Below are 72,089 nucleotides of genomic sequence, written 5' to 3' on the forward strand. Positions count from 1 at the left end.
ATGGGGACACCCGCCTTACGCTAACCAAGATTATCCTTTGTGGAACCTAAAAGGACCCTAAGGTGGTGATCGAAAAACATACTTCACATATATTTCCTGTTCCAAATACTCATTGCGTGAGGTAAAAAGGCCGCAGACTTTGGTGCCACCTCGGTGTTATTATCACTCAAAGCTGGTCATAGCGTTAGGCATGTGTAATCTGTCTGTTACTATATCCATCCTGAAGAAAGCGGCTTCGAGATGGGCTAATTCAGCTGATAAACTGTCAGGATCCGAGATGACATGAGCACTGTAAACCGAGGTAAGATGTACCCTTCACGTTCAGCCGGATGGCGAGCCGTCCGCTGTCGCCAAGCGGTTCTAGGTGCTTCAGTCTGGAACCGCGCTGCTGCTACGGTCGCAGGTTCGAATCCTGCATCGGGAATGGATGTGTGTGATGTCATTAGGTTAGTTAGGTTTAAGTAGTTCTAAGTATAGGAGACTTATGACCTCAGATGATAGGTCCCATAGTGCTTAGAGTCATTTGAACCTTTTTTTTTTAATGTTCTACTCACCGTCTCGGGGGTTTTCGGCACGACCTCGATTGAGGCACTGTGAGTGGTACTGTGAGTTTTCCGTAAAGACATTACAATTCGCCACAGAGCAGCTGCGTGCTGGCTGAAGAGGGGAAGACGTGACAAAACAAGAGAAATAACTGGACAAGACATAACCGACAGACGGAATTAAACAAGAGGATAATTGTTACATGGCAGACAGAATGGGACACAACTGATAAGGGAAAACGAGTCTATAAAACCATTGTGAAGCGCGGCCAGAGGAATGTTCTACTGCCGGCCTCTGTGGCCGAGCGGTTCTAGGCGCTTCAGTCCGGAACCACACGGCTGCTACAGTCGCAGGTTGGAATCCTGTCTCGGGCATGGATGTGTGTGATGTCCTTAGGTTAGTTAGGTATAAGTAGTTCTAAGTCTAAGGGACTGATGACCTCAGAAGTTAAGTCGCATGGTGCTCAGAGCCATTTGAACCATGTGAACACGAGTAACGGGAGAAACCACATCAAAATTTACTACAATATCAGAGTCATTCAAACGCATCCCCTCTAATCGACTTAAAAATTCGCAGAGTTCTTAATGTTGTGCTCATACCGAGCTACTATAGGGCTATGAACTGCCCACCAAACGCGCAAGTGTGAATGAATAGCAGTGCAGTCGTGTAGATATAGGGGAACTTCCTCTCCCAAACTTTTCTGTGGTTTCGTTTATTGATTGGTTAATGAAAAAAAAAAAGGAAAAAGGGAAGAAACATGGTCAACATTAAATCGAGGCTGTAGCAGGGATCTGCTGAGCCCTAATGTTGAAGAGAATTTTACACTCCTTGGCGTAAGTGTGATCCGCGCTTCTGTTCTTAACATTGACGCGTATGCAGAGGGGCACGCCCGGTCGTGGGATTGTGTGAGGGGGCCGTGCGCGGCCACTTAGCGAGCGACGTCAGCGGTCCCCTCCAGAAGTTACGATTCGCGGTACTGCCCCCTCCCGGCGACACTGCGGTGACCGCGACGGAGCGCCGACAGCTGTCTGCGCCCGCACAGTGCCACACCGACACCCGGCCATGGCGAAGGTCCCGCTGCTGCTGCTCGCGGCTGCCGCCACCTGTTGGACGAGCGCCGCCGCCTTGGGCGCCACTCGCGTCGTCTGCTACTTGGACGGCGCAGCGCTCAGGCGACCAGGTGAGTTACACGTCCCGTACACCATCTTCTTGTTGTTGTTGTTGTTGTTGTTGTTGTCGTCTTCAGTCCTGAGACTGGCTTGATGCAGCTCTCCATGCTACTCTATCCTGTGCAAGCTTCTTCATCTCCCAGTACCCACTGCAACCTACATCCGTCTGTATCTGTTTAGTGTATTCATCTCATGGTCTCCCTCTACGATTTTTATCCTCCACGCTGCCCTCCAATGCTAAATTTGTGATCCCTTGATGCCTCAGAACATGTCCTACCAACCGGTCCCTTCTTCTTGTCAAGTTGTGCCGCAAACGCCTCTTCTCCCCAATTCTATTCTTCAGCATTCTCCCCAATTCTAATTCCAATTCTAATTCTTAAGCATTCTTCTGTAGCACCACATTTCGAAAGCTTCTATTCTCTTCTTGTCTAAACTATTTATCGTCCATGTTTCACTTCCATACATGGCTACACTCCATGCAAATACTTTCAGAAACTACTTCCTGACACTTAAATCTATACTCGATGTTAACAAATTTCTCTTCTTCAGAAACGCTTTCCTTGCCATTGCCAGTCTACATTTTATATCCTCTCTACTTCGACCATCATCAGTTATTTTGCTCCCCAAATAGCAAAACTCCTTTACTACTTTAAGTGTCTCATTTCCTAATCTAATTCCCTCAGCATCGCCCGATTTAATACGACTACATTCCATTATCCTCGTTTTGCTTTTGTTGATGTTCATCTTATATCCTCCTTTCAAGACACTATCCATTCCGTTCAACTGCTCGTCCAAGTCCTTTGCTGTCTCTGACAGAGTTACAATGTCATCCGCGAACCTCAACGTTTTTATTTCTCCTCCGTGGACTTTAATACCTACTCCGAATTTTTCTTTTGTTTCCTTTACTGCTTGCTCAATATACAGATTGAATAACATCGGGGACAGGCTACAACCCTGTCTCACTCCCTTCCCAACCGCTGCTTCCCTTTCATGCCCCTCGACTCTCATAACTGCCATCTGGTTTCTGTACAAATTGTAAGTAGCCTTTCGCTCCCTGTATTTTACCCCTGCCAGCTTTAGAATTTGAAAGAGAATATTCCAGTCAACATTGTCAAAATCTTTCTCTAAGTCTACAAATGCTAGAAATGTAGCTTTGCCTTTCCTTAATCTATTTTCTAAGATAAGTCGCAGGGTCAGTATTGCCTCACGTGTTCCAACATTTCTGTGGAATCCAAACTGATCTTCGCCGAGGTCGGCTTCTACTAGTTTTTCCATTCATCTGTAAAGAATTCACGTTAGTATTTTGCAGCTGTGACTTATTAAACTGATAGTTCGGTACTTTTCACATCTGTCAACACCTACTTCCTTTGGGATTGGAATTATTATATTATTCTTGAAGTCTGAGGGTATTTCGCCTTTCTCGTACATCTTGCTCACCAGATGGTGCAGTTTTGTCAGAACTGGCTCTCCCAAGGCCGTCAGTAGTTCTAATGGAATGTTGTCTACTCCCGGGGCCTTGTTTCGACTCAGGTCTTTCAGTGCTCTGTCAAACTCTTCACGCAATATCGTATCTCCCATTTCATCTTCATCTATATCCTCTTCCATTTCCATAATATTGTCCTCAAGTACATCGCCCTTGTATAGACCCTTTATATACTCCTTCCATCTTTCTGCTTTCCCTTCTTTGCTTATAACTGAGTTTCCATCTGAGCTCTTGATATTCATACAAGTGGCTCTCTTTTCTCCAAAGGTCTCTTTAATTTTCCTGTAGGCAGAATCTATCTTAACCCTAGTGAGACAAGCCTCTACATCCTTACATGTGTCCTCTGGCCATCCCTGCTTAGTCATTTTCCACTTCCTGTCGATCTCAGTTTTGAGATGTTTGTATTCCTTTTTGCCTGCTTCATTTACTGCATTTTTATATTTTCTCCTTTCATCAATTAAATTCAATATTTCTTCTGTTACCCAAGGATTTCTACTAGCCCTCGTCTTTTTACCTACTTGATCCTCTGCTGCCTTCACTACTTCATCCCTCAAAGCTACCCATTCATCTTCTGCTGTATTTCTTTCCCCCATTCCTGTCAATTGTTCCCTTATGCTCTCCCTGATACTCTGTACAACTCACGATAAATGCTGCGATGTGGAAGGTGTCAACTGAACGAACACAGGAAACACATTTAAAGGAAAAAAAGGGACCGAAAAAATATTTGTATGGTTACATATTGGGCATTTACACATTTGTAATGGGCCAGTGTTTCTGTTCACATATTCCTCTTCGGTATAAAAGTAGTTGTTAAAGAGGAACACCTTCAATCCACATCTGAATGGAATTCTACTATCTGCCAGAAATTTCCAAAGGTTTCTATACTTATATATGAAGATAGTGACTGGGAAAATACCAATTAGGAACATTACGTTTGTAGATTGTGGACAGTTGGGAATGTGGGTCTCACTGGAGGTGTGCAAGGGGTAAGTCCCTGCAGTCGCGCTATTCATCCGTGTCCTCGGTGGCTCAGATGGAGCCGGCTCGCTAGCTCAGCGTGTTCGGTCAGACGGGTGCGTGCTCTCTGTAATAAAAAAACTGGGTCAAGGAATCAACGATCAACTTGAACGGATGTCTTTTGACGTCCACCCAGACCAAACGCAACGAACTATATCGAACAAAATGAAGAAGAAAAAGATGGATAGAGCGTCTGCCATGTAAGCAGGAGATCCCGGGTTCGAGTCACGGTCGGGGCACGCGTTTTCAGCTGTCCCCATCGAGGTGTATCAACAACACCTGTCAGCAGCTGAGGGTTTCAATTAATTATCATTTTTTCTATACTTGCGTACATCACTCTTTGATGCCCCTAAGGGTAACGAAGATCAGTATTCCTTCTAGTGTTGCGTTCGTGAATGTCTCTGTTACTCAAACTCAGATGGATCTGTTGTCCTATTTCTGACGCCTCTCTCCTGCTGTTGCAGTTTTACAAGTAATCTGAGAGTTATACAGTCTTCTGCGACTGTATAAAGTTTTACTTGAACCACACACACTTCGCCATACTTAAACCATCACCAGTGGTCACCTAACAGTTGTGGTTTAGTTTACAAATCAGTTTAACGAGATCACAAATAGTTCTCAGGTTTAAAATGACTTTTTCAGAACCCACGTTTTATGGCTCCTACATTATTTCCATGTGTTCTCGGGGAGGGAGGGAGGGAGGGAGGGAGGGAGGGAGGGAGGGAGCGGGATACACAGCAACATTAAGCCAAATAGGGGACTGATGACCTCAGATGTTAAGTCCCATAGTGCTCAGAGCCATTTGAACCATCTGAATTTTGAGCACACTTGACATAAACATGCTGCCACAAAAGCAAAACAAATGACGACCACATTTCGCATGATCGAAGTAACGAAATAAAGTACGCGTAACCATCGCAGCCGTGGCGTGACTGTCAAAGTGTAAAAATATCCAAACCAGAAAATACTATGGCCAATCCATCGCAGTGTGTTAAAATTCGAGCACATGTGGATAAGAGAACACATGCAGAAAACGCTGTAGCCGCATTTACAACTGACTGGTCTAAAACTATACATCTCTTCATCGTGTGAAACCAATTATCAAATAATTTTTTAAATTATTTTTTGCCCTCTTGTTACCCATTGATTGTTCCAAGCGTGCAAGAGGTCTTCACTCACAAAAATAGGCATCCTTTCTCACAAGTCCTCACCAGTGGAAGCGAAGATAGTTTCAATCGACACGTTTGGAGCTGCAGGAAGTCTAGAACTACCAGATTGTCAAAACGAATGATAATCTAACATGGCTTCTTGCTTAATTTTTGAACTCGTTGAACAGTTCTTTCCACTATGCAGCACAATGCACCATCCACTGTTCTGTCAAAGATCTTCTAGAGAAATTCGCTCTGAGCATAAAAATGTATAGCGAATGGTGACGCTTACAGTTGAACTTAGTGGTAACCACATAGAGTAAGATTACATAATCTACCTGTTGAGAAATAAAATACTGATCCATAATCAATTACATAATAATATCCTAAATGTTATTCTCATCACTCTCTCTCCTTTTATTTTCTTGTTTGCAGCCGTGCACAGCGATTTGCTATCGACACAAAGTATTAATGCTCATAGGAGAGTTGTATAATGAACAGCCCCGATGGACACACAACAGATTTGTACAGCGGTGACATATTCCCTGAACAGAATACAAGAGTAGACTTTATAGAATTGTTTAATCTTAGCACTTTCTTGCGAGTCTTAATGGCATTCTGAAAAAAGATCGAATACAGAAGTAACCTTCGGATAATTTTAACTGCCCGTGGTTTAACGAAAATGTCGTTGTGTAACACACGATCTATATGAAACGAGACAGAAGGCCATCGCGGGCTACCATCTTCGTCATATTCAATAATGAAATTATTCTCTACGTTTGGCATAAACTATTGGAAATATTATAAAAGATGCAAATTTAGGAGACATCTGTATGTCGCCAACATCCGGGTGAAGGTCGCGTAAATGGAGCAGAAACACTGCAGATAAGCTGCTTATCGAACGTGACGCGTCTAAACAACCCAGAAACGACTATCGCATTTTGCTGAATCGACGAAACCCTATGACTATGATGCCTAACATACACGCTGAAACCTGAAAGGGTTGACATAGTATTCGCTTTCACATAAACCGCACGTGCTAGAAATTTCTACTGACCTTGTCAGGGTTTAGTACCTGAGTGGGATGAGTGGCACACAGGAGACTGTTACCAAAGGTCCGAGGATACGGAATAGGATCTCAGGTCAGTGATTTGCTCTAAGGCTTTTTAAGTAACAGAACCCAGTATTTTATCCTGGACGGCGGGTCTTATTGAATACAAGAGTATAGTCAGGAGGTCGTCAGGGAAGTGCAATAAGAGCGCTTTTGTTCTCTATATAGGGCGAACGTTAATAAAACCGACAGACTGCAGGGACGAATTCCTGATAGGAAATGGAGGAAAAAGGTTCCTATGAACATGTGTCCGGAAATGCATCGTTGCCCGGCACATGGCGCTGACGAATGGATGTTCCTCTGACCATGTGCCGTGTGTTCCTTGTTTGTCGCAGGCTGTGTGATTAACGCAGAGAACTGTAAGCACCAGAATGGTCCGGTATTAATGTCGTGAACAAGCCGAGATGGTCGCCAAGAATCCCTGCCCACACGTTGATGCTGAACCGATGCTGACGAGACGCCTCAACCATTCTCCGAGGCCTGTCTGTAGCCCATACATGACGATTATGCACATCGATGATGCTAGTTTCTGATAAAGGTTGCTTCGTCAGTTAAGAGGACTGATGATAGAAATCCCATAACTGTGATGATCTGGTGCAAAAACCATCGACAAAATTCGTCCCGTAGAGGATAATTCGCTACTAATGATTCTTGGAGTCGTTGTAGGTGAAAGAGAAGTAGCGGTTTTCATGCAGGATACACGTATTCGTTCTTTGACTTACACCATGTTGGCAGGGCCAGTTGCCTGGAGCTTCTACTAGGGTTCGCCTCAATATCCTGCAGAATCCGGTCCTCCAAATCTGGTGTTCACACCGTCCGCCGTTTTCCTGCACGTTCGTCTGTCTGAAAGGACCCATGATCACACCAACGTTCCAAAAAGGGCCTGGAATGTTGTGTGGCGTAGTTGGTGTCTGTGAAGGTACTTGTTTTGGTATAGCCGTGCTGTCTCTCAACTGTTTCCATCTACTTGGTCGCACACAAACAATGTCTCAGCTCGTTTCCGGCATGAATACTGAGCCATTCTACTGCTTGCAGTACGCTGCGTCACTAACACAACCTGCAAAAAATGGTTCAAATGGCACTGAGCACTATGGGACTTAACTTCTGAGGTCATCAGTCCCCTAGAACTTAGAACTACTTAAACCTAACTAACCTAAGGACATCACACACATCCATGCTCGAAGCAGGATTCGAACCTGCCACCGTAGCGGTCGCGCGGTACCTGACTGTAGCGCCTAGAATCGCTCGGCCACTGCGGCCGGCCACAACCTACAACACAGGAAAAACATATGGCTCGTGGTCAGAGGAACTGTCATTCGTCAGCACTGTCTAGCGTGGCAACAACGCATCTCCAGACATATGTCCGTAGGACCTTTTCTCCTCCGTTTTCAGTCTGGAATCCGTCCCTGCAGTTTATCGGTTTTACGAGTATTTGTTACGGCGTTAAGTCAAGCGCCGGCATACCAGTCGGGAACTAGACGTCAGCCAATTGCAAGCTGACTGACCTGTTTCTAGGACGACAACGCAACAGCAGCGGTCTCTATGCGAAGAGGAATTAAGTGCCGCGCCCGACTGGTCGCAGAGATGCTTCAAGACTAGCGAGCTGAATAGAAGCGTCAACTGTATTACTTCACTTGTATTAGGAATTGAATATATTAAAGAAGCTTGTTTATTTTGCTTGTCATCCTTTGCTTGCGGCACATCTATGTAATTCTCAAAGTAATAAAACTCATTAATACGATCTGCATCAATAGTTGTGTAGTGATCAGAGAAAGCAGGTTTCCTAGACACCTCACTTTTGACGACTAGGCAGGATTTAACATTATTAATGTTCACTTCACCCCGTATACATGAACGGCCTGTCGGATAGCGTGAGCAGCAATATGAGACTGTTTTCTGGCGGCGATGTAGTGTACCGGACACTGTCGTCTTTGAGAGACTGTAGGAGGATACAGGTGATTTGGACAGAATTTCTATTTGATATGATGAAATGCGGCTTGCTCTAAATGTGGAAAAATGTAAATTAATGTAGATGATTAGGAAGAACAACCTTGTAATGGAATAAAGTGTTTACACAGTCACATCGATTAAATGTCTAGACGTAAAGTTGCAAACTGACATGAAATGCTAGGAGCACATAAGTTCGGCTGTAGGGAAAATGAATTGTCCATTTAATTTTACTGGGAGAATTCTAGCAATGTATAGCTCATTTCTACGGTAAATAAGAACTCTTGTGAGGTCCATTCTCGAGTGCTGCTCAAGTGTTTGGGATGCACAACAGGTCGGATTAACGGAAGACATCGAAGCACTTCAGGGGCGTGCTGCTAGATTTGTTACGGGGATCAGCACACGAGATTACCGATATGCACGGTGAACTCAAACGGGAATCCCTGGAGGAGAAGACTTCCCTTTCGAAAAACGCCACTGAGAAGGTTTAGAGGTTCAGCATTTGCGACGGACTGTGAAACGATTCTAATGCTACCAGCACACATCTCGCCTAAGGACAGGGAAGAAAAGAGAAATCATTACTCGAGTGGAAGCATATGGACAGTCGTTTCATCCCTTGCCCCATTTATCAGTGGAACAGGAAAGGGAACGCCTACCACTACAGGGCATCCATCCGCCATGCACCGTGTGGTGGCTGCGTAGTATGTATCTAGACGTAGATCGTTTGAGAAAGAAAAAAGTCTCAATGGGAAAGAACAGATCACTGGAATGATTTTCACAGTCTTAAACGCCGCTCGGTCTAGGGCGCCTTGTCACAGTCCGTGCGGCTCCCCACGTCGGAGGTTCGAGTCCTCCCTCGGGCATGGGTGTGTGTGTGTGTTGTCCATAGCGTAACTTAGTTTAAGTTAGATTAAGTAGTGTGTAGGCGTAGGGACCGTTTACCTCAGCAGTTTGGTCCCGTAAGTCCTTACCACAGATTTCCAGTTTTTACAGTCTTACAGTAACTATCCCACAGTTGGCAGCTAGTCGTTTACGCGAACCTCGGAAGCCGTAGATCAGAATGACAGGATACAAATTATCATGCACAAGAAAATAAAGCAGCTGAAACCCTCTTACATAAATCGTCTGCAGTTACCATCACGTCTGATCTCAATAGGTCCACTATGCAATAAAGAGGTTAGCAGAAAAGAATAAACCGTGGTGGCCTAAAGACCTTACAAGAACGTTTATGGATTCTGTGATTCACAAACGTAAATTTTTTTATTAATCTGTTTCGATATCTGCTCCTACAGTTGCACGAAAACGTTTAATTTTTTTTATTCCAGCATCAACCACATTCAGCGCGAGACGTCTGTAATCAACTGCGGCGATGGTGTCAGCCATTCGAGTATTCGAATCGTCGAGGCTACACACAATCAATTGGAAAACTTGATGTCTGAGAAAACTCTGAAGGAAAAGTCGAAGGATTTAGCGCCTAATGGACAACGTGACTTGGTGCTCAGCTTTGCCATCCGACGTTCTCGATACGCTTGATCACAGATGCATCGCACACACTTAGCTCAGTGTGGCGGTGAACCATCTTGTTTCAAAACAACTTTTGGTTAACAGCCGGTTATTGTGGTAAACCATATAGCAGATGCATATCATGATCACTTACAGATTTAACATTTATCTGAAGAAAGATGAACTGTTCAACAATACGCTCAAACATCAAGTAAAAGGAAGTGGACTGGTTGTGCCGCTGACGTTACATTTGTCTGTTCACTGAATCTAACTAATAAAAAGTGGAAAATGTAGCGTTGCTAGGAAATCACCATACTATTTCAACGTTCAAGAACGTCCACAACAAACTTCATTCGTTCTGGCTTCGCATCAGGTCCTGGCGGTTGCAGCAGTTGTAATCGGATAGAGTACAACTATGATTTTTACGGAGTACTCGTTGCATGATAGTCGTAGGAATTTGGAATTCCTGAGGGACCCTCCAAAGATACTTGTGTGGTGAACGCTGGAAAGTTGTCCATATACCATGTGTCTGGTTCAGTTTTCCGTAGTCGTCCAGAATGATGCTTCTTCACATTTTTACATGCTTTCTGCATGAAACTGCTCTAGCACCAGCGATACGAGGACTAGGAGGTGGTTCGAACCCTTAACGTGGTAGGAAGTTTGATTTCACCTGAATGTCAAGTTTGATCGAAAGTAACCAACCCACAGACTGCTTAACGCCTGCCAGTGTGCTATATCCTTGGTTTCGCATGAAACATCTGGCCATTAAAATTGTATGGATGGCAAATAAAGACAATTTATCGACTCTGTGTGTACGTTATAGCAGCAGAGATACATGAATAAATTAGTAGGGGATTTTGAGGAATTCGGGTTGCAAAATTCAGTACTCGGATCTGCCTCCTCTGGCGGCAACAACGGCTCTGACCCGACCGGGCGTCAAATCGAACTGAGCTGGCAGAACAGGTTTGTTTATATCATTAGATGCTGTTTCAACCCTACACCAGGGTTCATTAATCATAGTGACCGTCGAACGGTGGAGTGCCACTCTCTCGGCAATTCAGGACCAGATGTTTTAAGTGAGTAACAGAGCAGTACGATAGACAAACTCCTCAAGTCTCTTTGAGAGGATGCTCATTCTTACTACGCTTGGCGCAGTCATCGGCTAAGAAGTAATAAGGACTACTGAAAATGACTAATGCGTCGAAACAGGTTTAGCCAGTGAACAATATTTTTTTGAGGGTTGACTGATAACCCGTGTAGCCAAGTTTAGAGCGTTCAATGATGCTCTAGGTCAGCAACTTCGAAAATCTGCTTTCCCAGTCCAAACTTGTGCTCCGTCTCTATCAGTATCTTCGTCGACGGAACGTTAAAGCCTCATTTTCCATTCTTTTTTATCTTTACATGACACTATACAGCGAATATACACTATCTGACGAAAAGTATCTGCCCACTGTTAGTGCTTCCGATGTTCCATTAGGCGCTAAATCCTTCGACTTTTCCTTCAGAGTTTTCCTTCAGAGTTTTCTCAAACATCAAGTTTCCCAATCGCTTGTGTGCAGCCTAGATGATCCGCTGGGGACACTTTCAGTGAGGTGTCTATGTCTGTGGAGCAATGACAGCCCATTTTTCATCAAGAGCCGAAGCTAAAGTAGATCGCGATGTTGGATGCTGTGGTCTGGAGCGAAGCAGACGTTCTAACTCATCCTACACGTGTTCCATTCCGCTGGGTTCAGTTCTGGACTCTGCGCAGGCGAGTTAATCTCAGAGATGTTATTACTCTACAAACCATTATCTCAAAGATGCTGCTTTATGACAGGCTGCACTGTCGTGCTGATGTAAACAGTCATCATCTCCGAACTGTTCCTCTGCTACATGCAATAGCCAGTGCTGTAAAGTGTGTTCATAGTCTATCCATCTGCCTTTAGTGTTTTCTTAAACGCAATAAGGAGACGACACCCTGGTCATGAAGAATACCTCCATACCGTAATAACATGTCCATTTACTGTCGGCACTACACGTGATAGCAGGTAACGCTCTCCAACCTTTCACCAAACGCAAAACCTCCCATTGCACTGCGTTACTCATCACTTCAAATCACTTGTCTCGAGTTGTCGACTCTCCAGTGGCGTCGCTCCTTACACCTCCTCAAGCGTCGTTTAGCATTTTCTGCAGGAATGTGTGACATACGAGGAGCCACTCGACCACTGTATCCCACTCTTTTTGACTCGCCACGCACCGTAAGCGTACTAGATGGACTGCTGCTAGCACTTTGGGACTCACGAGTCATTCCTTCCGATTATTTCATGCGATGTTCGGCGGTCCCTGTCCATCAGTACATGAGGTCTGTCTGGTCCCGGTTTATGTGTGGTTGTTCCTTCGTGTTTCCACTTCACAACATCATGACAGTGGTTTAAACGCCACTATGCATTTTTTGTTTGGACAAGAAGAGAATAGAAGCTTTCGAAATGTGGTGCTACAGAAGAATGCTGAAGATTAGATGGGTAGATAACATAACTACTGGGGAGGTATTGAATATAATTGGGGAGAAGAGGAGTTTGTGGCACAACTTGACAAGAAGAAGGGACCGGTTGGTAGGACATGTTCTGAGGCATCAAGGGATCACAAATTTAGCATTGGAGAGCAGCATGGAGGGTAAAAATAATAGAGGGAGACCAAGAGATGAATACACTAAGCAGATTCAGAAGGATGTAGGTTGCAGTAAGTACTGGGAGATGAAGAAGCTTGCACAGGATAGAGTAGCATGGAGAGCTGCATCAAACCAGTCTCAGGACCGAAGACCACAACAACGGGAACAACAACAACATGCATTTTTTACTCTGGTGACTTCCATGTTCGAGGTCACTGAGCTCTGCTGACCGACCCATTCTGCTCTTACTGCTTCCCTGCTGATAACACAATATTCCCCGCTTCCTTCGTGTTGTGGGATTCGTCTCTCCTAACACCTAGTGGTCGATTTCGCTCTACATAGGAGTGTCTAGATACTTTCGGCCTCGCGGGGTAGCCGTGCGCGGTCTAGGCCTGCGTCAATATCTCGGTAGATGAAATACTTTTGAATCATGAAGACACATCAAGATACTTGACTCTTTGCGTCCTTTCACTTACCGTGAAACTTATTTTGGTACCTTGTACGTTTTACGAAATATCTGGGATGCCCACATTATGCAAGGCAGCATATGCGTTATTTATTGCATGCTCCAATCACGCATGTAAGCGGACACATTTGGCCTTTTATTCTCAGTGGACATTATGTGGTTAGGTAAGGGAAAATTTCACACTATAAAAACTTAAGCTGCACTTAGAATTACGTGGAAAAAGTTTTACACGTAAATAAACCAGATTTCCATTACTATGGTAGCCCAGTCTCAAAACAAAACTAGTGGGAGCTGAAAATCACGGTCTATACATATTAGAAAAGTGTTCTTTTCTTTATATGTATAACTATATTGTCAAAAAATATCGTCAGATATCTTAAGTAGTAATAATGAAGAGCTTCCAGTATGTTTCATTTCTTACAGTTGGACGTCATTTCGGCGGATTCCGTGCCTATCGAGTGAGTTGAGTAACTGCTTAGTATTACCGACTGATTAATAAATGCGGAGTCAAGTGACTTACCTGTGTCACTGGCAGGCGTGAGACCGTCTGGACTGATATAATGCGTACTCTGTTAGTGGCAGCGGCAAGAGAGAATGGAGAGAGTGAAACACACTGCGAAAAAATAATAGTCACTCCCACTGAATAACTCCAACGGGCCACTGAACTTAACGTCTCTGACCGACAGACGGAATGCCAACAACAGACTCATATTGTTTCATTCTACGACAAACAAGACCAGGGCGTTGGTTTTTATTCTGATGATCATCTCCTTAAAGTCGCCACCTCTTCTTCTCTCATAGGCCAAGGCGAAGTACTGGAGATAATACACTATCCACCACCAAGATTCGCACTAGCTATTCCGAAACACATACATGCTCGCTCATACACAGACACTGCGACGTCGTCTGCACCATCACGGCCACTCGCTAAGCGGGCGATATAATTTGTACTTGTCGGATAATTGAGTCGCGCATACGTAGAAACTCAGTGTGGCAAACACGATGCGACAGCTGTAAATTGACTTCTCCTCTCTTCGGCGATATATGTGATAGTCACCAGATGAAGCTGACAACGATTCTCACCGAATTCACTTGTATTCCTAAACGCACAGAAAATTTCGCATTCTCCTGTGGAAAACGCTGAAATAAAATCATAAATTTACTACAATGAACGATCTGTAATATGGACTAACTATAGTGAGTTAATTTAAGAACTTATCGAGCAGATTATTAGCATAAAATTTGCCTCAAATACACGAGTAGATACATTAAACTTACCAACGTTGTTTGCCACTTTACAGAACGAGATATAAAATATCAGACTCATTATCTTTCTTTTGATTCGTGAGAGTTCTTTTCATTGGCGGGAGGGATACCAAAATTGGGAAGCATCTCGCTTTTCTTATTAGATATTTCATTTCTTTCGATATAATATTACTGGTACCACGGTGTAAGGGACACTTAAAAATGTGGTTTCAGTCGTCGCTATAGAAAAATTCGTCACTTTATTAAATTAATTCTATTCGTCCTGTTTTCATTTGCGTTTTAACCTGTAATGTCATTTCACGGACTGTGGCCTGAACCGGTAAGTTACAATGTATCATCTGCTGACTACCCAGTGAGTTCGGGGAAAGACGGAGGCAAAACAACACACATACAAACACCAAATAAAACACGTATGCAAATATTTCGTCTTGATAATGAAAATAAATTCTCGAAACGTGTAGTATGAAGCATGAAAAAAGACGTAAACAGTGTTTCATTATTTAAAACGTGAATGACATAGTTGCAGGCCTTCCAAAAACATTGATTATTATTAATGAAATTAAAAACTGGTATGTTTTAAATGAGCATTGTGTATACACATATGAAGGGCCCCTTTCATGAGCACAAACTGAAATGTTTGTTCGCCTGTAATAAATAATTTTCGTTGTTCTTTATGTCCTCGCACTATAGTCACAAAACAAATTCTGGTGAACACTTTGAGTTTCTCTTCTCGCTATCCATGGTTTCACCCACCATCGTTCCCATGTCTCTTTCTTTTCAAGCAATGCTCTCGCCAACAACATGTGCTGTTGTACTGGCGGTTAACTGCTCGGCATCCATTACCAACCAAATACGACGAAAAATATTACGGCAGTGTTATAGGTCCAGTGAAACAGCTTGGTCGTAGAGGTTTGACGAAAGTTTTGAGAAAGACTTTTTACAACGTAATACGGGCCTCAGGTTTCATGCATTTGTGTCGGCTAGCAATAAAACTACATTGCTGACGTCACACAAACGAGCGCTGAGGCCTGTATTTATCGTAAGCCACGTGTAATCGTAACATACGAAGTCAAGCAAGCCAACCGTCCACTGACAGCATACACTCGTTCAAGGTCTGTAAAACTGTACAGTAAACATAAACCACTGTGGGCCACCAACTCTTTGGAATCAATTATCACCACATCCTGGCGATACACCACACAGAGGCAGTTGTTACATAATGGCAGTTATAGTATTCATCCGATTACATTACCTGTTCAGCATTGAATGTTGCTTGCTTGCCACGATCAATTATGCACACATCGTGTGTCTGACGTACACAGAACATAGGCGAACTAACAGCAAATACATAACTCACAGATCTTTTTTGCCTCCATTTATTGGGTTTCGGGCACAGGCTGAAAGTAACATATAGCAACAAGTCTGTTCTCAACTCACGTTCCGGCCACCGAGCAACCGCCTATGCCCTCGTGGATTCGTTCACTGCCTACAGCACACAGCGCGTGAACAAATAGAGACTTCCCAAACTAGAGAGACAAGGCACAATTGGCAGAGGCAAGGTAGAGGAAGTGGTGCAGACCTAGAAGGCTAAGTCGAAATAATGCCACTGTCGGCACACTAGAGATGTAAGTACACTACTGACCATTAAAATTGCTACACCAAGAAGAAATGCAGATGATAAACGGGTATTCATTGGACAAATATATTGTACTAGAACTGACATATGATTACATTTTCACGTAATTCGGGTGCATAGATCCTGAGAAATCAGTACCCAGAACAACCACCTCTGGCCGTAATAACGGCCTTGATACGCCTGGGCATTGAGTCAAACAGAGCTTGGATGGCGTGTACAGGTACAGCTGCCCATGCAGCTTCAACACGATACCACAGTTCATCAAGAGTAGTGACTGGCGTATTGTGAAGAGCCAGTTTAAACGGCCACCACTGACCAGGCGTTTTCAATTGGTGAGAGATCTGGAGAATGTGCTGGCCAGGGCAGCAGTCGAATATTTTCTGTATCCAGATAGGCGAATCAGGACCTGCAACATGCGGTCGTGCATTATCCTGCTGAAATGTAGGGTTTCGCAGAGATCGAATGAAGGGTAGAGCCACGGGTGGTAACACATCTGAAATGTAAAGTCCAATGTTCAAAGTGTCGTCAATGCGAACAAGAGGTGACCGAGACGTGTAAGCAATGGCACCCCTTACCATCACGCCGGGTGATACGCCAGTATGGCGATGACGAATACACGCTTCCAATGTGCGTTGACCGCTATGTCGCCAAACACGGATACGACCATCATGATGCTGTAAACAGAACCTGGATTCATCCGAAAAAAATGACGTTTTGCCATTTGTGCACCCAGGTTCGTCGTTGAGTACACCATCGCAGGCGCTCCTGTCTGTGATGCAGCGTCAAGGGTAACCGCAACCACGGTCTCCGAGCTGATGGTACATGCTGCTGCAAACGTCGTCGAACTGTTCGTGCAGATGGTTGTTGTCTTACAAACGTCCCCATCTGCTTACTCACGGATCGAGACGTGGCTGCACGATCCGTTACAGCCATGCGGATAAGATGCCTGTCATCTCGACTGATAGTGATACGAGGCCGTTGGGATCCAGTATTACCCTGCTGAACCCACCTATTCCATATTCTGCTAACAGTCATTGGATCTCGGCCAACGCGAGCAGCAATGATACAATAAACCGCAATCGCGGTAGACTACGATCCGACCTTTATCAAAGTCGGAAACGTGATGGTACGCATTTCTCCTCCTTACACGAGGCATCACAGCAACGTTTCACCAGGCAACGCCGGTCGACTGCTGTTTGTGTATGAGAAATCGGTTGGAAACTTTTCTCATGTCGGCACGTTGTAGGTGACGCCACCGGCGACAACCTTGTGTGAATGCTCTGAAAAGCCAATCATTTGCGTATCACAGCATCTTCTTCCTGTCGGTTAAATTTCGCGTCTCTAGCACGTCATCTTCGTGGTGTAGCATTTTTAACGGCCAGTAGTGTATTTAAATGGATGTATACACGAATTATGTTATTTTTGTTGTTCTTCAACTGTAATGCCATGACATGTCCAACATCCTTGTTAAAGTGGTCAACAGATAAATAAAACTGCTGCTACTACTACTGCTATTGAGTCTGATGTATGTTGCAGAGCCACACCGTATGCTTGTGTCGGAGATCGAGCCCAGCCTGACCTACTGCACGCACCTCATCTACGGCTACGCCACCATCGACACGGACAGTTACAAGGCGGTGCCTCGGCACGAGGGCGAGGGCACCAACTACACCAGCGTGGTGGAGCTCAAGAGGCGCTTCCCTGCGCTCAACGTGCTGCTCTCCATCGGCGGAGGGAGCGCCGACTCTGGCCAGCGGGAGAAGTACCTGCACCTGGTGAGCGCTACATCTACATCTACATTTGTTCTCCGCAAGCCACCCAACGGTGTGTGGCGAAGGGCACTTAACGTGCCACTGTCATTACCTCCGCTTCGTGTTCCAGTCACGTATGATTCGCGGGAAGAACGACTGCCGGAAAGCCTCCGTGGGCGCTCGAATCTCTCTAATTTTACATTCGTGATCTCCTCCGGAGGTATAAATAGGGGGAAGCAATATATTCGATACCTCATCCAGAAACGCACCCTCTCGAAACCTGGCGAGCAAGCTACACCGCGATGCAGAGCGCCTCTCTTGCAGAGTCTGCCACTTGAGTTTATTAAACATCTCCGTAACGCTATCACGCTTACCAAATAACCCTGTGACGAAACGCGCCGCTCTTCTTTGGATCTTCTCTATTTCCTCTGTCAACCCGACTTGGCACGGATCCCACACTGATGAGCAATACTCAAGTACATGTCGAACAAGTGTTTTGTAAGCCACCTCCTTTTTTGATGGACTACATTTTCTACCAATGCATCTCAACCTGGCACCCGCCTTACCAACAATTAATTTTATATGATCATTCCACTTCACTTTGGTCAACAACTGGAGCGGATTGAACTTACCGACAGTGGACGTCCGCATTGACCTGTGACTATGTTATGACTTGGCACGTAATGTCAAACATTCACAAAGAAGGGCTCGAGCAGACACAGACATCTACAGACCGATAACGTCGAAGTTGATCTGTTGTAGAATTTTGGAACCTGTTTTATGTTTGTCATTTCTGGAGGTCAATCATGTTCTTTGTAAGAATCCACATTGATTTCGATAACTACGATCATTTGAAACACAGCTCACTTTACTCGTCCACAAGCCCGGAATGCGTGTACACACACCAGTGCCCTGGTTGAAGCCATGTTTCTTGATTTCCAGGAACGAATTCGATAAAGTTTTGCATTTTCATTTTGTGTTTGCCGTGAAGAGTTCATGGGACACAGAACACTGCATATCATTCTTAGCAAATCTTCAGTCATAAAACTAACTTTAGGCATATTGCAAGAGCGTCGTCTAGAGCCATGAATATTAACTGTGTAATGTATATAAGGTCTTCGGAAATTCTCGTTACAAACTTCTACGACTTTTAGAAGGAAGTGAATGCATGATATTTCGAATAGAGATCCATGTCTGGAAATGTACTGTTTTCATTACACGAAGCTTTCAGTTCAATTGTTTAATTCATCCACTTCTGCTTGAGGAACTGAATTACCCATGATTCGGGACAATTATTAGGTAAAAATTCGAAAGAAAACAAAACGAAACATCCATTTATAACTAAAGCTCATTTATTTGTAATAACGCTTAAACATTACGTGTTTACGTTATTCCAAAACAAAAAACACAAGTCTAGATGGATAGAACAAAACTGATGTATTCCAACAGCGGGACGATGTGACGACCACCGACGTTGTTACAGATACTTTACCGATGAATCATGTTCTGGTATTCACTCGCCATCCCACCTGGTGTCTCTTCAGTTTCTAGTGCAGCGGCCAGAACTCGTGCCAACAGGTCTTCCTCTCTCTCAGCAAGGCAGGCCTTAAGTGACATGAGGTGACCGTCTGACGTGTTATATGTCATCCTATCTACCCTATTGCATACCAGGACAAGTAACTCTGATACATTTCCCTTTCCCTCAGAAGATGTGGCTTCGTTACACGCCTCAATTGAAACCGTCATTCCACCAGGAAGGAGGTACACGGCTCGTGTTGTCTGTACTTCAACCATGCCTAGACTGTTAACACCGCGGTTCGACCGCGTCCGCATTGTTGCTTTGTGCCAGAAAGGGCTCTCAAAAAGGGAGGTGTCCAGGCGTCTCAGAGTGGATCGAAGCGATGTTGTTGGGACATGGAGGAGATACAGAGAGACAGGAACTATCGATGATATGCCTCGCTCAGGCCGCCCAAGGTCTACTACTGCAGTTGATGACCGCTATCTTCGGATTATGGCTCGGAGGAATCCTGACAGTAACGCCACCATGTTGAGTAATGCTTTCCGGCAGCTACAGGACGTCGTGTTACGACTCAAACTGTGCGTAGTAGTAGTGGTAGTAGTAGAGGGGTTTTTTGGGCGCACGACAGCAAGGTCTTCAGCGCCCGTTCAGTAACATAGGGAGACGGGTGTCAAGAAAAATCCCAGAACAGGAATATAAAACGGAACATAAAACGCGGGTAACAATCGTTGAAAAATATGTGCTCATCCACACCGAAGCGTGGGATGAAGCAGGGTGTCAACAGTAAAACATGGACAACACAGGAAGAAAATGATAGAGGGAGCTAAAACAATGTAGCAGATGGAAGTGGCTGGCTGACCACAAAGAAAAAAGGGGAGGAGCAGCCACTCTGCAATACAATAAATCCTCCAGCCTAAAAGTTGAGGCCAGAGTCCAGACACGTCACAAAACTTAAAAACCCTAGACACACACGACTCATCATTAGCTAAAACAGAAGGCAGATCCCCATCAACTTGTGCTTCTGCCCGTGCATCACGGTATAAAATGCAGTCTGTTAAAATGTGCCGGACAGAGATGTGCACATCACAAAACGGAGGATCCTCCCGCCGTAATAGAAAGCTATGTGTGAGAGGACAGTGCCCGATCCGAAGAAGTGTGAGGGCCACCTCTTCCCGCCTGAGCAACCGGCAGGAGGAACGCCATGGCCGAGTGGTTGACGTTACCAACCGCAGTTTATTGGCCGTCACCGCCAGCCATTCGTCCTCCCACAACTCCATGCACTTCCTGTGGAGTGCAGCAATGACCGACTGCAAGGGGATAGGACACTGGACCACATCCTGCTCGGGATAGGCTGCATGATGCGCAACTTCACTCTTGACGTCGATAGCGAGGTCCATCTTTGCAGCCACGACACCATGCAGTGTAGTTCAGATGGGCCCAACAACATGGCGAAAGGATCGCTCAGGATTGGCATCACGTTCTCTTCACCGATGAGTGTCACATATGCCTTCAACCAGACGATCGTCGGAGACGTATTTGGAGGCAACCCGGTCAGGCTGAACGCCTTAGACATACTGTCCAGCGAGTGCAGCAAGGTGGAGGTTCCCTGCTGGTTTGGAGTGGCATTAAGTGTGGCCGACGTACGTCGCTGGTAGTCATGGAAGTCGCCATAACGGCTGTACGATACGTGAAGGCCATCCTCTGACCGATAGTGCAACCATATCGGCAGCATACTGGCGAGGCATTCTTTTTCATGGATGACAATTCGCGCCCCCATCGTGTACATCTTGTAAGTTACTTCCTTCAGAATAACTACATCGCTCTACTAAAGTGGCCAGCATGTTCTCCGACATGAACCCTATCGAATATGCCTGGAATAGATTGAAAAGTGTTGTTTCCGGGCGACGTGACCCACCAACCACTCTGAGGGATCTACGCCGAATCGCCGTTGAGGAGCGGGACAATCTGGACCAACAGTGTCTTGGTGGACTTGTGGATAGTATGCCACGACGAATACAGGCATGCATGAATGCAAGAGGATGTGCTACTGGGTATTAGATGTGCCGATGTGTACAGCAATCTGGACCACCACCTCTGAAGGTCTCGCTGTTTGGTGGTACAACATGCAGTGTGTGGTTTTCATGAGCAATAAAAAGGACGGAAATGATGTTTATGTTGATCTCTACTCCAGTTTTCTATACAGGTTACGTAACTCTCGGAACCGAGGTGATGCAAAACTTTTTTTGTGTGTTTCTTATCAGACAACTGCTAAACTAGCACTGGAAGCAGTCACATCCATTAAATATGTAGGAGTATACGTGTAGAGCGCTTTAAGATCGAACTATCACAAGAAACTAATAGTGTGTAAGACAGATACTAGAGAGATTCATCATGAGATTCCCCAGGAAGTGTACATAACCTACGAAAGTGGTAGTTTACAACTGTCGATTAATACCTTAATATTGTTCGTCAGTTTAGGACGCACACCGGATAGGATTGAGAGAAGAAACAGAGAAGTTTCTAAGAAGAGCAGATAGTTTTGTCACAGGTTGGTATAGTAAGGACGAAAGTGCCTCGCAGATGCTCATCCAGCTCCAGCAGCAGACGTTACAGGAGATGTCGTTTACTGTTCAAATTCCACGAGCTTACATTCCTAAATGCGCCACCCAGTATATTGCTTCCACCTGTGCTTATCTCAGGAAAGTACAATGAGAGCACGTTTTGAGAGATTAGAGCTCACAAGGAGAATTATCAAAAATCTTTCTTCTCACGTATCAGTCGCGACTGCAAAATGGAACTTCGAAAGTGACACTGCTGCGTAATGTACTTCGCACCACACAACATAACATGGCTTGTGGAGTCTGCATGAAGATGCGCAAGAAGATTAGAGATTAACATATCATTGGCGAGGAAATCAATAGAGACGGAGATTTTCGGACTGGGAAACGATGAGGAAGGAAACTGGTCGTCTCCTTTTCAAAAGAAATCAATGACAATCTATATATGAAGGGCTAGGCGTGGATTTTTGCCTCCTGAATGCGAGTCCCGTGTCTCGGGAACTGCACCAACTTACTCTGTCGACAAGCAGAGAATAGAGAATACTAACATTTCTTTTGTTTTCTGACATTTCTTTTATTTTCTTTATCTAGGTTACCTTCAAAGTTCACAGCTCTGTTGTAAGTTGGTGGAGACAACAAATGAGAAATACTAATCGTATAATTCTCGTTACGGTGTATTTTCACGCACTGGATTTTTGTTGGTGCTTTGTGTCCGTCATTTTGTTTAAGTCGTAGGTAAGGCAGACGGGTAGATTAATAAGTTTAATATTTTGTGCAACTGACTGTGCCCGAGACTCGCTGAGTTTAGGACGTTAGATTGTGAAGCATGCTGTGTAAGTCCCGTAGACGTCATTAACTATTGGGAGACACGCAACGTTTGGAGGAATAATGTCAGTACTTCTAATATTGCGACTTATTAAAATGTGGATCAGTGTTTGTGGTTGAAAGACGAAACATACTTTTTATACTCTCTGGAAGAAAACAGTTCCAGAACCTGGTAATTTACGGGCTAGATCAGTATATTACCTGGAGAGTCGTGACTTTAATCACCAGACTCGCTTCCCCAAATTACCACTGTTACTGTAAGCCGTAAAAATCGAGCAACGTACATAATACACCGGACTGTCATTGGAGACGACCCGGGTTCAGATCTGCATCCGGCCACTCACGATTTCTCTAGATCGCTAAGGGCAGATTCCTGGTTGGTGCCTTTGAAAAGGACATGGCCGATTTCCTTCCCCGATCAGAACTTGGGCTCTACCTCTAATGGCCTTGACACCGACGGGATATTAATCTCTAATCTTCCTTCTTACATCTGCATTTACGTCAGTACTCCACAAGCCACCTGACAGTGTGTGGTGGAGGGTACCTCTGGTACCGACAACAAGATAAAAGCGAAACAGGCTCTTCCGGCATGTGACTGTCAAGTCTTATGTAAGAACGGTAGATGCGTAGTCTTCTGTGTGACATTATACTGCCAGCCGTATTCTAAGCGCCAAGGCATATCACGAAAAAGTGTCATCAAAAAATGGCACAGTCGCTGGTGTAGTTTGCTTCAGTGTGTATCTAGGTACATAGGTAGGTTCGTGTGAGTTTCTACTTTCGTGTATAGGTAGATTCGTGTGCGTATCTACATGGTGAAAAGTATTTAAACCGACAAACTCTGGGAGGTTGTAGGGGACATCAAACAAATATTTTTCCCTAATGTCAATTTTTCCTATGAGGAGTATTTAAACCGGTAGAGGAAGATTTCTCTGGCGGCAAATTAATTAAACCAACAAACACTTCCCCATTTTTTTATGACCAAGAGACAACATATTAACACAACCCAATTTGAATTACAGTAGATTTTCAAAAATGCCTCCATTGGCATGTAAACGAAGTTCACACCGTCGGATCATGTTCTGTCTGACACGGGCAAAAACCCCAGGAGTAGCTTGAATTGTTCCTCCTGCTGCTACTATCCGGGCTACCAGATCCTCTTTTCATGCAACAGGAGATGTGTAAACAAGGTTGCGCATCTCTACCCACACAGAAAAGTCCAGAGGGGACATATCTGGCGATCGAGCAGGTCATGGTACAGGACCACCTCTACCAATCCACGTTTTTGGGAACCGTCGGTCCAGGAATCGACGCACACGATGACTGAAATGTGCTGGCGCCCCGTCATGTTGGAACCACATGCGTTGTCTTGTAGGGAGCGGGACGTCTTCCAGCAAGTCGGGAAATGCTCTGGCGAGAAATTTGTAATAGTATCTGCCATTTAATGGCCTAGGTAGCAGATACAGCTCAATTATACAGTCCCCAACAACACCGACTCACACATTAACGAAGAACCGCACTTGTTGATCAATCCACTGTGCGGCTCGTCCGCTGTGATGCGCTACGTAGTACGCACCAACCGCACCAGTGTACTCACTCCAGGTGTATCGCTCCATTAGTAAACAGAGACAACGCACTACTACACTGGTGGACAGCAGTTGCCTACTACTGAAGAGCGTAATACGCCCTCTAATAACTAAAGATCGTAACAAGGCCTCTAACAACTGAAGAGCGTAATACAGCCTCCACCGATTTAAATAATCCTCATAGGAGAAATGACAATATGGAAAAATATTTGTTTTGATGTCCCCTACAGCCTCCCAGAGTTTTTCGGTTTAAATAATTTTCACCCTGTATTTTTCTTTTAGGCAGTAGTCCTCTAGAGTTTCTGGCACATGAAGGAAATAACAGAACTATTACTGTCACACGCGTCTCCGAGCAGTTTATGAAGTTTTCCATAACGATCTGTGTCAATAAGATCAGCGCAATATCACGACAGGCGGTTGCGTTTCTCCAGCAATTTGTCGAACTCCAAGAAATAGTTTCAGTATTAAAGGAGATTTAGGTGTCCCCTGACAAGCTAGTAAGATCCTGTAATTCTTCAGGGTTTTCCGCCGAGGCGTAGTCATGTTGATTAATCGGGTTTCTGCTGGTTATTCGCGTCTTTCCTGCACAACGTAGGCGTAAATACCGGACTCGTTCCACACTGGAATCAGTCTCAGGGAACACTTGAAGAAGACTGCGAGTCAAGCAGTTGAAATACCGTGCTGGAAATTCGCGAATAACCGGCAGAAACCCTATTAATCAACTTAGTAAGATACTACTCATTATTTTCAGCTAAAATTAAAGTTTTGGAAACCACTTGTTCGTGTTTAATGGCTCTGAGCACTATGGGACTTAACAGCTATGGTCATCAGTCCCCTAGAACTTAGAACTACTTAAACCTAACTAACCTAAGGACAGCACACAACACCCAGCCATCACGAGGCAGAGAAAATCCCTGACCCTTCGAACCCGGGAACCCGGGCGTGGGAAGCGAGAACGCTACCGCACGACCACGAGATGCGGGCTGTTCGTGTTTATTTCTTGTGCTTCTGCACATCTGAAGTCTTCTGTTTCGTTCTTCTATTCGCAGAGGCCGCTGAAACGCTGTACATTGAGTACTCAATGTTTGTAGTTTGTTACAGTTATTCTCCACGAAATTACTTACCTGACAAATCATTGCTTCCAATCCGAACGTTGACAATAACTTCAATGGGTCTTCGTAAGGCTCCTCATATACTGTGGTAGTATTCTCCGTCGACTGCAATGTATCAAATGTGTATCTCGTCGTGAGGGCAACTGTGACGAATGTTTGTACCATTATGGCAATGTAAACCCTGTATCGACCCATGATATATTCTTCTGCCACTGAGCCTAAGATCTCAGTCCGCTGTACATAACACAGTCTACTGTCTGTTATGTCTTCACACCATGAGACACTTGGTAAAGTTTACATTTTACCTGGGGAGTTGGGTAACAGTGGTTTCGGATCCTCTCTATTTTACCCAAATTGTCAAACCTACTTAATGGCATCTGTTTGCCTTTTACATTTATCCCTCTTTCACTTCTTTCATTTACTGTTTGATTTGCAAATTACATAACAACGCCGAATATTTTCACTTCTTTATATCTTTTAAATAGGAACACGTATTTCTAGTTTCTTTACTTTTACTACTCCAGCTAGATTTCATAGGTTCTTAAGATCAGATGTCTTTCTCTGTATTTCATCCCTCTTTCACAAAAAGCATGAGCATCGTATTCCACTTTATATGATGAAAAGCGTCTTCCAAGTCGAAAATTTCATCAAGGTGTGCCGTTTTTCTTTGATTCTCAAATATATATATTACCAAATGCAAATCAAAATTACTTCTTTGGTCTATTACTGGGGTCGAATAGGTGTTCATCCAATGCATTTTCAAGTTTTCTTTCTATTTATCGTCACACATTTATAGTGGGTAATTTACAAGTACGTTATATTAGATGGCACTCCTCTGGTTCCATCACTTAGCCACTCAACCTTGTTCTGTACCGTGATGATAATTACTCTATCGAATTTTAGCGAGATGTTCCATGGTTTACAGACATTGAAAATCAAGCCCTAGCGCGGATTGGACTAGGATGAGGAAGGAAATCGACCGTGACCTTGTCAAAGAAACTGTTGTAGTTTCCGGTTTAATCGGTTTAGAAAAACCCAAATTTCGAAAGTGGGTCGGCATATGGTTGCGAACAAGTCCTAATTCAGCACACAGCCTATCAGCAGCGTTTATCCCACCGGGCACTCCTCTGCTCATTGGGTAATTTTATGCTAAACTTAGTGTAAGTTTCCAAATCCATATAGGCTGTAATACAATTCATAATTAAATGTGTAAAAAAACTAGCCGATTAGACCCATTGTGCTGGTTTGTTATCAAATCCTTTATAGCCACTTACCTTGTATCTAACCATGGGTGGTGCAGTGTTATGGTGGTAGTACGTGCGCACATGACAAACCGTAAAAACACAATAGCCCTGCCGGCCGCGGTGGTCTAGCGGTTCTAGGTGCTCAGTCCGGAACCGCGGGACTGCTACGGTCGCAGGTTCGAATCCTGCCTCGGGCATGGATGTGTGTGATGTCCTTAGGTTAGTTAGGTTTAAGTAGTTTTAAGTTCTAGGGGACTGATGACCACAGATGTTAAGTCCCATAGTGCTCAGAGCCATTTGAACCACAATAGCCCTGCTGTCATAACATCAAAGGTATCCGCCATTTTTCATTTATACTTTTGCTTATGGTTTTTAGTTATCATGAAAACAGAAGAACCTCTCAGAAAGGCTAAAAAGAGTTCGAGACAAATTCTAGCTTGCTGTAAAATGTTCAGTGAAGTTCAAGAATTGAATAGGACCATTACTGAAATGCTGTTATCGAAAATAAGATGACGCACCTACGTCCAGCCATTCTCAATAATTTCTTAAAAATTTTAGGGCTGTACCAGCAGGGAAGATCGAAATCATACGCTGCTACTCATAGCTACTTCTGGAAAAAAAAAGTCTTGAAATATAGCGTTACATGTAACACAACCTTTCTGTTATTCTGTAAACAAGAGTGTCTAAAGTTATCTCCATACTCTTCCCCAAAAAGCAGTACATTCCTATTTGACATTATAATTTTTGAATAATTTTTGAGAATATATCTCGTGGAGCAAAGTGGTCTGACAAAAAGTAATTTAAAAGGGACACAAATAGTCTCGACCGCAAAAACATTTATTTTAATGTTAACTGGTTTCGGTCAGTTATTGACCATCCTCAGACCCTCATACCATGATGGTAGGCGGTGGCAGTGAATGGAGTGGGTGTTGTAGCAGTTGACGTTCGAGGAGCTAAAACACCCGCTCCATTAACTGTCGCCGTCTACCATCATGATATGAGGGTCTGAGAATGGTCAAAAACTGACCGAAACAGGTTACCATCAAAATAAATGTTTTTGCGGTCGAGATTGTTTGCGTCCATTTTTAAAGTATTTTTGAATAGTTTCAGACAGGGTACTAGTGTGACGAAGAAAACAAGTATACTTTCTTGTAAAGCGAAAAAAAAAACTACAATTAACATATTTAAAATGGTACTGGTCAGAAAATAGCAAACAGTAAAATAAACTGCACTGTACGTCAAATGGTGAAGTTCTAACAAGTAAAGTTCTGTACTGTTACATAAAACAATTAAATATGCAACACCTACGATGATGTTGTTAGAGAAATAATAATTTAGATTTTGAAAAGTATTTACTTTTAACCTTATTTCTTATTTTCTAGCTTGAAAGTGATGAGCACAGAAGAACTTTTGTGAAATCTGCGAAAGACCTTCTCAAGCAATACCACTTTGACGGTATTGACATAGCATGGGAATTCCCTATGAACAAGGAAAAGAAAGAACGAAGCACGCTTGGTAAGTACAGTAACGATACATAACTGCTTGTCTAAAAAAATTAGATGGATCTAATACATACAGACCTCAAATGTTGTAGTAAGTACACACAATTTCATTGGCGTTTATGTCACACAGTATAGCGTATATTTAAACAAATATAATACTTGCTAGACAATATCAGTCTTACTGCTCTGACCGAAAAAAATCACAAAATCAAGAGGAAGATGTGCTACATAAACGAAAGTTGGTAGGCGTGTTTCTACATCTGAAACATGACGTCTGTTCGAATTTCGCGCCAGTCGAGTGAGAGCGATGCTAGTAGCGTCACTGTGGGGATGCAAATCAGGTTTGCTTTAAACGTGCGCTGTAACGGTCGTGAGGGTTGGTTACCTTTGAGACTGGACGTGATGAGTTGATGTTAGACAAAAATGCCTTTAAGGTGACAAAAGAAGCCATTATCAACACCTCACTGAGTTTGAACGAGGTCGTGTAACGGGTACATGAGAAGCTGGACGTTGCTTCTGCGATACTGCAGAAAGACTTGGCAGGAATGTAGCCACTGTACATGATTGCCGGCAATCGTGGTCATGAGAATGTGCGATTGCAAGAAGACCGGGCTCCGGCCGGCCATGTGGCACTACCGAGAGGGAAGACCATCGTGCTCGAGGTATAGCTCTAGCGCAACGTATTGCATAGGCAGCAGTCTTTTGAGCAGCAGTTGGCACCACAATGAGACAACAGCGTACATTCCACTGATCCTAAACCACCACCATTTGCGACTTCAGAGGTGGCAAGCGAGAGCTCATTGTAGAGCAGTGTGTGATGAAATCTGGTTCTACTTCGGTGCCAGTGATGGTTGTGTTTTAGTTGGAAGGAGGCCAGTTGGGGGCCTGCAAACAACCTGCTAGACACACTAGACCTACAGCTGCAGATACGGAATGGGATGTGTTTTCGTATAAGAGTAGGAGCACTCTCGTGGTTATCCCACGCACCCTGACTAGAAAATTGTATGTCAACTCGGTGATTGAACTTGTTGTGCTGCCACTTATGAAGAGCATTCCAGGGGGAGTTTTTCAGTAGGGTAACGCTCGCCCACATATTGCTGATGTAACTCGGCATGCCCTACACATTGTCGACATGCCTTGGCCTGCTCGTCCAGCAGATCTGTTTCCAGTCGGGCACATATGGGACATCGTTGGGCGACAACTCCAGCGTCATCCGCAAACAGCATTGACCGTCCCTGTGTTGACTGACCAAGTGCAGAAGGCATGGAACTCCATCAGACGAACTGACAGTCGGCACCTACACAACACAATACATCTGGCATTCAACATTCTGGCGGTTATGCCGGTTATTAAGGGGGGTAGGACGTCAAACGGGCCGACTTGGGGCAGGAGAGGCACCACAGGACATTTTAATTTCCACTGTCTATACTTTTACAAGTAAATTCATAAAACTTTGTCAGCATGACCGGGAAGGATTCAGGATTGACACTCGTAGCAGCGGAAGTTCAAAAACACAACAAAATAATTTGTTTACATGTGAAATTTCATCATTTCTTCACTTACTATTGGCTGCATTTGTTGCTGTAGGTACACTTTTCTTCATAAGTAAGAGAGACTGTTCGAAGAATTTTGCACAGCATACAAACCATACTTACAGGTGTATGATAATCTAGAAATTATTGAATTTATGAAAAAATTAATGTGCTGTTACATTTTAAACTTTATATTTAGAAAAAAATCAAATTTTGTAGTTAATTATCTCAATTTTTACCACAGTTTTTAATATATTTGGAAAATTCTAGAGTTTCATACACCTGTAAGTATGGTTTGTATGCTGTGCAAAATTCATCAAAGAATCTCTCTTACGTGTGAAGAAAAACGTACCTGTAGCAACAAATGCACCCAAGAGTAAGTGAAAAAATGATGAAATTTCATATCTAAAAAAAAAAAATTATTTTGTTATGTTTTTGCACTTCCACTGCTTTGAGTGTGAATCCTGAATCCTTCCTGGTCATACTGACAAAGTTTTATGAATTTATTTGTAAAAGTATAGACAGTAGAAAATAAAATCTCATGTGATGCCTCTCCTGCTCCAAGTCGGCCCGTCTGACGTCCTACCCCCCTTAATGATCCAGCATTTCACACTTGCAATGGCTTAACTCGTGCTTACATTAAATTGTGATCTTGCAATGTAGAACACTTAAACCTAGACAAATGGATTCCCGAAATTTTGTTACTATATATTAATCATTTTTTGTGTAGCGATTTTTTTTCGTCAGTGTATATGACACGCTCACATGTTAGCACTACATTATTTGAGGATAATGCTGCCCATTCAGTCATATACACCTCTTAGCTATTAGCTTGCAAAGGGAAGTAGCTATGCCCGGTTTAGTTTCATCCTTAAGAGTTATTTATAATGTGCTTAATCTTATTCAGGATCCATCTGGCACGGCTTCAAGAAAGTAATCGGCCTCGCACATAGCCACAAAGATGAGAAGGCAGACGAACATCGCAGAGAGTTCTCATCTTTGATTCAGGAACTGAAAACGTCTTTGAAAACTGAAAATGCACTGCTGACCCTGAGCGTGATACCTTACATCAATCATACTGTGAGTATAAAACATTTCCCTGTGTCCTGAATACCGATGTCAAATATTTTGCTGACTGCAAACGCTGTTTACAAATAATCGAATCCTATTCTGTTCAAATGGCAAAATTTTTCACTGCTGGCTTAATTTAAATGAAATAATATTTTATTTATTTCATATGAATTTGCATTACTGGACGGCTTGGGATATGATGTCATTTTAAAATCAAACGTATGCACACATGCACGAACCATTGCGTGGATTAACTGGACAATCACTTTATTCGACAAAGATGTTGTTATCCCTTTGTCTCCGGCTCTGGTAACACAGCTGACGGCTTGAAATTGCGCTGCACACGTCAGGTTTTTTTATTCTAAGCACATCATGAACATGCTCAAGATTGTGCACGTATCTGCATTTGAGAATGGACTCACACCTAAGTCTATGCAAGTAGGAATAAAGTAAACAGAAATATTTACTCCATTCACTAACAACCAGCGTGGAATATTTTATCATTTAAACAAATTGTTGTGGATGTGTACCCATTCGGAACCAATATAAATCAAGTTTCATCCACGAAAGCGGTGAACGAAGGTAATTTGGTATGTACTCTATGACCTTACACCACTGATTTCAGTTCGTAGATTAAACTATTGCTTAGGAAAAAAGATAAAAATATCGAAGACTAATGGTCGAAGTCATGGGAGAGAGGTGTAAGATTTATATAATCACATATAAATCACATTGTTAACTATCTCTGAACATTGCCTCGTTACTCGTTAGCCCATCCAAATGTTATTTCGATAAACGTTAATTATTAAATATCATTTAGGCAGCGTCTAGACCAATCAACGAAAATCCCTGCACAGTGCATAATGTCTTATGTCTTTAATTACTAAAATCTAGTCCATCTCCTCCTACCCCCTCTCCCTGCCCATCCGCTCCTACCCTCTGTTCTATCATCTGCTCCTCCCCTTCTTTCTGTGCATCGCCTCAGTCCCCCTTTAAGTCCACCTCCTCTCCCACCCTCGAAGTCAATATCCTTTTTATCCTGCTAAGTTAATATCCTTCTCCCCTCTCATTGTCTATCTCCTGATCCTCCCTCTCCGCTGTGCGTATCCTTCATCCCCTCTCTCCGTCCATTTCATCCTCGTCCCCTTCTCTGAAATTTCCTCCTCCCCCTCTCTGTCCATTTCCTTCTCACGCACACCCGTCTCCACATCCTCCTTCCCCTTCTCCCTCTATTTCCTCCACCTCCTCGTATTCCCTCTCCATCAACAAGTTATCACTCCCACCCCAACAGCAGACTTGTGGTTCTTACCTTCACAGCATTCTTTTCAGATAGTAAGTAATGTGTATGCCAAGTTTCGGTGAAATGGATGCAGACGTTTAGGAGGAGTTTTTTCCCGCGGCCTTGCTTGAGTACGTACATGTTATAACACCTCCACTCCTGTACTACACATCGTTTGTAATTACCCGTGTTCCCAAGGATTCCTACAATATAGAATAAGGAACTGATCCGAGGTAAAATTCCTTCTAGTAACATAGCGGGTATTATAACCGATTTGTCATTAACCAACTAATGATGATAGAAAGTCTCGGCTAACTGAAATATTATCCAAAAGTCTATTAGAAATTTCAGTAGTTAGTTGGTCTCATCTCCTGTTCGTTATCTTGCACAGTGAATTGAAACATACTTATGGTCGCCAGCTCGCTGCAGGAACTACTCTAACGACAATACTACTACCACTACTACTACTAATGACAATAGGAGCGTAACTCAGTTCCATTTCTTATTAGCATACAACTTACTCAGCTTCTCGCAATACATTCACAAAGCTATGAAATGGAAATGCTACATGTAAAGGAAGGTTTCTTTTCAGGCTGTTAAACAAAACGTTGCACCCGTGGTGTAGGGTTAGCGTCTTTGATTACTTAATCAAGACTTCCTCTGTCCTGGGTTCTAAGCCCGCCACCACTTGAATTTTGATAAATAATCATCATTGGCGGCTGAAGACTTCCGACATAAGAAGTCACCCTTACTATGTCAACAGCCTTGTCAAAGAGGGCGGAGGAGCGGGCAGTAGTTCAGGGGTGGGAAGCTGCCACTAAACGCGGAAGAATCAGCAATGATCAACGTCATCAGGATGCAGATGGCAATAGAAACCACTGCATTAAAGACTCATAGCGTGTATCCATAAGATATGTAACCTGTAATTGAAAAAGTGTCATGATTATCTGTCCATTGGCACAAGATTCCGGAATAGTCCCCCATTCGGATCTCCGGGAGGGGACTGCCGAAGGGAAGGTGTCCATGAGAAAAAGATTGAATAACCCAACGAAAGGATAACGTTCTACGAGTCGGGAAGTGGAACGTCAGAAACTTGAACGTGGTAGGGAAACTAGAAAAGCTGAAAAGGAAAATGCAAAGGCTCAGTCTAGATATAGTAGGGTTCAGTGAAGTGTAGTGAAAAGAAGACAAGGATTTCTGGTCAGATGAGTATAGGTTAATATCAAAAGCAGCAGAAAATGGTATAACGGGAGTAGGATTCGTTATGAATTGAAAGGTAGGGCAGAGAGAGTGTTACTGTGAACAGTTCAAATGGTCCAAAAGGCTCTCAGAACTATGGGACTTAACATCCGAGTTCATCAGTCCCCTAGAACTTAGAACTACTTAAACCTAACTAACCTAAGGACATCACACACATCCATGCCCGAGGCAGGATTCAAAACTGCGACTGTAGCGGTCGCGCGGTTCCAGACTGAATCGCATAGAACCGCTGGGCCACAACGACTGGCTCAGTTCAATGACAGGGTTGTTCTTATCACAATCGACAGCAAACCAACACCGACAACGACATTATAGGTATACATACCGACGCCGCAAGCTGAAGATGAGGAGACAAAGAAATTATATGAAGATATTGAAAGGGTAAAAGAGTACGTAAAGGGAAATGAAAATCTAATAGTCATGGAGGATTAGAATGCAGTGGTAGGGGAAGGATAGAAGGAAAGGTTACAGGAGAACATGGGCTTGGGACAAGTAATGAGACGGGAGAAAGACTAACTGAATTCTAAAATAAATTTCAGCTAGTATTTGAGAATACTCTGCTCAAGAATCACAAGAGGAGGTGGTATACTTGGAAACAGTCGGATGATACGGGAAGATTTCAGTTAGATTACGTCACGGCAGACAGGGATTCCGAAATCAGATCGAGACGTGATATTTCTGGAATTAAGGAAAACGTAGAAGGGATGACCCATCAATTTAACTTTCTTTTCACACAACCTGTTGATTTAACCATATGTAATCATAAATTTGTTTTCTTTACAAAATTAACAAATTTGTGAAATGAATAAGCTTTGCAAAAGAAATCAAAACAAGAACAACACGACAATAATTACAAGGCGACCGGACCTGCAGCCCGCCCGTTTTCGGGTGAAACAGCGATGTTTACTACCGCGCTTCACACATTCTGTCTCATTAACTGCCCTTCCGCAACACACGAAAACCAAAAGCAATTAGATGACAAGAGTGGTTCAATTATTGAAAGAGATTTCATAATTTTTTTAAAAAAATTGGAAACTGATGTCGAAAGGTTCGGGGTTAACATGCGCACCTGTGCTTAAAGGTTAAACAGATTAGGAAACCGTTCTGACAATGATCAGGATCGCTTCAAAGCAAGCAACCTCTTAATTTCAATCAACAACCAAGGTGTGACTGGATCCCAACCCATCCCTTTTGAATCTTATTCTGACTAAAGCCCTAGTGACAGTTGGCTGTTAATATTTCCAAAGTTAAACAGCTTGTCAGTTATGAAGGTACTTGCAAGAGCTATTGAAAGACTTTATTTATCTTCTCCTATTTCCTGACGTGTGTGAACTGCAGATGACATAATCACATGAATCAGTCCCCATATGAAATGGTAAAGACAGATTTAGATGGTGAAGAATTTGATTATCAGTAAGTTCTGGTTTCAATCTGTCAAATGCAGCTTGACATTTTTCTGTGCATAGATATGAACTATTCTTTTTCAGCAGATTACATAAATCTGTTTCATTAAAGGCTTGCTCATTTACATATGTATGGCAGAAATTACATAGAACCAAAAACGATTTTAACTGTTTTCTAGTCTTTGGAGGCTGACACTCCCTGATTGCTTCCAGTTTCCTAGGATCTTTTGTTATTCCAGTTGTCGTAATAATATGGCCTAAAAACTCCAACTCCTTTTTTTATAAATTCACACTTCTTTATTTTCAAAGTCATTCCACCTCTTTTTAACGCCCAAAAAATCTCATCTAACAATTCACAATATTCTTCCTATGATGATGTCACTATGAAAAAGTCGTCCACAATTATGGTTATCCTGCAACTCAGTTCTTTCCCTAATACATCATCCAAAACTTGGATAAACACTGACACAGACGTGTTCAATCCAAAAGAGATCACTTTGTAATAATAACATTTTCCTGCAAAGAGAAATAAAGGCAGCTTCCTCGAATCTGGTTCAAGAGCAATTTGCCAACATCCCTCAGTCAGATCGAGACTCGTCATATATATTACCATATGGAATTTCTGTAACATATCATCAAGACTTTCTGGCCTATCACTTACGCGTTTCTCTACTTTACTGAGATACGAGCATTTGTCATTATCCTCACTCCACAATCTTTTTTGTTGACTGGATCTACAGGATTGTTATACTGACCCCTAGATCTTCCTATTATACACGATTTATTTCTTTTTGTACTGCTTCTTTCCTACCTAGTGGTGTCTGGTAAACTGGCCCAAAGAATAGTTCACGAGGTACCATTTCTATTTTATATTCAAGGCCATGGACTGAACCAAGCTTATCTGAAAACAATTGTTTGTTGCTTACCAAATATTGTTCAACTCATTCTTCTGTTCCAATGATACTTTTGGTATTCTTTCTAATCAGGCTCTTAAATCATGTTCAGATGGGTTCACTCCGTTCACATTTCTAACACTCAGTTCCTTCACTTAAACCTACACATTGGTAGTGTAACAATTCTCAGATTTACATCCTCTCTCATAACACTTTCTACTATTTTATTGTCCTCTACTGAACAAACGATTACTTTCCTATAACAGTCAACAATTTCTTTATGTTTCATCATTCAGTACACACCCACAATTACCTCAGTATACAATTGAGGAACCACTACAAAGTCATATTGAGACACTGTACCAAATTCTACAAGACTTGAGCTTCAATTGGTTTGCTGCAACTACCCATTGGACCTATTATTTTCACTCTCATAACTGGAATTTCTGCTATTTATGATTTTCCTTTTATATGCTCATAAAATGACTGACCCAAAGCACTAATTTCATTGCCACTATCAACTGACACTTGTATTTCTATATGGTATACTTTCACTGGGATCAGTGTTGTTCACATCGTCGTACTTCATTACTTTTATCTCTCCGCAATAAATCTTGTTCAGTTTCTAAATTTCCCTACTGAAATTCCTCCTGCTTCAGCATTTTATCCGGAGGCTCTTTCTTCCTTTTCATACAGAATGTGCTTTATTTCTATACTATTTATCGTATCACCAAGAACACTCTCTCTATCACTTTCATCTGAACGTATTAAATTGGCTGTAACTTCATATACATTAAAATCTTTGGTTTCAGTTATTAATGTTCCACAATCATCTATAGATTGCCCCATAGTACAGTTTCTATCTGTCCTTTCTAATCTGCTGACATCATTCGGTTCAGATACGGCATCAACAAAATTGTTCTCATATACCTCAGACTCTTCACACTTCTCACAATAACTAAAAATTTCATCTGCTTTACTCATTATATATTCATTATTCATTTTCTTATTAAGTACGCTTTCATTTCTCTTCCTCTTAGCTTCATCATTATTCCCTATAAAACCTATTTTATTTCCCTTTTTCCGTTATTCTAAGCCCTCATTCAGTTTCGACTTCATTTACTGAGATACTTTACATATTTGCAGCTGAACACTGGGCTAGAACCAATGTGGCAGCGCTATTCATGCACGCGCGAGCATTCGCTCCGACAACACTCGGAGTTTCACGAGCGTCTACGTCTGACTCACCTTGTACCTGAAACAAGACATTAGGGTTCTGTTGTTCGGGCCCGCTAGCGCTACGCGACCGTGACTGTGCCTAAACATATTTTCTTATTCACTTTCAGGTCCATTGTCATAGTTATGGTTGCAGCAAAGCTGATTTCTTTTCCGTTGGTGCCAGGGCCTATTCGCAGAAGTACACCATTATACTGATGCGAATCGTCGTTTTTCTCATAGTTATTTTCACGAGATTTGTAATTATGACCTCCCCTTGCTGGACCAAAACCTCTTCCGTCTCTTCTCCCTCGACCTATCTGAGCTGATCTCACATTGTAGTCAATCGTGTTACCATTTTGACGGTTATGATTGCCATTATCGTTATTGTGGTTTCTCTTCTGGTAGCGTTGTTTTTATAATGGTTTCAGTTTGGGTGGTTGTTAGCATTATTGTGGTACCGATTTTCATCATCACGGTACAGCACATCTAAGTCTCCCACTTTCTTTTAAAACGAGATTTTATCACAGTCTCCAGTAACGTACCCTCGGACGTTTCATGGTGATTTGGCTCACAATATGCCCAGCATTCATTTTTCACACATTTGACATTTGACAGTTTTCTATACAGGTCCTCGCAGTTAATTTTCATACTCGAAATCCTAACAGCAAAAGGAAACTCTGTTATCACTTCCTCTTGCTTACTTACTGACAAATATTCTTTTTCAAACCTTTCAAAAAATTCGTCTAGCATTTCGCAACCTCTCAAGATGTGAACTGCTCAAATATCTTTCACCTCCACTCAATCTTGTTCTAGCAATTCTCAGGCGGTTTTCCTAGGGAAATTCTTTCCGTATCAATGATGTATACTTATCCATGGACACGACCAGATGGCTTCTGCCTTTTTGCATCAAACTTGACACGATCGTCCTATCACTTGGCCTACAGTAAGACTTATGGTACTCTCTATGCTTTTAACACATTCCTGAATTTTGCTTGTTTCTGTGTTCATCACAGTTACAGCTCCTTGTAATTGCGATTCCGTTTCTTTTTTAACCGCATCTCCCCAACTGTTTCCTCATGCCAAGAATTTACGGACTGCTTTGCCTCTGATCAGACTGTTCCTATCTTTAGACCAACATCTGTTTGGACACATCATTAATCTTCTTTATCTTTGTAACTACATTTCGATTTATCTGAGACACAATATACTTGTTATTCTCTTCTATAACCCGCTCAATTCCTGTTGTACACTTAACTTCGTATTCTTTATTTCATTGGTAAACAATTTTTTAAGGGTTTCCGTTTCATCTCTAAATTTCTTATCTATTTTATTTTTCAAAGACTGAATAGACGTGTCAGATTTACTATTCAAAGACTAATTAGAATTTCTGAACCCAGTTCTCAAATTATTTAAGTCAGTGCTCAAAGATTGATTTGAATTCTTCGTGTAAGTGCTCAAAGACTGACAGGATGTGTCAGTTTTACTGTTCAATGCAGTTAAACCAGAGATCACTGATTTAAGCAATTCTATTACCGTATCCATATGGTCTGTACCCAATATGATTTCCTGTCCCAATACTTATTTCATTTCTGTTACCCATTCGTCCAAACGACTTTAGTATCCCGCGTTATCTGCATCTACATTTTCCAGACTATCATCAAAAATTTCATGCTTTATTACTACGCTGTTTATAGCTTCCATTTCCTCAGTACTCTTTGCTTCACTTTTGATGTCTAATTGATTGTCAAACATCTCTAAATTCAGAATGTGATTTTGTGTTTCTAATTACGCCTGCATTGTCGAATGCGACCTTGTTTACTATTGCTTACTGAAATTTATGTTACTACTACAAATTTCAAAATGGGCTTTTATCAAGTTCGGAACTGTAGTAAACAATTTAAGATGTCCTGTCACAGTCGCCATGTATAACACCCCACTCCCGTACTACACTTTGTTTGTAGTGACATGTGTTCCTAAGGGTCTCTACAGAATGGAATAAGGTATCAGATCCGAAGTGAAATTATCCCATAGTAACGTAGCGGGAGTTACAACCAATTCGTCATTAACTCATGTTTCTACTAATGATGAAAAAACGAAGTCTCAGTTAACTGAAATATTATTCAATGGTCGAGCTGAAATTTCAGCAGTCAGTTGTTCTGATTTCCTGTTCATTAATATGCACAGATATTTGAAGTAAACTTATGGTCGCAGGTCGCTGCACTAACTACTCTAGTATACTGAAATACTGAAATAATGACAACAGTAGCGTAACTCAGCTCGATATTTTATCAGGATACTACATACTCAACTTCTCACATACCTCCACAAACCTACCAACAAACTGTCGGATTCCTGATACGCAGAATCAGTGATGTATTCCTTTCCAAAGACGGATAAACAAGCTATTAAGCAGGTGGTCTTAATGTTTTGGCTCATCAGTTTATTGTTGGTAAAGTCGCACATGGTATACCACACTAGTGTAATGAGAAAAGAGGAACATGAAATGAGACATGAGGGAGAATCATCAAAAATGACGATCCTGATTGTCCCACAATCTAGAACTGTGCAGCCACTGTAGGCGAATGATTCAAAGACAAGGAAAATTAGCGCATTATCCATATAATTCGTTCTGAGCAATGTGTAGCTCCTTGCTCAAGTTACAACGACATATCACAAAGACCCCATTTGGATCATATTTTGCGAGGTAAAATTCTCGGACGCCTTGAGCTTGATTGTAAACAGACCACAGCACCAGTGGCATTGAACGTAGCAAAAAGCCCCTTTCAAGGCTTTGGCGACTTTCCTGGGAACCAGGAAATGTTCGTTGTAGACCAGTACAAGGTCAACCTTCAGAAAAACCGCGCAACATGACCGATATTTTAAATGTACTATGATATCCAGTGGTGACTGGCAAGACGTCTAGATGGCTCAGGAAGAACGTTTCCCAACAAATTCTGTACTACCGGATCCTCGAGCTAGTTATTGCGTGTCAGACATCTGATGGTCTTTGACCTGCATATGACAAGAGAGACACTGTCCCAGTTGTTATAGAGTCAACAACGAGATTGGGTGGGAGAAATGCGCTTTTCAAAGATGAATTCCGCTTCAGAGCGTAAAATCATTTTACCCGTACGTTTGATTGAAGAAGTGTAGTATTCAAAACGATCATAGTGGCACCGCGATCAGGGACCATGTTGATGGCCGTGAGATCAAGGTGAGGAGAGGTACCAATTTGGATGGCCGTACAGTACTTCGGTCTTTCTTTGTGTTCAGGGGAGAAGTTTTTATGGTCGGAGACACCGATGAGCCACTGCAAACATTTGTGCGATTTTTCAGCGGTAGACGTGTTCCACACATCACCTATGGCCGATGATGGCAGTCCGCATTTTTCTTGGAGGAGAGAAGGCGGGGGGGGGGGGGGGGAAGAGGTAAGTTACTCGCATGAAGATGTTATCCCTATGGACAGGCCAGCGAAACTATAGTTCCGACAACTATGGAGCTTGTATGTGATACACTCGGAAGTATAATTTCAGCTCACCAGAAGTCTTGAAGGACTCTTACAGATCTGCACATATTATTAGAAAGCCACTCCACTGTGTGTGACGGAGAGTACTTCGGGTGCCACAATGATTTAAGCACTTTCTTGTTCCAGTCGAAACTGATGCGCGGGTAGAACGGTTATCGGCACATTTCCCTACGAGCTCGAATTTTCCTGATTTTTCCCTGAGTGATTATTTTGCGGGAATGCTTGGGAACAAGTAATATTATGCTGCCTGACTTTCCTTGGACACGGACGTGTAACATTAAACCTCTCCGTGATTTTGATCACATCTATTGTAGCGTCTAGCTCTGGAGAAGTATCAGCATTCCATGACGCTTCCGCTGTTTCTAAAGAAACCCGTGACGAAACGTGGTTCTCTTCTTTGGATAATCTCATATTCCCTACTTCATCTATGAAACCTGAATTCTAAGGGCCCAAACCGACGAGCTGTACTTCAGTATTGGTCGACGAGTCTCCTGCAAGCCACTTCTTTCGTGGACAAGTTCCATTTCTACAGGATTTTTACGCACCGTTTTATCTCCTGAGCACGGGGATCGACTACCTTTGAAGCGCTCACATAACAAACCACTTTACTGCCGAACTTGTACGGGGATATAACGACATCCCCTGTTCACTGTTAGAGAAGAAAAGTGTTTCTTGTTTTCCAGAACTACCAAGCGGGGTAGCGCAATAGTTAGCACACTTGACTCGCATTCGGGAGGACGACGCTTCAAACACGCGTCCGGCCATCCTGATCCAGGTTTACCATCATTTCTCTAAGTCGCTTAAGGCAAATGCCGGTGTGGTGCCTTCGAAAGGGCACGGCCGCTTTCCTTCTCCATCCTCCCATAATCTAATCCGAGCTTCTGCTCCGTCTCTTAAAATCTCGTTGTCGACGGGATGTTAAACACTAATCTCCTCCTCTTCCTTTTTCAGAACTTTCTTATGTACACGTCTTAAATATTTTTGTGTACGCAATATGTTCTGTTTAGTTTCTGCCTTACTGTGTAACTTTTAACCATGCTATAAAAAAATTATACTACCGTGTCTCGCTTATGCTTAGCTTTCTACACTAGTTTAGCTTTAGATGACAAGAACTGGAGCATTTATTTCGATTACTGCTGCACTTCTACGAGTCATACGAAATGAGAGTCTGTAATTTGTTGCAGCTGTACTACGACTGCTCAGCTCTGTCGCCGCACGTGGACCACCTGCACCTGTTGGCCTACGACTACCACACTCCCCAGCGGACTCCCAACACAGCCGATTACCCAGCGCCACTGTACGTTGCGGGAAAGCGAGACCCCGACCTCACGGCCGACGGCAACGTGAGGTGGTTCCTCGAGAGGGGCTTCCCTTGTACGTACATTCGTTTAGGGAGCGGCAGACTATAGGCTCTAAGTTCTTACGTTCTCATTTCGTTTACGCGCGTGTGTGTGTGTGTGTGTGTGTGTGTGTGTGTGTGTGTGTGTGTGTCAAAGGACATGATGATAAATTCCGCCACAATATGTTCTGTGTGTTTGAAGATTTGCGCGGCGTATTACAACTTGAAATATTCCAGGTTTACAGCCGCCTCAGCTCGTAAGATGTCTGCAATATTTCGAGACGAAGGACCTTTCCCTCGTCATACGCAGGAGCAGGAGATAAAGGAGGAAACTAATACATTCTTCAGGAAGAGTAATTTAGGGGAGACCTCTGAATTTCAAAAACAGAATCATGTATTTAAAAAAAAAAAAATCTTCAAACTATCATGTACATACATCTACATGACTACCCTGTAGCTCACACTTAAGTGGCTGACACAGGGTTCATCGAATCACCATCACTCTGTTTCCTTACTGTTCACTCTCCGTGGAAGCTCTGATTTCTCTTATTTTATTACAATGGTCTTTTCTCCATACGTAGGTGCGTGTCAATAGAATTCGGAGGAGAACGTTGGAGACTGAAACTACAGAAAGCCTTTGTTTTAATGATTGCCACTCCAACTCGCGTGCCATGTCTGTGACCCTCTCTCCCCCGTTTCGCGATGAGACAAAACGAGCTGCCCCTCTTCGAACTTTTTCGATGTCCTCCGTCCACCCTATCTGGTAAGGATCCCATAGCGCACAGCAGTACTCTAGTAGAGAACGAACAGTAGTGCAGCCAGTCTCTTTAGTAGACCTGCTGCATCTTTTAAGTGTTGTGCCAATAAAACGCAGTCTTTGCTTTGCCTTCCCCACAACGTTATTTACGTATTGTTCCATTTTAAGTTGTTCGTATCTGTAATTCCTAGATATATAGTTGTACTGACTGTCTTAAGATTTCTGTGATTTATCGAGCAACAGGAATTTAACAGATTCCCTTTAGTACTCATGTGAATGACTTCACGCTTTTCATTATTTAGAGTCAACTGCCACTTTTCGTACCACACAGATGTCTCGTCTAAATCATTTTGCAGTTGGTTTTGATCTTCTGATAACTTTACTAGACGGTAAGTGACAGCACCAACTGTATTATAGAAGTTTACTTTTCCTACTAAACATTTTTCGAACTTGCGTCCATTTTTCTAAGGTCCTCGTGGATAGAAAATAAAATACGAAATCTGCATACATATACTCGTAGCGACTTCATATTGTAAAATAATCCGAGTTCTATTATCATACTGTAACGTAATAATTGACGTTAAAAAAATAATGTATATTTGTGAAACGTGATGGTTCATAACGATATTACACACAACTGAACGATATTATAAATGCTGGTTGCGATTACTTTGATGCTGAATGTCGTGTGTGTATTATTGTCTTTAATGGGCGCCCAACGGCAAGGTTATCCGTGTCCGTACGAAAATTAATAGGAACGAGTGTGGTTAAAACATCTAAGATGTCGTAAGGCAAGTTACAGTTAAGTCTGACAGAATTACACTCAATTACTCTTTTGACGAGTGCTGTTGCGATGTATTACCCACACAATCACACTATTTCTCATCTTTTAAGAAGCGTAAAACTGGTCAGATGTTCTAAAACTAGCAACTGAAATGAAATGTCGTGTAGTGAGGCCCTCCCGGCGGGTAGAACCGATCGCCTAGTACACGTCTTTTGAGGTGACGCCACTTCGGTGACTTGCGCGTCGAGGAGGATGAAATGATGATGCTGATGATGATGATGATGATGAAGACGACGCAAACGCCCAGTCCCTGAGCGGAGAAAATCCCCAACCCAGCAAGGACGCGAACCCGGGCCCCCCGCGTTACAAGCAGGCACACTGCCCACAGCTACGGTGGCAAACAAACTAGCAATTAAAACATATGCAATACAAGAGGAAAGCTAAAATAATGACACCGGATTATATGACTGCCTGATCACTTATAGAAACATGGATGAGCCACCCGCCCTGATTTATTAAAAACTCCTAAAAAATTTAGAACAAGTAGGACATCTCCTAAAAACTTAAAAGTCGTACCACATCAACTACTTATAGTGATAACTATGTAAAAATGTAATATCGCTGATCCACTGTCATCCAAGTTGTCAAGAGAGAGAATAAGGCACAAAACCGGACTAATCCATATGTAAACATTACATGTACAACGAACATCCAAATAATATCTAAATACAAATTCCAACAAAGACAGCGCATGGCAGCACCGATATTACAAGTAAGGAAAAAACACTAGCCGAATGTTTAATACCGTTATGATCATAGTTACAGTTTACAGCATCAAGCATATTGCCTATAAATGTATTTACACAGCACCTGACGACGGGAGTATGGTGAAATGAGCTCAATGTGATGTAGACAATAAAACTCATAGTGCAACTGGAACACATGTGATCAAAAGTATCGAGACCTGGCTGAAAATGACTTACAAGTTCGTGGCGCACTCCATCGGCAATGCTAGAATTCAGTATGGTGTTGGCCCACCCTTAGCCTTGATGACAGCTTCCACTCTCGCAGGCATACGTTCAAGCAGGTGGTGGAAGGTTTCTTGTGGAATGGCAGCCCATTCTTCACGGAGTGCTGCACTGAGGAGAGATATCGATGTCGGTCGGTGAGGCCTGGCACGAAGTCGGCGTTCCAAAACATCGCAAAGGTGTTCCATAGGATTCATGTCAGGACTCTGTCCAGGACACTCCATTGTAGGGATGTTACTGTCTTTGTAACCACTCTGCCCCAGGCCGTGCATTATGAACAGGTGCTTGATCGTGTTGAGAGATGCAATCGCCATCCAAGAATTGCTCTTCAACAATGGGAAACAAGAAGGTACTTAAAACATCAATGTAATGTTGTGCTGTGATTGTGCCACGCAAAACAACATAGGGTGCAATCCCCCCTTCATGAAAAACACGACCGCCTCTGAATTTTACGGTTGGCAGTACACACTCTGGCACCGTACTCACACCCTGCCATCGGATCGCCACATTGTGTATCGTGATTCGTCACTCCACACAACGTTTTACCACTGTTCAATCGTCCAATGTTTACGCTCCTTATACCAAGCTAGGCGTCGTTTGCCATTTACCGGCGTGATGTGTGGCTTATGAGCAGCCGTTCGAACATGAACAAGGGATGTTTAGGAATATGGAAATCTCGCGTTCAGACGTATGAGACAAGTGTCACCCAATCACTTGACCACGTTGGATGTCCGTGAGTTCCGCGGAGCACCCCATTCTGCTCTCTCACGATGTCTAATGACTACTGAGGTTGCTGATATGGAGTACCTGGCAGTAGGTGGCAGCACAATGCACCTAATATCAAAAAACGTATGTCTTTGGGGGTGTCCGGCTACTTTTGATCAGATAGAGTATTTCATTATCTAATCATATAATTACAAGATATATTTTGCACGCTAGGGCCATCAGGAACAAAAATACCTACCACATTCGTTTTACTGTCATTTAAAATAGAGGACAAATCTGTCTGTAAACGAACTTTTGTCTGAATATGCAACACAGTCTAAAGAAATTTGGTGCACTCTTATCTGTATGCCATAAGCACTTCACATTGGAAGCTATGCATCAGAGCACACCATCTACATCCCGCAATCAGTTGACGAGTTTCTGTGCCTTTCGCCATTCACGATGCGCAGCTTAAAATGCCACTGTGAGGAATGATCCCTTGCGAGGTACCTATCTCCAAATATACATGCAGCTGCCTTGCCAATGTTCACTCGGAAGATTACTGAGATGGACCTGGATTCAGTGACAGCAGCAGTCCCTGTCGAGTTTGAAACCGATTACTGTCGATAAGGCGGGACACTTGTTACCAGTTCCTTTCAGTTAGTGTCTTTTGACGGACCTTGTTGTTAGGCCATATTACGTGGCTGCGAATGGTGCACCATTGCTTGTAGACACGTTCAAAGACTGCGCTGATCGACCAGTAAATCGAGCAACTATGTCATGGGCCAGTCCAGACACGGTAGCTTCTACCTGTTATTTTGTCACTATGTCGACCAATGTTACGACCATCTCATACGATTAAGATTCATTGTAAGTTTTCTACGTATCACAGTTCACTGCTGACTAGAAGGTCACAGGGACTGCCAAACCAATCACAAGGTATAAGGTCTGGTGCGAGTTGCATGACCGCTTCAAGAACTAACTGCGAATTTTCTCAAATAGAAGACCGCCTCTTTCCTGTATGCATCGGTTAAGACAGCAGTCTCCAATACACTCTGGAGACATCTGTGGTAAATAGACACTTTGAGGTTAAGTTCCAGCAGAGTGCCTCTCTAGCGTGGCACTTGCGGTGGGGCTCTGGTTTTAGACTGTGATATCAGACGTTGACAGGGCTCCTACTTGGCTTCCACAGTCAACATTCAGAGAACACTACAAGGGAAACAGATCCAGAGCTATCACCAAAAACATGCAAAGCTTTCTCGAGGGAAACAATCTAGCAGTCGTCAGAAACCGCTTGGAAACCTCACATGAGGCAGCAAGTAAGCTTAGAGTGAAGCCCGCCCGGCTAGCCGCGCTGTCTAACGCGCTGCTTCCTGAGCGGGAAGGCGTGCCGGTCCCCGGCACGAATCCGCACGGTTTTCCATCTGCCTCCGCAAAAGGTGGCTGGTTCCCCTTATTCCGCCTCAGTTCTACAATGTCGGCAATTGCTACGCAAACACTGTCTCCATGTACACGTACTCCATAATTACTCTACCACAGAAACATTTGGGGTTACACTTGTCTGCTATTAGACTTTCCCAGGGCGGTGGGGTGGGGGCTCCACTTGGGGCCAAACTGCACAATAACCCTAGGTTCGGTGTGGGGCGGCGGTGGGGTGGGTGGACTGCTGTGGCCTGTTGTGGGGTTGTGTACCACTGAGGGCTATGCTGGGACAAAGCCTCTCCGCTGTTTCTAGGTCCCCAGTTCAATACACAATACACAAGCTTACAGTGAATCTTACTCTGGGTCAGACAGGATTTATTTTGATGATTCCACACATCAGATTAGCATATACCTATCACTTGACTGCCATGACTTATGTCAGTAGAGGGAAGTCATATAATCACCACCTAGACCACATACAGCATACCAAAGTACCCAGTATGCTCCTTTAACAGGGTCACTAAAATTTTGTCCTGTGAGATAACGTGCTTTTCGCTTGATCCCACATAAACACATCAATACATACACAAACGAGGGTTGGAACTTACATAGTGGCAACTATTTATTCACAACCGACACAAACGAGTTACATGTTTTCACGTGTTACCGTCCTTCAAAGTAGTCACCAGCGTTGTGTAGAACCCGTTGCCAGCGATGTGGAAGACGTAGTATACCATAAGCAGAGCCTGTTCTGTTGATGGTGCGTGGTCTAAAGTTATGGTGATCCTCGTGTACGACTGTGATGGTGTTATCATAACACATCACGTTCCTCCACAGCAGACCGTCAATGCACAGTATTACTGTTCGTTTTTAGAGAAACACCTGCGACCAGCTTTGCGAAAGAAGCGGCAACACTTTCTGTGCAACCCAACCATCATTTTGCACAACAATGCTCGGGCGCATACAGCACAAGCAGTGGCTGCTCTGTTTGGTGATGGGACTGGGAAGTACTGTACCATCCATCATACTTCCCAGACTTAGCCCTTGTGACTTTGATTTGATTCCGAAGATGAAGGAACCACTTCGTGGCATTCGCTTCAGAACTGTTCCAGAGATTCGACCGGCAGTAGACCCTTCCATTCGCACTATCAACAGAACAGGCTCTGCTAACGGTATACTACGCCTTCCACATCGCTGGAAACGGGTTCTACACAACGCTAGTGACTACTTTGGAGAACAGTAACAGGTGCAAATATGTAACTCTTTTTTATCGGTTGTGAATAAATAGTTGCCACTATTTAAGTCCCAACCCTCGTACAAGTACATCCTACGAGAAACAAAATGTATTCACCATAAGATGAAATGGCAAACAATCGAACCATGAAACTTCCTGGCAGATTAAAACTGTGTACCAGACCGAGACTCGAACTCGGGACCTTTGCCTTTCGCGGGCAGGTGCTCTACCAACTGAGCTACCCAAGCACGACTCACGACCCGTCCTCACAGCTTTACTTCTGCCAGTATCTCGTCTCCTACCTTCCACACTTTACAGAAGCTCTCCTGCGAACCCTGCAGAACTAGCACTCCTGAAAGAAAGGACTTCGCAAGAGAGCTTCTGTAAAGTTTGGAAGGTAGGAGACGAGATACTGGCAGAAGTAAAGCTGTGAGGACGGGGCGTGAGCCGTACTTGGGTGGCTCAGTTGGTAGAGCACTTGCCCGCGAAGGGCAAAGGTCCCGAGTTCGAGTCTCGGTCCGGCACACAGTTTTAATCTGCCAGGAAGTTTCATATCAGCGCACACTCCGCTGCAGATTGAAAATCTCATTCTGGAATCGAACCATGTTGCAAAAGTCCCTAAAATGCTTAAATGGTGCAGGTAACTGTTCTGTTTCTCAAGATGAGGAAAGAAAACAGGAACCGCTGATTTCATGGACTGTCTTCTCTTTACAGCCAGGAAGATTGTCCTCGGTATTCCGACCTTTGCTCGCACGTGGAAACTGGACGATGACAGCAGAGTGTCGGGAGTTCCACCAATCGAGGCAGACGGAGCTGGTGACACGGACAACATCGCCAACACCGCCGGCATAATGGCGTTCCAGACGGTGTGCATGCTGCTGCCGAACGCTGGCAACGCCGGCTACAAGACGACGCTGAGCCGCGTGACAGACCCCACCGACCGTCTGGGCTCCTACGGCTTCCGGCTGCCCTCTGGGGACGTAACTGGCCTGTGGGTCGGCTACGAGGACCCAGACGTTGCCCAGTACAAGGCAGCCTACGCCAAGATGAAGAGCCTGGGCGGCATCGCCTTCTCCGACCTGTCTCTCGATGACTACCACGGCATATGCACTGGTGACAAGTACCCCATTGTGCGAGCTGGAACACTGAAACTACGTTACAAGTAATTCAAAAATAATCTGTATGTTGATATTTATCATTTGATAGCTGTCCAACTACAATTGAATCAAACAATTTGTTGTGCCACATGTGTGTAGCCTTCATTATATGAAAGGTATTGTTACATTTTTGCATATTTTGTTTTACATACTGAATATTGCATGACGTCTGGACAGCAAAAGTTATACATGTTAATCTGTACAGTATTTATATATAGTTTATAGTAACACAATAAAATATCCTCATTAATAGTAATTTATATAGTTACATTTTTTGGTATATTAATTTATTTATTCACTAATTCACTCATTGTCTTCTGTAGATACCATACAAGCCAATTTCAGATATGGGTCCAATGTTCAGTTCTGGGGAGCTGTCTACTGACCTATACTTTGGAGGCAGCAATTACGAGCCAATCACAGGCCTGTGTGGGCCATGTCACATGTTTGTGAGTCCTGTTGAGTGCTGGACAAAGCATTCTTCTTTCTGCTTTTGGCATCCTGCATTCAGTTGCTGTTCCTTCTCTTTCCTGCATGCGGTTGTTTTCTAGACGACACGTTTTTCTGCTTATTTGTGATATTTGAATTGAAGTTAGGCTTTACACTATGAGAAGTATGGTGAGACTATGGCATGCATTTAATGCCTTTAAATGTGCCTACACTTATCGTCCAATGTAACTGCCATTGTTCAGTGACGTACATCAAGCTCTGTGCTCAGGGTACAGGTTTGGTTTTTCACTCGTCCATTCATACAGTAGGCATATTTGCTTCATCACAGTCCTGGTCTGACTGCCACCCTGTCCCACGATGCATAAAATCTCTACTGTTTTCGAATACAGCACCACCCTACAGCACCACAGAATACCATTCTACTAACATGCTGTACAAACCCATTTGGGTACAACACTACATTATACCATCTGGCTAATGTGCTGTACTATCCCATCTGGATAACGCATTTGGATGTAGGGCTATGGCGTACCATCCATGTAAGATGCCGTCCTGTCCAACACTTAAGGGTGCTACTTCCAAGTATAGTCTCGCTCCCATCCATACATGTCTTGTATACTTCGCCTGTTCACACTTCAATTTTTGAGTGATCACATTTCACACTTTTTCTCTTCTAATGATGAACTACCACGTCTAACAACAGCTGAAAAATGCATCAGTTCACGTACTGAGATTCAATTTAAGTAAAATGTTCTAAGTCCTGTTGACACAGCAATGACTCCGACTGGAAAATCTCTCTCCAGGTGTAGTCTTATCCTTTCGCACCTACTATTTCATATATCTCAGATGGTTAGTTTTGAGATTTCTCTACATAAAGCTTATTAGCTTTCTGTAGAGAAATCACAAAATTAACGTTTAACGAAACGGAGAGATATTTTGTTACAATTTTTCCTGAGACATGAGGTATTTTGATACAATTTTTCCTGTAACGTATTTTGTTACAACTGTGAAGTCTATTTCACTCTCTGACAGTAAAAAAGCTGAGCTGTTAAGTTTCATCTGATGTAAAAATTTGCTGAATGCCTTCAACATAGCAATAATTGAACTGTAAATTCATGTTTCTCACCTCAAGAATTGTTTTACTAGATAATATGTATATATCCTGGGCATGGACAACTATTCTTTTAAACTTGAGCTACAGTTACACCACATGTCCCTGCCCATAGGTGAACATTTCCAGTTCCTCCTTCAGATACATATCGACTGCCTCTTTATCTAAATTGCTGAACATGTAAATCATACTAGTCAATAATTTTTAGTAACATAATTGGCAAACTCAACGATCTAAATCTGATTTAATAAAATAGTCAATCTTGATGACAGAAAAGACGTTTGCCTGTGGTCCACAGATGATGTTTGAAGACTGAAACCGGTCACCATAAACAAAACAACTTTTTTACGATGAAGGCTGATTATTTTATTTCATTCTAATTATCATTTGTACTTTAGTAATCTTAATTGCATATTTAATTCAGCATGTTTGAGGTTTCCGATTAACTGAAGCACAGTTTAGTTCTGATCTGTTAGCTGTGTTCTGATCAGACATTTTCATAAAATCCATTACACATAAGCTTGCAACCTGAGATGCTTGTCCACAGCGCACTAAAAGGCCAGGGAAGCACACATCAAGTTTGTGAAAGTAGGTTCTTGAAAGTGGGTACATTACATAGTATTATCACAGTCGCGAATGCATACTGTGTGGAAATACATTATAATTGATCGCAAGTTGAACATTGCAGGTATTTGTGACGAATGCTGATATACTCGTATTAGTGGCATATGTGGTCTGAAAGTGCTTTTTTCATGTCACTAAATCATGAATTTACTACACTGAACTGTCAATCTCATACAAAGCCTGTAAAAACCCATTTAACGTCATTCACATTCAGCCTGTTATGTTATGTCGATGGTGGAAACTCAAATTATGGAAACAATTCTGCATACTTACTAAATTTTTGGTCTGATACATCAAGTTCACTATACAATGCTGGCGACTCAATGATCGATGCAGATGTTGGGTATAGAGGAAACCCGAAGTCTGGAAACAATTCTATGTACTGCTCCAACATATTCAACATATTAGGTGCTGCATCAGGGTGTCTGACTGTGTGTTGAGTTGACTGCTAATGCTGCTACACGTCAGGGAGCTGTTGCACTGAGGGAGAAATAATAAATAAAAACCTTGAAACACATACAAATATACATAATGAATAACTGTAATAATAATTATTATTATAAACATAGTGTGGTAAGTAATTAAACTCAAGTGTGTGAGTCAGTTTCCTCTGTCTGGATGTGGCCAATCTACGATGACAGTTCTTTGGAGCAATCTTTCACTACAGTGTACTGAATACATCTGCTGACTTCGCCTGCTGAGTGGATGGGGTGGCAGAGTAGTGCGGCTAAGCAACTACAGCGGTACAGAAATTGGAATATCTCCTCTGGGATCTGCCTATAACCGCAGTTCTGCCATCCTGCATAGCCACCTTGGATTCTGACGTCACCGATGATATCCTGGACCACCACCTTGAGTTGTAACATTAAAGGTTCGCCATCTAGAATTTTAAACTTAGTGGCCAACCTGGATACTGTACTAAGCAAAAGTGACCTACCTCCATTGCGACATTATGAGAAAGCGCAATAGGACAAATGAAATCAGACAACCACGCAGACTGCACCAATCACTGAATCTTTGTGAGTTATAAACAGTTCCTATAACTGTTACAACATGAGACATTAGGGGATCAACCAGTACAATATGACTATGTTGGAACTATGAGAGTTACTTGCATTTCGGTTACGACCCATTGTTCAACTTTTAGATTTTACTTTGAATTCTGACAGGATGATTAAAAACAATCGCAGTTGCCGAACCAGATTCGGACAGAAATTTCATAAACACTTCATGCCAAGCCATTTGCTTAGTTTGTTAAAGCAGTATTAAGAAACACAAATGTAAATGGAATAGTTCTCGGAAAATTCTCCATACTGTAAGCAAATAGTGTAGAAGACTCAGCTATGATAATCGAGCGAGGTGACGCAGTGGTTAGCACACTGGATTCGCATTCGGGAGGACAACGGTTCAATCCTGCGTCCGGCCATGCTGATTTAGGTTTTTCGTGATTTTCCTAATTCGCTTAAGGCAAATTCCGGGATTGTTCCTTTGAAAGGACATGGCCGACTTCCTTCCCCATCCTTCCCTAATCCGATGAGATCGATGACCTCGCTGTCAGGTCTCTTGCCCCAAACAACCCAACCCTCTACTATGATCATTTGCGGAGGTTCGTTTGTAATGCTTTTGAAGAAAGTGAGATGACAGATGTCGAACGAAATAAGAGACGCCCGGCAAGAATCACAACAGCTATGTACTGCCCAGACGTTTAACTGTAGAGAACAGGTTTTAAGCGAAATTTCTTGATTTAGGTTATAACCCTCCTACCTCTCCGGCTAATTAAGCTTTTCTGTATGACCGTGTACCTAAAGTCCCTAATCTGTGGGGAAAAGGCATCTATTCCGAAGAATAATGCAAAACGAGAGAAGTAGATGAAGTTATAACCGAATCGCCGCTGCTCAATACTTTAGCAATGACGATTAGAAACAAAGTTCGGTTGGCTTTATATATTTTTATTACGAAAACAAATTTTTAATTAACAGTAGTTAGTGGAAAATTTGGAAAAAAGATTTTCAAAGCATGTCATTAATGACAATAACCAACGATCGCCAGTTCCTCACCGGAACAAGAACAATTAAACTGAAACTGAACTTAACACTCGTCAGCAATTTTGCGTAAGAATAATTATTGGCGTCATGACGTAGGAACAGTAGTCCTAACGCACACTTTCAAGTACTTCACACCACATATATCACAGTAGTCAGATAATAATCAAATAGCTAACGCATACAACATATTATTTTAATTTTCAAATATCAATTAAATTAAGATTTTTCACTGGCTGTGGAGAGAAACTTTTTGCTACGTTACTCACCGTAATACTTTCTGTCGTAATGGTAGCAAGCAGAAAGATTGTTTGAATTTACTCATTAGTAAGGACTGTCATTTACCTAGCACTTATTACAAATAAATATCGAAGTAACAGTTATAAATTATGCCGCGAGCTATAATTTAGAAACTGTACTTTGACAGTGAAATTCAGTGTCCAAGTTACGTTAAGTTTTAATAACAATTTTTTATTATCAAAGTTACTCTGGCTTTAGCTTTTGCGTCACTCGATTTCGGAAATTATTCATACTTCAACCAAAGATTTCATTATTACGTAATTGTCCAAAAGTTGGAAAAATTACGTTTTGATACTCTAATAAATTAATGTTCACTTCATTTTCATTTCATTTTTTGATTATCTCGGCTCGTACAAAGGGATAGGACGGACACTACTTGGATAACGACTTAGGAAAATTATTTACGTGACAATATGCACGAAAACAATATTATTTAAGCAACAAAATTCCAACTACGCTGGTCAGCCTATTGCACTTCTAGTCATAAAAAGTCTAGATCTTACTTCATTTTATGATGCCGTTGGTTTGTCGAGCGGCTTTGTTTAGCGGTAAATTAGGGCACAGGTTGGTCTTCTTGCCATACCACAGCCAATAACAAGGGCCCACAATACTCTTGATGTTATGTGAATTACTCTTGCTGCATTTGTATTGTGCCCAATAAGTTCCATAGACATAGCTTGCCCATATTAAACATCGACCAAAACAACGATTTCAGTTTTTACTGTTCCGCACTTCGGAATCAGACTTTTTAGGTCCGCACTTTTGCATAGTCACATCGGCAAATACACACAATCAACAACAGTCTCCTAACGACTCTCAACTGCTACTTTCTTGACGCGTTCGAAAGCCCAGCGATAATGCATTTACAATATATTATACTCTTTGACAATAGCTTTTCCCTGACTAGGCCAGTGTGTCTACTTAAAAAATGTTAACATTCCATGCGTATCCTCTTTCTCAAATAACAAATAGCATTTGTAACTTGACAACATATTTACAAGAATAATATTCAGCACAGCTAATAAAACAAACTTCGCAAAATATGTAGAAAATGTACGATCATCCACAGAGTTGTGGTGTTATAAGGTACATATTTCAGTGATTTAGGTAGGCAACTGAGATACAAATTCAATGATTTGCATAAACTGCATATGTTCCACCTTGCTAGCTAATAGAAGTATCAGTCTCCCAGCGGTTGCTTACAACCACAAAAACCTTCCGAAAATCGTTAGTGCTGGACGGTTGTCGCGATGTCATCCACCACCTCTACCTCTTAGCACGTAAGTAGTCTTGAGGGCTAGCACCAGCAGAGGGCTGGGCAGTGCGCGTGAATGCAACTGCATTGCATTTATGAAGTGTGACGCTCTTTCCTGGACCGCAGGTAGCAGGAAAGACTGCGCCATTGTGAACGAGTGTGTTCAACGTCTCCTCACTAGATGGCACCGAGTCCTGCACTTGACATTGCCCTGCCAGATCACAGACCGTTACTATCGCGAAATATAGCTCTTTTTATATATGTTATACATATGCGATAGTTTTGAGGGTTACTGTTCGACTTGCCGCTTAAAATAAGCGTTTTTGACAGTCAGACGTGCTTGATTCATGATGGTTGCGTATAAGACCGACGAGTTTCCCAGCAGTGTTTTGGCTATGATCGAGGGATGTTATTACACATTTTAATAATTGCTGTCCACACCACCCATAAAAGTTCTGTAGCTAATTTTAAGGACACAGAACCAACTGTCTTTTAAAAAAAAGTGAAACTGCCATCCTGCACTTCTTGTTAGCTAGTCAAATTGGAAATATACAGTCGCACCCCTGTATCTGGAGTTCTCACTTGTGGATGATGGTGTGACATGCAGGCGAGTAAGGCTTGTACCTCTGACCTGGTGGCAGCATCAACACAGGTGAGTTGACTGGACTCAGGGTGGTGTAAATATTCCCATCTTCTCATACAATAGATGTTTAAACAGCACATAGTTTTAAACTGGAGGCAAGTCTACTCTTTTGGGTTTAAAATTTCGGGTAACTTAGGACCAGATTCTTCTATACATAGCACAAGTGACCTGGCAACCATGCAGACAACGGCACTGAGTTGATAAATCTGGGAATGTGCAGGCTATGGTATTATCCTCAGGTCCACCATCTCTGATTGTGACAGAGCTGAAGAGAACATGACAACGATGCAGGCTGTGCCAGTATCTGTAGGGATCCCATCTCGGATTATGATGTTACAGGACTATGTCAGTATTCCCCAGCCTGCTGTCTTAGATTTTTCAACCACTAGAATAATTGCCCATCTTAGATTTTTTTTAACTTCCCAACATTTTACACGTTGAACAAGTATCCTACTTCCACAGTTAGCTTGTAGGAGTGGAGAAAAAACTGACTGTTTTGAATTTTCCACCATTTTCTTCAATTTCCTGCCATTTTATACGTAGAGCAATTGGGCTCTATCAGAGGAAAGGAGGGGAATCTGGGAACTATCCGTGATGTCATAGGGGAGGGGTAAACCTGGCAACACTGCATCGTTGGGAGGAGCAAGGGGATATCTGGCAACAAAACAGACTGCAACAACACCTTCACAGCCTCACTACTCACATTTCTCATTTCTTAGAGCTGTGCCATGTAAGCACCCCTACTCTTAAATATGCTTATGAAACTGGAGTCAGATGAGTTATAAATTATTTCTTGGGTCATACTCAAGTATAAAATGTACTCAGATCATTTTCATAAAAGAGGCTTACAAGCTAACCAAAGGAGGTAGTTCAAAGAGGGGCGAAATGTCATTATTGACCTATTTGATGTATTTGAACATCTGTTCTCTAAAAGTTAACTCATTACAAACAGTTTTGACGACGACTTGTGGAGACCATCACAGTGAGTCAAGTACTAGTAGAAAAGTGACCGACATGAGAGCTCACACCACGATGCTTAGAAAAAAAGAGAATCCTATCATTTACTTGCTACCATAGGGACTTATTTATCATATGAGAAAGAAGTAGAAGTTGGAAATGAAGCGTTGTATGAAGTGCACAGAATTCTGTGCCCTATATTCTAGCCACTCGGCCATTGCCGGCCGGTGTGGCCGTGCGGTTCTAGGCGCTTCAGTCTGGAACCGCGTGACCGCTATGGTCACAGGTTCGAATCCTGCTTCGGGCATGGATGTGTGTGATGTCCTTAGGTTAGTTAGGTTTAAGTAGTTCTAGGTTCTAGGGGACTGATGACCACAGATGTTAAGTCCCATAGTGCTCAGAGCCATCTGAGCCATTTGAACCCACTGGGCCATTAAGTAATTACGGAAGGCATTGTCATTGCTGCAACCCAATGCAACAGCAGTTTCTGACCCTCTGCAGCTACGACAGACGTCCAGCTGTTAGCTGTGCTCGCCCCCAACTTTATCCTGAAGGCATGGGGCGGCGGATAGCGTGGACGTGACACGGGTTCAAATGGTTCAAATGGCTCTGAGTACTATGGGACTCCACTTCCGAGGTCATTAGTCCCCTAGAACTACATAAACCTAACTAACCTAAGGACATCACACACACCCATGCCCGAGGCAGGATTCGAACCTGCGACCGTAGCGGTCTCGCGGTTCCAGACTGTAGCACCTAGAGCCGCTCGGCCACTTTGGCCGGCTCGTGACACGGGCGACTACTTTATCGAGCCTCGATCGATATCCCAACCGTCTCTTTATGTGCTAGCGTATATTTTCTCCCTGTTTCGCTGTTATGCTGACATTTATTTCCATTATTTTTTAACATGCAATACTGTTTCTAAAATCCGATACTCGCGGAGGTGATCTATAGCAATACAACCAGTATGTCGTTTTCCTTGATCATCATACCATAATAAGACGAAATATACTGATGAGCCAAAACATTATGAGCACCTGCACAATATCGTGTTGTTCCAACGGTTTTCGGAGGTATTTGGCAGTAGGTGTCCACGCACAGGTCAAGTATTTCTCGTAAATTACGAATCAGTGATTTGTGGGTGCGAAGGTGGCGCCCGATATAAACCAGGAAGTGTTCTATCGGGTTCATATCGCATGAATTAGATGACCTACTCATCAACGTGAATTCATTAACGCGCACCTCAAAACACTGTATCACTGTTATGACCTTGTTCCACGAACTGTTATCCTGCTAGAAGATGCCTTTGTTATCGAGGAAGACAGTAAGCGTGAAGAGATGTAGATGGTCCGCAATACTCTTCACGTACTTCGCAGCTGTCGTGGTGCATTCGATTACTACAAAAGGTCCCATGGACCCCAAGGTGAATATTACCCCCCCTAACATTAGGGTCATACACAGAAGCGCCAAAGAAACTGGTATAGGCATGCGTATTCAAGTACAGAGATAAGTAAACAAGCGGAATACGGCGCTGCCGTCGGAAACGTCTATGTAAGGCAACAAGTGTCTGTCGGAGTTGTTAGATCGGTTACTGATGCTACAATGGCAGGTTATCAAGATTTAACTGACTTTGAACGTGGTGTTATAGTCGGCGCACGAGCGATGGAACACAGCATCTCCGAGATAGCGTTGAAGTATTTTCCCGTATGACCATTTCACAAGTGTGTCGTGAATATCAGGAATCCGGCAAAATGCCTGATCTCCGAGATCGCTGCGGACGGAAAAAAATCCTATAAGAACAGGACGCCTGAAGAGAATCGTTCGGCGTGACAGAATGTAACCCTTTCGCAGATTGCTGCAGATTTGAATGCTGGACCATCAACAAGTGTCAGGGTGCAAACCATTCAACTAAACATCATGAATATGGGCTTTCGGAGCCGAAGGCCCACTCGTGTACCCTTGATGACTGCACGACACGAAGCTTTACGCCTCAACTGGGCCCGTCAACAGCGACATTGGACTGTTGATAACTGGAAACACGTTGCCTGGGCCGGCCTGGATGACCGAGTGATTTTAGGCGCTACAGTCTGGAACCGCGAGACCGCTACGGTCGCAGCTTCGAATCCTGCCTCGGGCATGGATGTGTGTGATGTCCTTAGGTTAGTTAGGTTTAAGTAGGTTTAAGTTCTAGGGGACTGATGACCTTAGAAGTTAAGTCCCATAGTGCTCAGAGCCATTTTGTACGTTGCCTGGTCGGAAGAGCGTAGTTTCAAATTGCATCGAATGGATGGACGTGTGCGGGTACGGAGAGAACCTTATGAGCCACTGGACCCTGCATGTCAGCAGGGGACTGTTCAAGCTGGTGGAGGCTCTGTAATGGTGTGGAACGTGTGCAATTGAAGTGATATGGGAGCCCTGATACGTCTAGATACGATTCTTGGCAGGTGAGACGTACGTAAGCATCCTGTCTGATCACCTGCAGCCATTCATTTCCACAGACTTGGACAACTTCAACAGGATAATGCTATACCCCACACGTCCAGAATTGCTACAGAGTGTCTCCAGGAACACTCTTCTGTGTTTAAACACTTCCGCTGGCCATGAAATCCACCAGTGTTGAACATGATTGAGCGTATCTAGGATGCCTTGCAACGCGCTGTTCCGAAGAGGTGTCCATCCACACCATCGTACTCTGCAGGATTCATGGTGTCTATTCCCTCCAGCACTATTTCAGACCGTAGTCGAGTCCATGCCACGACGTGTTACGGCACTTCTGCGTGCTCGCGGGGCCCTACACAATGTTAGGCAGGTGTACCAGTTTCTTTGGCTCTTCAGTGTATTTCGAGCAGCCATTCACCTGAATGACGGCTCAACCAACCAAGTGACAGGTTTTGATTGATCCATAGTCCAACTTCTATGATCCTGTGTCCACTACAAACGTAACTGAAGATGCAGTTGAACCAAAAAGAAACGCGCAGGGGCCATATTCAGCGAATGCCCATGTTAACAATGTGCGCTGAAGAGTGTGTCCTGAAACACCTCTGCCTGTACCAGCATTGTACGCTGTCATCAGGTCTGCCACAAACGGCGGTCTACCCTGTTTTCAGAGCGCGCAAGGCTCAGACCTCCACGCTCTGCGACGAGGCGTGGACGTCCAACGCCTTCTCGCCTACTCGTTGTTACACCGTCCTTCAACCACTTTGCATACAGCAGAAACTCTCGACAGCAGCAAGCGAGCAGCCGACCAGCTGAGCCCTTTCCGCGATGCTCGTTCCCAGAGCCCGGGTCATAAGAACCTGTTAGTTGTTAGAGTCGGTTAATCAACCAGTCGAATTTCGAAATTCCGTCCATAACATCACTGAAACGATTTCCGATTCGTCATTGCCTTCAAATTTGAGAGGGGCAGTGACTGTACTATGTTGGCTCATCAGTGTATGTGGGGTATTGTGGGACACAGGATGGTTTCGTCCGACCGAAGGGGTTATCCTGGCAGAATCTTCCTCTCTAGCTGCGCCTCTCTGCCAGGGCTCTTCAGCAAAAGGCTCCAGGACGCTTAACTCGCCATGTGTTGTCTTTTGTTTCCTCGTTCTGCTCTGCCTTATTGGGTAATAGCAACTAGTCACTAAAGGAACGCCTGAAATTCTCCACTTCTCCCTCTAAAATGACTCTCCGCGAGGACTCAAATTTAAAGTTATAACAGGCTTCATATTTTCATTAACCTACTTGGAAACTAAATATAGTAAAAGTTAGACTAAAAGTAATAATAGTAACTGTTACGTCACACACTAATCAGATTTGCCGATTTGGCACAACTGATTGCTGTTTTTGTCTTTGCTAGGAATACGCTTTTATTTCTCAATTGTTCTATCAAAAACTCACGTCGAAAACTATACCTGAATAACAGCTATATTTCGATAAACTATTTGAAATCGCAAATCTCTACCTTTTTCTAGGATCAATCATAGTGTTTCAGAAAAAATTTGCCGGTCACTTGGCGTTATTAAAAAGTACAACCTGTATTCGTGTCGCAGATCAGCACTCTGCTCTAGCCTTTCAAATTTCTTCATTAAGTTCCTCATTTCTTTGTAGAGTAGAATATTGGCCAAACGAAATATCCTGTAAAATTTTTGGACAGCCACTGCAGATACTTTTTAAATAATATGAAAAGCTTCTATGTTTAGAGATATTAATTTCATTCGAACATGGCGAATGAAGTTACATTTTCAACAAAAACATAGGAATAATTGACTCCTTTGGTTAACGGGGCAACAGGTGACTATCTCCCAATTCCTGATATCTATCTACCATATTATACATGTGAAACGGTGTTTAATTCTTCCTGTTATGTCACAAACACTCAACGTATTCCCATTAGAAATTTGGTCAAGTTTGGTATAGCACCCCTGAAACAACGATGAAACGGACCAAAACGATGAAGCAATTTTCACAAATCAGTACAGGTTTGCCAGATTTCTCTTTCTGCTCACCCGCGCTACATGTGTTCCATGTGCGTTAAACTGACTGAGTTGCCCGCAATGTCTTCCTGTTCAGTAGGTCATCACCCACAAGATGTGGTTCCCCGTCGTGAAGAATGAGAAGTCTACGTAATATGCTGACGACTTAAAAAAAGAACTCTAAGGAATGTTTCGCAACGTCGTCCCACAGGCTGCTAAGTGAGGCATTGTGCAAGTGTGACGAGCCAGCTAAGGAACAGTCTGTTAGCACCTTTTGTCCACAGTTCCACGAACCTTTTGTTACCACTTCAACTTCGCTCGTTATTCTTAAGCCCCTGCGGCTGAATGCTTCAATGGTTACAAATACGTGTGATCAAGTAGGTCAAAAAATAATAGGACACTATCATACGTCTCGCTTCTCTACACTTCGTTATGAATAAAATGACTAAGATAAGATCCTATAATTTATGACGAAGATCATGAATAGTACAACTCTGTAAAATTAAAGGAGGACCAGACTGTACAAAAGGAAGAATTCGCACTGTGTATGAAAATATTTGCAGTGCTTCCATCAAACTTGTAAGCGCTCTCTCTCTCTCTCTCTCTCTCTCTCTCTCTCTATCTGTCTCTAGCGCGCGCGTAAGAAAACTAAAACCGCTCGAGTACTTGTAACAGTTTTTGTTCCGACATGGATACATGGCACAGTCTTCTTTGGTGGTCGAAGTTATATCTTTGCAAAGAGTAATCGAGGAGTTCTCTTTTGTTATTCGAACATCTCGCTAGATATCTTGGGGAAGTAATTTTCCTGCATATGCACGTCTTTTATTTTGAAACAAATACTTTATTACATGACGTAGGAATCAGTAATTTCGCACCCTTGAGTATTGTCGAGTTACTGTACCACGGGATAAAAACAATACCAAACGTTAACATAGATTCAAGAAAAAACAAGAAACAAAAAATCAAAATCAACCATATAAATACATTAAAAATTACACGCCTCAGTTGTTTGCAACATAGTAACAATTGTGATGCCTAAAGCACTATATACTCCATACATATGTGGGAAAAAAACAACGATTTTTTCGTTGATGTTATTTCATACCCCTCCCACCATATAGACGGGGTTGGGCTACCCACGGTGCGATATCCCACTCTTCATCCTAGGGCATTTACAGAAAATGAACGCAGACATTAAAAAGAACATTTATGGACGCAAGATTTAAAATGGTGTTTAAAATATAATGAAGAGAAGATTACAAATAGGTAGTGTTGTTTTCTTCGTTAATAGTTTGCAGAGTAAACAAAATGTCTGACACCTAAAGAAAAAGAGACTTAGTAGACATTTAAAAACACTAAAAATAGCTGCATTTATTACGAACAAGAACTGCACTTTGATAAGTAAGCTGAAGGCTCTGAGCCGGGAGAAGAAGTTGCAGGGAATATTAAACGTTGATTGTGGGCGTAAATTTGTAAGCCATTGGGTGGTATCAGTGGAAAGAGGATAGGTGGTAGGATGGATACTGGGAAGACAGAAAATGAGAATGAGAATGAGTTGATGGGTGGGCAGTCCCGTGGCAACAGGAGGAAGGGGGACAGAGTGAAATGGGGAGGGAGGAGAGAAGAGAAATCCCTATTGTGGAGGGGAAATAGGTATGGAAAGCTATAGCTGATATCACGAATAAATGTCGAGCGGATTCTGTTTTCTGGTAGAGGGAGTCAGTTGATGTTGTGTTCGGGTAGGACACGGAGTGTGTGTGATTGTACGGATGTTGGGGTCTATTTGTAAAGATGTGGTAGCATACCGGGTTTGGTGATCACAGGAGAAACGATGGGGTTATTAGAATCTGTTTTTCGGGTGGTATAGGAGATATGGAGGCGTTTAATGTGGACAGGGAGAGGTGGCAGTTTGATGAGATGGTAAAGGATCTATGTGGGAGAAGGTAAGCCGATGCAGAAAGTGAAACAGAGTGCACGCCGGTTAAGGATTTGGAGGAATTTATAGAACTTTGGTGGGGCTGATATCAATGCAAACTTCCATAGCGGAGGATGAGTTGGAACAATATTTTGTATGTGTGAGGGATGGTTGAGTGGTGTAGTCCTCAAGTTCGGCCAGTTACTAATTGTAGGCTTTCTGTTGGGTGGATAGTAAGTGAGGTGTCCCTGTTAGTTGCCAGTAGAGGGTTAGTCCAAGATATTTTAGTGCATTAGTTAACTACATAGGATGGTCGTAAACAGCGAGGTAAAAGTTGTGGAGACAGTTGGTTCGTTCGATAATTATTGCCTGAGTTTAGAAGGGGTTGATCTTCAAGAGCCATTGGTTGCACCATGATGTAAACTGATTGAGGTGGATTTTCAGGAATTTGTGGGAATTCTGGAGAGGGCAAGAAAAGTGGTGTCATCAGCATACTGGAGGAGGCTGACTAGTAAGGGTGCTTTGGGCATATGGGCTGTGAAGAGGAGATAAAGGAGAGGAGAGAGTATGGAGCCTTGGGGCACTCCAGCAGTGCGAGGTTAAGTTACGGGAATTGGTACTGTTAATAGTGACAAATGATGGGCGATTAGATAGGAAGGATGCAATACTGTGGACATACCGTATACTTCAGCAGATAAGACGATAGTTGAAACATAAAAAAAGCATCCAAAATCGTGGTTGTCTTAAATGACAGATATAAAACATATACTGAAGTTTATATACATTAAAACCATTATAAAATATAATAAATTACTCACCAATGCATTTAAAATGCTGCAAACTCCTCACAATCATTGTCTAAGGAAAGCAGATCCTCAAGTACATCCTCACGTTCTTTGTTGAAAAGCTCGCCATGTGGGTCCCATTCTCAACCTTGCGAACCGATTTCCACTTCCTCATCGGTATCCCATAACAAATCGTTCTCAGTGCCATTCATAGCACTGTAAATGCACACTTCTTGAAGAAGTTAATCACTGTTTCCATTCTCACTTTTCCCCATGATTTGATCACGAAATCACACAATACATCATGTGCTCTACCATTCGTATACGACTCGTCATTCAATTATTCCATTGTCACGCAAGTGGTCTTTGAATGGTTTATTCAGGGACACGTCTAATAGTTGTAGCATCTAAGTCAAACAGCTGTTGTAGCAGCAATCTTAGTACTGCTTCATGCTATGTGATTTTTGGTATTTTCAGTTGCGAGACTGCGAAATATATACGGCACCAAAAACTTGGCTGATTTCGTAGAGAACCTGGCCGCCTCTGGCACACATTTTTCATCAAAAATTTTACACCATTCTCTTTCAGCCATCCCTTTTTGTGGAAATGTACAAAAGCGCCTGTTGCAAATTTTGTTCCAGGAATGGTTATCCGTTTGAAAATGACCATAGGTATTAACTTTATTCCATCTGTCATGCATGTTAATATTACTGTAAAATTGGTATTTTCATGGCCTGTACTTCTGACGTGAGCAGTTTTTACGCCTTTTGTTTCCACAGTTCTGTTATTTAGCACAGAGAAGTTCATTGGCGTTTCATCCTATCTCCAATATGAGATACTGGAAAGTTGTATTTTTGCCTCATACGAATAACAAACATATGAAAACTCGTAACTTAACGGTCAAGATCTTTAGGTAATTGCTGCGCTACTTTTGTTTTCTGCCGTATTACCAATTTTTTCTGTTGATGAAAAGGTTTCACCAACCTACTATTGCTTTAAATAATTTGCATGATCAAGACTGGCTCGTGTCCACATCAATGCATAAGCCCTAACCATATTTCTTGTAACACCATACCAATTCTGCCTTCATTCTTGATTCCATTCTGCAACACTATTTTCTATATCTGGCCAGCAAGCTATTCCCCTCCTAATAGAACACCTTTTCATTGGCATTTTTAAAAAAGCATGGCCATTCTTTGCCAGTCTCTGACGATCTTCCTTGTTATACCGAAAACTGTTGCTGTAGCACGGTTGTTCGATTCTTTGGCCTGTTTTACGACCTTCAGCTTGAATCTTGCTTTGTAGTTCTTGTTTCTGTTGGTTCCATCATTAGGCACACACTATACAAATTTTACGGTGATTACATTTACAGTACTAATTGTTTAAACATGCAATACAACCTACAATACTTGTTAGCTGTACATATGAATTCGTTATTCGGAACGTGCTTCTACCGGCGAAACCATTAACAATGTTGAACGAGGTTTTTGCTTTAAGACGTGTGTAATTTTAACAATTGTTTAATAGTACAGAGCGGATACGTAAGTAAAACTGAATAGCCAATACGACGCTTTTATAAATACTCAAGTTCATTACTCAAATCCGTGCGCGTATTATCATCCAGATAATCACAGTTCTAAAATAAATTTGCAGGCCGCTAATAGTTTGGTGATCGTCTTCTGGGAATGGCATCTACATCTACGTGATTATTCTGCTATTCACAATAAAGTGGCTGGCAGAGGGTTCAATGAACCACCTTCAAGCTGTCTCTCTACCGTTCCACTCTCGAAAGGCGCGCGGGAAAAACGAGCAGTAAAATTTTTCTGTACGAGCCCTGATTTCTCTTATTTTATCATTACGATCATTTCTCCCTATGTAGGTGGTTACCAACAGAATGTTTCCGCAATCGGAGGAGAAAACTGGTGATTGAAATTTCATGAGAAGATCCCGTCGCAACGAAAAACGCCTTTGTTTTAATGATTGCCACTCCAATTCACCTATCATGTCTGTGACACTATCTCCCCTATTTCGCGATTATACAAAACGAGCTGCCCTTCTTTGTACTTTTTCGATGTCATCCATCAGTCCCATCCGATGCGGATCCCAAACTGCACAGCAATACTCCAGAATAGCGCGGACAAGCGTAGTGTAAGCCGTCTCTGTTGCACCTTATAAGTGTTCTGCAATGAATCGCTGTCTTTGGTTGGTTCTACCCACAACATTATCTATGTGTAATCGTTCCAATTTAGGTTATTTGTAATTGGAATCTCTAAGTATTTAGTTGAATTTAGAGCCTTCAGATTTGTGTGACTTATCGCGAAATCGAAATTTAGCTCATTTCTTTTAGTACTCATGTGAATAACTTCACACATTTTTTATTCAGAGTCAATTTCCACTTTTCTCACAATACAGATATCTTACCTAAATCATTTTGCATTTCGTTTTGGTCATCTGATGACTTTACAAGACGGTAAATGACAGCATCATCTGCAAACAATCTAACACGGCTACTGAGGTTGTCTCCTATGTCGTTAATATAGATAAGGAACAATAGAGGGTCTATAACACTTCCTTGGGGAACGCGAGAAATTACTTTTGTTTTACTCTGACTTTCCGTCTATTACTACGATCTGTGGCCTTTCTGACAGGAAATCACGAATCGAGGCGCACAACTGAGGCGATATCACACTTCCTTGGGGAAGGCAAGAAATTACTTTTGTTTTACTCTGACTTTCCGTCTATTACTACGAACTGTGGCCTTTCTGACAGGAAATCACGAATCGAGGCTCACAACTGAGGCGATACTCCGTAGGCACGCAGTTTGGTTAGAAGACACTTGTGTGGAACGGTGTCTGAAAGCCTTCTAGAAATCTAAAGATATTGAACCAATTTGATATCCCCTGTCGATAGCACTCATTACCTCATGAGTATAAAGAACTAGTTGTGTTTCGCAAGAGCGATATTTTCATAAACCGTGCTGACTAAGTGCCAATAAATCGTTTTCTTCGAGGTACTTCATAAGGTTCGAACACAGTATATGTTCCAATCGGCGTTAGTGATATAGGCCTGTAATTCAGCGGATTACTCCTACTTCCCTTTTCGGGTATTGGTGTGACTTGAGCAATTTTCCAGTCTTTAGGTACGGATATTTCTGTGAGCGAGCGGTTGTATATAATTGCTAAGTATCATCATACTCTGAGAGGAACCTGACTGGTATACAGTCTGGACCGGAGGGTTTGCATTCATTAAGTGATCTAAGCTGCTTTGCGAAATCGAGGATATCTATTTCTATGTTTCTCATCTTGGCAGTTGTTCTTGATTGGAATTCAGGAATATTTACTTCGTTTTCTTTGGTGAAGGAGTTTCGGAAAATCGTGTTTAATAACTCTGCTTTAGAGGCACTGTCATCAGTGACTTCACCGTTGTTATAGCGCAGTGAAGGTATTGACTGCGTCTTGCCACTGGTGTACTTTACGTATGACGGGAATCTCTTTGGGTTTTCTGCCGTTGTGGAAATTATTGAAACCACCTCGCATTGCTGTTCGCGCTATATTTCGAACTCCTGCAAAACTTTGACAGTCTTGGGGACTTTGCGTTCTTTTAAATCTGGCATGCTTTTTTCGCTGCTTCTGCAACTGCGACCTGACCCGTTTTGTGTACCATGGAGGATCAGTACCATCACTTATTAATTTATGTGGTAGATATCTCTCAATTGCCGTCGATACTATCTCTTTGAAATCATTCCACAACTTTTCTACGCTTACATGATCAGATCGGAAGGAGTGAAGACTGCCTCATAAAAAGGCGTTAAGAGCATTTTTAATCAGCTTTTTTAAATAGATATACTTTGCGTTTCTTTTTGATGGTTGTGGGTATTACGGGATTCAGCCTATCAGCTACTGCCTTGTGGTCGATAATCCATGTATTAGTCACGATACTCAATATTTGTCCAGCAATATTTGTTGCTAAGAGGTCAAGTATGCTTTCGCAACCATTTACGCTTCGAGTGGGCTCATGAACTAATTGTTCAAAATAATTTTCTCAGAAAGCATTCAGTACAATTTCGGATGACGTTTTATGCCTGTCGCCGGCTTTAAACGTATAATTTTTCCAGCATATCGAGGGTAGATTAAAGTCACCACCGACTATAATTGTATGAGTGAGGTACCTATTTGAAATGGGACTCAAGTTTTCTTTGAACTGTTCGGCAACTATATCTTCTGAGTCGGGGGTCAGTAATACGACCCAATTAATAGTTTAGTACGACTGTCAAGTATAACCTCGCAGGAACTATCTACTTCAATTTAACTACAAGGCAAACTACTTCTGACAGCAATAAATACTCCACCACCAATTTCATTTAATCTATCCTTTCTGAACACTGTTAGATCGTTAGAAAAAATTTCTGCTGAACTTATTTCCGGCTTTATCCAGCTTTCTGTACCTATAACTATATGAGCTTCAGTGCTTTCTATTAGGGCTTGGAGCTCTGGTTCTTCCCCAACACAGCTACGACAATTTACAACTACAATGCCGATCGTTTCTACAACTAACTTGCTGTGTTTTACCTGCCCCCTTTTAGACGCACGCCATTTCTGTGATTCCCTGAAGCCCTCTAACCTAAAAAACCGCCCAGTCCCTTCCACACAGCCCCCGCTACCCGTGTAGCCGCTTCCTGTGTGTAGTGGACTCCTGACCTATTAAGCGGAACTGGGAAACCCACCACCCGATGGCCCAAGCCAAGAAATCTGCAGCCTACACGGACACAGAACCGCCTGAGCTTCTAAATCAGCCCCTCCACCCGGCTCTGCACCAAAGGACCACAGTCGGTAAAACTATCCATCTTCGACGAAAATTATATCTCGTCTTATCTTAAGATCATCTTATCCTCCGAAATACACATTATTTAACTGAAATTGCATACGTCTGGAGTTTGAGAAGAAGATTGGAATCCCATACACAGTCATCGGCTTTCACTAGATCGAGTGAGGCAGAATAGCGGATTTACAGGTATCGTGCTTGTGGGATAAGAGATAAGAGAGATGCAGGAGGTGGAATGGAAGCCACACTGGTTGATCGGAAGGAGGTGGTGTTGGTTCAGGCTTTGATGGATAGATCAGGAGAGCATGGATCTGAAGAACTTCCTATACACTTAGGCGAGGCAGATGTGGCTGTAGGAGGAGGTATTATTAGAAGGTTTAATCGGTTTGAGGAAAAATATGATTCTGGAGGTTTTTCATACTTGAGGTTAGCATCATAAGGAGGAGATAATGGATAAAGATTGCAAGGGTGCCTAGAAAAAAGAAAGGGCATTCTTTGATATGTTGGTAAGTAATGCTGTAGTGACCAGGAGGCGTGTTGCGTTTTTTGTGGAGTACTTATTCTATGTTGTGTATTGTGTTTGGTGTATTTCATTCTGTTTGTGGTGTGTTGTCCAAACACTGGAAGCTGGAGCCAGGGGTGGACAGCGGTGTTTGCACTTTCTTGGAGGAGGATATAGTGAGAGGTTTGGAATGTGTGATAGGGTTGGAGGGACATTTCATTAAGGATGAAGGTATGGACGTTGTGTTGGGACATGGTGCACATTAAAAGAAATTTGTTGAGGGGTAGCGAGCGGATAGTTTGGTGCAGTATGTTGTAGTGTCGCCGCGCCACTATAAAGGATATGAGCAGTTTGTGCGGGTGATGACTAGACGGGGTTTAGAATAGAATGTTAAGACAGATGATGTCGTAGTGGACCTGGTTGTATGAGTAGGTAATTTGCGTGTTGAGATGGAAGACAGAGCGGGCAGCAAGGGAGACTTGTTGAAGTGTATGTGAACACTGAAACAGATGGATGTGTCTGGGCCAACTGTCATGAATTTTATGATACTTTCAGCAGTGGAAGGTGACTGGTGAAGGGAATTGTGGCGTGAATGGGGTTATCGATGGATGGATTAGGACAGTGAGTTCAGGTTTTGTAGGTTCTTGCTTAGGTGGAATAAGGTGGGTAGGAGTCTTTGCAGGTGTGGCAGGTAGGACAACAAGCAGGGTTAGAGTACTGTTTAAGAAAATTGAAGGCTTTGCTGTCTGGACAAACGGGTGGTTTTTATTTTTTTTTTTTTTTTTTTTTTTTTTTTTACAGTCTGCTGTAAGATGATCTTTGTGACGGAGACAATTAAGGGAGCAGTAGTATTGACAATGTCATTTGGTAGGTTAGACCTTGGGGCTGTGATGGTATATCAGGACTCCCTCTTTGAGGTGGAGGTCTATGGTAGAGATAGATTGAACGAAAACATGGACAAGATGAATGGGGCCAAGATCATTGCTGATTGGAAGAACTTCTCGAATTTCTAAATCTGCGTGGTTGTCTTTAAAACTGACAAAGTAAGAACAGAGGAGGTATGAGGAAAGGAATAATGCCCCTGGGATATTACATCCTAATGCAGTGCCGCAATGCAACAAATATTTAAGGCTAGAAAGATCTCAACCTCCTCTCTTTACACGATTTACGTGACTTAACAGTGTTTGTGGGAGAATCCAGACAACTGACAACCACAAAGTTTTATCGAAGAATCATGTTTCGAGCAAGTAAGCGCAACTTTACGGTTTGTTTCCTTGGTACTGCTGCGGTAAATAAGACGCACCGATGTCTAAAACGTATTTATAAACAAGAAACGGGGGGAGACAAGAGCGCCTTCTACACTAGAGGCACGGCACGTCAGTGCAGTATAACGGGTTGCAGTACCCAAGTCTATAAGGCGCTCTGTTTCGTTCGCAACGTATGTCATGCGCATCAATTATGTTAATAGGCGGATGACACATCACTCCACGACCGGCAATTAGAAGCGTTTCGCACTGTTCACGGCCACGACCATTCTAAATACTGGAGCCTTAATTAAGCCGGCACGTGACATCACTCTACAGAAGAACACGATTCACAACGGGTTGTTGACCTGGACCAAGGTTACACGTACCTGTCCACCGCGTGGCTTTCATCCATCTACTGTGTTCATAATGTTCACCAGCACCGCCAAATGAATACTTAGTAATGTCTGGGGATTTCTAGTATGACTGACAGTTACCAATTTTTTGAAGACACTGTTCATATATTTAAAAACCAAGACATACTATACTGACAGTACTAAAAAAATGTGTGTGAAATCTTATGGGACTTAACTGCTAAGGTCATCAGTCCCTAAGCTTACACACTACTTAACCTAAATTATCCTAAGGACAAACACACACACCCATGCCCGAGGGAGGACTCGAACCTCCGCCGGGACCAGCCGCACAGTCTATGACTGCAGCGCCTGAGACCGCTCGGCTAATCCCTAGCGGCGCTGACAGTACTGTTCAACATCTACATATACGAGTGTTGTCCAGAAAGTAAGTTCCGATCGGTCGCGAAATGGAAACCACAGTGGAAACCAGAAACGTTTTATTAGCAACAGTTAGGTACACCTTCCACCTACTTCTGTACATAGTCGCCGCCCCAACCTCGAGTGCTGTCGCAGTGTTGTACCAACTTTCCAATGTCCTCGTCATAGAAAGCAGCTCCTTGTGTTTTATGCCAGTTATCTGCACTGGTCTGCAGCTCCCTGTCTGTGGAAAATTTTTGTCTTCATAGCCAGCGGTTCTTGTGAGCAGAGATGAGACTCAGGGGTGGCCAATTACGGACTGTATTGTGGGTGATCAAACACTTCTCATCGGAAATGCTGATGGAGCATCTTCATTGCCCCTGCAGCGTGCGGCCGAGAATTGGCATGAAGAAGGAACTGCACTACAGTTGTGTTATGTGGGCTGCATGGCACAGGCGAAATCTCTAACCAGGGCCTCATACTTGGCGGGAGACGCTATTCCCTATGCATCTTTACATGTTCACCGTTCACTCAAAACTGAAAAGAGCGACGCGACACGATCGACGAGCATACTAGAGACACTGCCCAACACATCTGTTCAAAGCTTTACCGGATTTTCCTGGTGGTTTCCATTTCGCGACCGATCGGAACTTACTTTCTGAACAACCCTCGTATATAGATACCACGCAAGCCACTGTATGGTGCGTGTCGGAGGGTACTCTGTACCACTACTAGTCCTTTCCTTTCCAGTTCCACTTGCAAACAGAGCGAGAGAAAAATGTCTATCTATATGCCTTCGTATCAGCCTTAATTTGTCGTATCTTATCTTCGTGGTCCATACGCGCAATATATGTTGGCGGCAGTAGAATCATTCGGCAGTCAGCTTCAAATGCCGGTTCTCTGAATTTTCTCAATAGTGTTCTTAGAAAAGAACATCACCTTCCCACCAGGAATCTGAGTTGCCGAAACATCTCTGTAACACTTACGTGTTGTCCGAATCTAACAGTAACAAATCTAGCGCCTCGCCTCTGAATTTCTTCGATGTCCTCTTTCAATCCGACCTGGTACAGATCCCAAGCACTCTAGCAGTATTCAATAACAGATCGCGCCAACGTCCTATACACGGTGTCCTTTACAGATGAACCACACTGTCTTCCAATAAACCGAAGTCTACCATTCGCCTTCCCTACCACAGACGTCATATGCTCGTTACACATCACTTCGCTTTGTAACGTTAAGTCCAGATATTTAAACGACGTGACTGTGTCAAGCAGTACGATACTAATGCCATATCGGGACATTACAGGTTTGTTTTTCCTGCTCATCTTCATTAACTTAAATTTTCCCACATTTAGAGCTAGCTGCCATTCATCACACCTCTCCATACCAACTAGAAATTTTGTCCAAGTCATCCTGTAGCTTCCTACAGTCGCTCAACTACCACATCTTACCGTACACCACAACATCATCAGGTAACAACCGCAGATTGCTGACACCCCGTGCGCCAGATCAGTTATTTATGGAGAGAAAAACAGCGGTCCTATCACACTTCCCTGGGGCACTCCTGAAGATACC

The 72,089-nt window shown here is 42.8% G+C and overlaps 1 protein-coding gene across 1 annotated transcript; it reads left to right on the forward strand.

Annotated features, from left to right (window-relative positions):
* Nucleotides 1-1,562: 1,562 nt before the first annotated feature.
* On the forward strand, nucleotides 1,563-48,911 carry LOC126470865 (chitinase-like protein Idgf4). Its single transcript, XM_050098884.1, has 6 exons — nucleotides 1,563-1,723; nucleotides 17,473-17,711; nucleotides 27,911-28,043; nucleotides 30,470-30,642; nucleotides 41,397-41,586; nucleotides 48,196-48,911. Exons 1-6 carry the CDS (start codon nucleotides 1,606-1,608, stop codon nucleotides 48,645-48,647), a joined length of 1,305 nt encoding a protein of 434 aa, XP_049954841.1. The 5' UTR covers nucleotides 1,563-1,605; the 3' UTR covers nucleotides 48,648-48,911.
* The last annotated feature ends 23,178 nt before the right edge of the window (nucleotides 48,912-72,089 follow it).

Source organism: Schistocerca serialis, chromosome 1 (assembly GCF_023864345.2).
Source record: "Schistocerca serialis cubense isolate TAMUIC-IGC-003099 chromosome 1, iqSchSeri2.2, whole genome shotgun sequence".
Taxonomy (NCBI): Eukaryota; Metazoa; Arthropoda; class Insecta; order Orthoptera; family Acrididae; genus Schistocerca; species Schistocerca serialis.

Excerpts from the sequence above, each read along its gene's own strand:
- LOC126470865 (XM_050098884.1), top strand. The coding sequence starts at position 1,606 with ATGGCGAAGGTCCCGCTGCTGCTGCTCGCGGCTGCCGCCACCTGTTGG. Across the intron at positions 1,724-17,472 it reads CGCAGCGCTCAGGCGACCAG|AGCCACACCGTATGCTTGTG; the intron begins GTGAGTTACACG and ends TGTATGTTGCAG. Across the intron at positions 17,712-27,910 it reads GGGAGAAGTACCTGCACCTG|CTTGAAAGTGATGAGCACAG; the intron begins GTGAGCGCTACA and ends CTTATTTTCTAG.